This window comes from Mytilus edulis, chromosome 9 (assembly GCF_963676685.1).
Source record: "Mytilus edulis chromosome 9, xbMytEdul2.2, whole genome shotgun sequence".
NCBI classification, from domain to species: domain Eukaryota; kingdom Metazoa; phylum Mollusca; class Bivalvia; order Mytilida; family Mytilidae; genus Mytilus; species Mytilus edulis.
The window spans coordinates 71,673,124-71,745,212 of NC_092352.1; the positions used below are offsets into that span (position 1 = coordinate 71,673,124).

At 31.9% G+C, this 72,089-nt stretch overlaps 1 protein-coding gene and 1 long non-coding RNA gene across 4 annotated transcripts; both read right to left on the minus strand.

The window, feature by feature from the left end:
* Nucleotides 1-10,847: 10,847 nt before the first annotated feature.
* LOC139488944 (cytochrome P450 10-like) lies at nt 10,848-30,597 on the minus strand. Of its 3 annotated transcripts, none has more exons than XM_071274929.1 (10): nt 30,063-30,286; nt 26,448-26,658; nt 25,617-25,857; nt 25,032-25,210; nt 23,277-23,463; nt 22,274-22,457; nt 18,073-18,239; nt 14,788-14,869; nt 11,946-12,161; nt 10,848-11,217 (listed from the first exon to the last, which is right to left on the minus strand). In XM_071274929.1, the coding sequence occupies exons 1-10, from the start codon at nt 30,063-30,065 to the stop codon at nt 11,104-11,106; spliced, it is 1,584 nt and encodes a 527-aa protein (XP_071131030.1). In that variant the 5' UTR covers nt 30,066-30,286; the 3' UTR covers nt 10,848-11,103. The 3 variants fall into 3 exon arrangements, with proteins under 3 accessions (XP_071131030.1, XP_071131032.1, XP_071131031.1); XM_071274931.1 differs by lacking the exon at nt 30,063-30,286 and adding an exon at nt 30,355-30,597 and having other exon boundaries at nt 10,932-11,217; XM_071274930.1 differs by having other exon boundaries at nt 10,932-11,217; nt 30,167-30,281.
* Nucleotides 30,598-41,251: 10,654 nt separating this feature from the next.
* LOC139488945 (uncharacterized) lies at nt 41,252-47,045 on the minus strand. The gene is made up of 6 exons (XR_011656117.1): nt 46,948-47,045; nt 46,383-46,470; nt 45,520-45,639; nt 44,959-45,156; nt 41,981-42,100; nt 41,252-41,471 (listed from the first exon to the last, which is right to left on the minus strand). It is a non-coding gene; the product is annotated as an uncharacterized lncRNA (long non-coding RNA).
* Nucleotides 47,046-72,089: the final 25,044 nt, after the last annotated feature.

A 72,089-nucleotide genomic window follows, 5' to 3' on the forward strand; every position in this document is an offset into this window, starting at 1 on the left:
CTTTATTTTTCATATTTTGTCATCCCAATATATTTTACTTACTGATGTTTAGTTACATTACGACGTTTGTCTCTGATTTATATACTGGTTACCAATGTAGATGACAAATTTGTGTCATTCATGACAATTAAACAGAATCAACATGATATATGCGATCATGATGAAAATTGGATGAAATTAATATTATTTTAATATTACACTTTTTGAAACCATTTTTATCAATTTTCAATTTCATGTGTTGTTTCCGTATATGTTATGTTTCATTGTTCATGTGTTGTTTTCGTATATTTTAGCCGCTCGTCTTGCGCCTACTCATTTGATCCGATAACACCCCATATAGCAATAAAATTATACTTTTATTGCCATTCATAACTCTTAACAGACCAATTAACAGACCGGGTTTTATACATCCGACCCATTAACAGACCAGGTTTTAAATAAAGATTGATTTATGTCACCAAAATACAGATTTTCGTGTAGATTTTTCACACAATGATATCAATATGGTTAACAAACATAATGCCTTTCTTTTTTCAATGTTCAAAATATTGAATGCAAGAAAATTTAACCAATGTGTCATTTCGTGTACATTTTATGTGTGTAAAATGTGTATAAATTTATTGATGAGTAACCCGCCTTTTCATTTTATAGATCGTACATCGAAGCTAGAAAAATAATAATTACACCACTGAATTCAGTACATTTAATTGTTTTGTTAGACATGAATACTTTTTATGATGAAAATATATTTAGAAAGTTATACAATGAAACATGCTGAACTTTCAATGATTTTCTCGATAACACCTGATTAACAGACTTTAGCCAACCCGATTAACAGACCAACCGCCGATATAGCCGCATACTCAATATAGATTAACCGACCAATCTCTCGGTTAGCCGAGTGTCGGCCGTGTAATAGAGGGTTGTGATTAAGAGAATGTGTTATCCTTCAAATAAAACATTTAAGCAAACAAATCATTTTTATTAATAAAATAACAAATTCTGCCATGTATCAAGCGTTGTTTGAATGAGTTAAAAGTAATCAAGTGACATACACAGAGTTAGTACTTGATTTTAGCATCGACGTTTCTTTATCTTCATCATAGTTTATTAACTGTACTCCTGATCATTCAATAACGCCAAATCTGCAATTAATTTGTAATGTTCCTCCTGAAGAGAAATTCCACAGGAATTTCTAAAAATCCTCTTATGAGCAAAATGCCCTCAATAAGTTGTGTGCGTCCTATACGAATGTCACCGATAGGACGTGTATTGCCTATTCTCCATATCTTCACTGGTCTCGCCTATAACAGAACAAAAATGAGACAGATGGATTTAAAATTTGTGTTTCAAATACCGAATTATTATACATTAGCGGATGATTTACTTGCATTTCATACTAAACATACTTGTTTCAATGTTTTATTCAAACCTTGAAAAAGGGAACAAGATAACAAAAATTGCTATTTTTCAAAATGAATCCTACGACTTTGTATTAAATTGTTTTTATAATGGAACTATACATTCGAGGAGAGTTGTTCATTGTCTTCGATTTTTTCTGTATGAAAATAAATCTGTTACTTCTTTTTAATTTTAAGGGAGTAAAATATTTCAACAATTTCTCACAATTATAAGTACATGTATAATGTTATCGGTTTTCTTTTTTTTATGGGAATAAAAGGAAACCAAAAACCTTTGTTACGGAAGAATTATATAAGATACGCAACTATGAACAGGGGAAATCCTCACAGTTTTTAACCGGAACAAACTAAAATCTCAATTTAGAAATACGTCAAATATCATAAGATAACATTTATTTTAAGTGTGAAGCATGTTGAAACATGTATATTTCCTCATACCTGGTAGGGTGGTATAGATATATGGGCACAACATATATATTTTTATCCAAACCTGACAACTAGAATCGGGCGCACTTACATATAGTTTTGTTGAATAACAAATATAAATGTTAATGGACAAAACTTATTTACCAGTACAAAAAAAATAAAATCTTATTATTTACTAGTTAGGAAATTCTAACCACTTTGGTAATTTACAGTTAAAGTCCTCAATAGTATGGTTGGTGATTATCGATGAATAAATTGGAGATATAGTGTGAAAAAGTGTCTTTAAAAAGTGTTCAAAAAATATTATATGGAATCGGTGATTGTAATTGATTCATTGGAAATATTGATTTTGAAGGACATGAAGTATTCAGGTTTCGGTAAGCACTTTTGAAATACATTTATAAACGTACATGCACTGTTTAATATTTAATAAACTTAGTGCTCGATCATTTTCTTTTCTATTTGGAAAATGTTTACACTCTTTACATGATTTTTACAGGTTTTCTTTTTTTTTATTTATCATGTTTTTCATCGTAAAATCAAACGGACTTATTATTCCTTTAAATTTCCATGACATTATGTGCCATAAATGAACTACACATGCGCAGCAACTTGGTAAAAACGTGCGTTTTATATTTGGTCTGTTTCATGTTGAACATGTGCATATGCATTGCTATTTGTAAAGAAATTACTAATTTTGACAAATAAAAACAAAAGAAATACAACAATTCTATCAAGATACCTTAACATAATAAACTCATCATAGATACCAGGACTAAATTTTGTATATACGCCAGACATGCCAATCATAAAACATGCAGAAATGACTTTTGTTTTCCATTATTCATCGAATTCAACAGTTCAATTCTAATACTATTTTAACACAAGAGGTATTACATATATTTTCTACGAACAAATCTTGCCTAGTGGGCATTAATTTGCAATATTTTATGACTCAAATTGTATGTCTTTTTTACGGGAAATGATATCTGACCTTAAAAACCAATATACCTTATAATTTGATTTAAGAAATTCACTATGTTAACATATTTTTCTGTGCTCATGCATTCAATCTATTGAGAAATAAAGAATATATTTACGTACCATATTTTAGACTCTTATATCAGTCGTCGTATTAACAATATGTCTACCACCAAAATATCCCGCCAGAATATTGTCATGCTTCTTTACAACCAATCAAAAAGCTTGTTTCATTTTGGTTCGAGTACACAAATATCGTCCTTTGATTTTTGTTTTCGACGAATATAGTTCCTAATGTTGATAATCTTTAACTTGACAATTTGGTTTATATCCCTTTTAAATGTATTTCGCTATGTATTATGCCTCAAATTATAAATTAGGGGAGTGAAATTACACTGTAAAACAATTTGGGTGATGGATTTTAAAGTAATATAGTGATTTGGTCCAGCTGAAAAACATTAAAACTTAGCACTTGGGAAGCTGTCAAAACATTTCAAGACCCCTTTAACATTGGTGAAGACAGAACAAAATAATCTGTAAACCACAGAATCCTACGCATTAACCAAAACGCTACCAATATACTCCTCGTTCAATAAAAATACATGCTATTAAAATCATAACTGTTGGTTAATTATATAAAATCTTCTGACTGAAAGTTAAAAACAACTTGTACAATTACGCTTTACTTATGGTTTCATTTGAACAAATAACCATTACAATTGAAAGATAATCTTGAAGATGAACACATGGAAGGCTATACGCGTCTTTTGTTTTCTTTTTTTCATCTGGTTCTAGTTTAGTTCTTGTGTAATAGTCTCTGTAAAATATGTGATCATTTGTTAATCGTCGATATTCTTATAATCCTCCTTATATATCTATGATGATAACCTTTATTATTGTCATAATAATGTGAAAAGATTGGTTTTCAAATACTATTGTTAAGTTTTGTATTTCATAATTCATAGTATTCATTTTCAGGGACCACATACTTTGAGTTAGAGCCGATGAAGTATTCTATGATTTTGATATAATTTTTCCTGAACGTAGTATAACACACTGTAAAAAATTATTATTGAGAAAGCGCAGGTGGGATTTCTTAATTTTCATTTATTGTCTAAAAAAAGTCACTTCGAAATAACTGTGTACTAGGACCTAAGAGGTGAAATCAGGGAATATAGAATCTGTACTTTGGCTATTTCCCTGAATGATTTGATGGTATAAATTTGTCAAAAAGCATGAATTAAACTGTTATTTGATAGAAATTCTGCAAAACATTTCCAATTTATGGCATTTTAGGGTCAAAATGAGCATTTCATAGCTTTTTCACTTTTGATGCAGAAGTGTCATTTTGAGTTTCTTTTTGACAGTGCCAATATTTGTGTTTCTTTGCTTTAATCCAGTTGTATTACTCGTTGTGTTGTATAAATGACCCTCGTCTAAAGCCCTGTTTGGATCAAGTTAAATGTGAAAAGCTTGGTACATAAAAGTTGCAGTCTATAATAAAGACCTAACTAAATTGTATAAAAATAACTTCATTTCACAAAATATCTTTCTTTTCTTCTGTAGGATAGCAAGCTTTTTGAGACTAAAATTGCATGCACGTTTTTCACTGAAAATAGACAAATCGTTGTATCAGACCATATACATACAATATAAAAGTTGAATGCAACAGTCTTTTTTGTGCTCAGATTTATTGCATCATGTCACCTGAGTAAATAAATAATAGAAAAGACACATATATTTTTATTTCTTATAGCTTCAATATGCATTTCGAAATGTAAATATGTGCTACAGCCTAAATTGATCTGCTTACCCTTCCGGAACACCTGAGATCACCCCTAGTTTTTGGTGGAGTTCCTGTTGTTTATTCTTTAGTTTTCTATGTTGTGTCATGTGTACTATTGTTTGTCTGTTTGGTTTTTTTTTTCATTTTTAGCCATGGCGTTTTCAGTTTATTTTTGATTTATGAGTCTGACTGTCCCTTTGGTATCTTTCGTCCCTCTTTTTTTTACCCTAAATTATTATCAGGTTTATTTGGCCTAAGACCCTTTTAAACTAATATGATTTGTTATTTGTAAGTTTTCTTTTCATTTAAAATACATAAGATACATAACTTAGGATTAGTTATAACCAAAAGCTTCACAAAATTAATATTGCTGGAAAATATTACATCTTCATATAAGAACCTCCTTCATTTGAAAACCTACATTTTTAGGCACAGGCGGATATAGATTTGACTTTTGAATAATTATGCTAAGTCTAAAAAAATCAGATGAGTACTCCATTGCTTTTAGTACATGATATATCATATATTTAGGTATTTAAAAAGTATTTTGTCGCATTTTTTAAATTTTTAAAGCCCCAAATGTTGATAGTTGAAATTTTAAAATTTTAACGTCAACATTTAACACGCTGAGTTAAATATACATTCAGTATATTTTCTATAATATATATATCCTATTGCAATGAATCTTTGTAAGCAATTTCATAATTTATAAATCTTTGGTAATACCATTTTTTTTTTAAAAGATTGGTCAACATTTTATATCCCTTTATGTCAGAATACACAGGTATCGTCCTTCGATTTTCGTTCTCCGCGAATATAGACCCTAATGTGAACAGTGTATTAATTGACATTTTTTTATGCCCTTTCAAAATTTATTTCTCATTTTTATGCCTCAAATAGCAAGAAGTTGGATGAAATTTCATTGTAAACAAAATTGGGGTCATGAACTTTAAAGTAAAGTAGTAATTATTTTGGTCCAGCTGAAAAAAGGTTAAAAATTAGCTTTTCGAAAGCTATCAAAAGATTTCAAGAATAAAAGAATAAAATTGTCCATATTTTAAGTAAGAGCCGATGAAATTTTCTATAATTTTGATATAATTTGTCCCAAAATTAGTACAACACAGTGTTAAAATATTATTAAGAAAGCGCAAGTGGGACCTTTTTAATTTCCATTTATTTTCTAAAGAAATGCACTACGAAATAACTGTGTACTCGAACAATTTGGTTTATTTAGTGCCTGAAAATTATGGAGTCAATCCTTGATGACTTTGATAAACACTGATTTTGAAATCCTGTTTTGTTCACATTCTCCATTTTTTAAATATATTTGGATAATTGAATTCCTCAAATGTAAGTCTAGAAGTTTTTCTACATATTATTGAATTTGTATCATGAACTATCATGGGTTAAAAAACACTCCTCGATACATGATTCGGAAGTGAAAGGAAATTGCTTATTTCGCATTTTAAGGTAATAAAAACTTGATATCTCTATAAACAGAACAACTTTTGACATTTACCTGATAAAGTGGCAGTTCATCGTTTTGTATGGTCACCTTTCTAATGGTAGGCATTTATTTGGGGTCATAAATGACAAGTTGTGGACCGTTTATTTGGATTACAATGCATTGGCTATTGAACAAATTAATAATGACTTCAAGGTGAGATGCAAGGAAAATTTTCTGTTAAGCAGTCAGGTGTGTAAATGGCATCTTACACATGTTCAACAAAAAATTACCTGTATAGGTAAATCGTTCTTATCCTTTTCAAAAAATTGCCATATCAATGAGTTTGCCTCGTTTTAGATAGGAAATTTTTCATAATTCATTTGGTTAAAAACTGATTGTATGTATCCTTAACAATGTAGATTTGTTTATTTTGTGCAAATGTTGTTTTCTTACCTTTTTGCATTTGTCAATGAGACACAAATTAGTAAGTATTCGCAGCTCTTTTGTCTTAAGTTGAAATTAGTGACAGTCATTGTATCTCGACCTAACATTTTATGGTGTCTTGCACTAAAACAAACATTCCTTCAGTGGCATATAAGAAATTGTTGGTGGATACAACTTCTAAAGTACCAGTCTAACAAATATGCAAAATCCACTTTATTTTTTAAAATGATATATACACTTTTGTTAATTCTGTAAATATGCTCAAAAGTTGTTCGACAATGATAACCAGTCAATCAATTGTTTTTATTGTGTGGTTTTGTTTTTTTAACTTTGTACCAAATTACCAAACCATTTTGCAATAATAATCATACAAAAAAGCCGGTATATTTTTATTTATGCTTGAATAATTTTTAATTTCTCTTCTCAGATTGCCTTAAAAAGAAGGCTGATTGACAGACAACATAGACAGGCAAAACGAAGTAAAACAATGCATTCTCACTGAGATTAGTTTTTTGTTAGAGTTGACAATTTTAATGTCCTCTACAACAGACTCGTTTCATTGTTTTGCAACATATCATTTGCACAGAAAGGGAACTGACACATAGTATTACGCATTTTAAAGGTAAGATAATGTTATGAATTAACAAAAGGGATACTCTAAACCAAAATAAGGGAAATAAAAAAAACTCTTAAAATAAAGAGAGTCAGATGTACATGATTCAAGAATATCAACGGATAAATGTGAAACACTGAACATAGCAACAAAATATTGAAAGTATTTTTCTGTTAATACACGGAAATCTAAAGGTCATGTGTTGAACTATTTTGGGCAATATGCAGCTTTTGGTCTGTTGTTATGTTTAGACTGTGTAAATAGCGTATTTTACATTTCACCAGTAATGCTAATACATGTACGTGTGCATGTCATGAGTGTTTTTCTTCTTACTAGTTTCATGGATAGTCCAAGCTATTCTATCATCCTCTTAACAGTAAAAAAAAATCACAAATAACGAACTCCGAGGAAGATTCTGAACTGAAAGTCCATACGCAAATGGCAAAATCATAAGCGTAAACATATCAAACGAATTAATTACAACTGTCATATTCCTGACTTGTTACAAAAATTTTCTTTTGTAAAAATTGGTGGATGAAGTCTGGTTTTATAGCTAGATGTGTCACTTGTATGACAGGCGCATAAAATTATTTTATATTGATAACAATGTGAAAAAAACAAACAGAAATAATAGGTAGAAAAGGGGTACAGCAGTCATTACTGTGTTATAATCTCATCAGTAGGACAGAGGAAGCAGTTGTGTCGTTAATTTCTATTTTTGGAGGATATATTAGTGGAATCCAATTAGAAAAATTTGAACTATTAATTAAAAGAACATCATCATATATCTGAATGTGAAATTAAATTACCTGGCTTCTTTGGTCTTCTGACAAGTGTATAAAGGAACTCCGACTTATATGAAAATAAGGAGAGGTATATAAAAACAGGCGTACAGTTCATTTCCATAGGAATTCCGACAATTTGTTGAAATAGTCTACCTCTAAATATGTTGTCTGAAAAACCTCTAGCATACTGAGTTCTTGCTTTTCTGCGTAGCACATGTAGCATGGTTTACCTTTTTTAAATTTAAATACACAATTTATTGAATGCTGAGTTGGAAATAAATCCTGATGACATGAAGTTATTTGATGAGAGAGACATTGGCATTGTACGATTGTTAACTCGTGCATTCTCTGATGTTTGTAATGGAGAAAGGACGGATGTGACACTGGCACTTTTAGCTGTTGACACGGTAAGTACTAGTGCCGAAGTAGATTTTGCTGCAGACATGTCATAGCCTAATGAAATAGGCGATAGAGTTTCACTTAAGCTATCAGTTTAAACTTTAGAACATCCACGGTTATAACATTCTGACAGAGCTGCCGTTTTGTGCACGCTCATGTACATTATATCCCTCAGCTCAAACACGGCATCATTCATACCTTGAATGGTAGTAGCGCGGAGACAATGGGCTGTATATAGCCTAGAGCATCCAGCATTCCTAGATATATCACCCATACATCTTGAAAACTGGTACTGCTTTACCAACTTCATTGAAAACTATCTGCTTTGTTCATCTGGTGGGAGATTTGCATCTTTATAACAGTGATTAAACAGGGATTCTGCTTTAGGGTCTTTTTGTCAATAAGAAGCTTCAGATCATTCACAGGACATTTGTCAGATTTTATTTCATACATCCTTTTGTCGGCAGAAGCCTCAGAATTGCCAAGTCCACCTTGCCAATTTTCTTGACGTGTTTCATGTGATAGTGTGACATATTGCCTATCATTTTCATCTTTTTGGAATGTGAACTCTAGACCCCGTGTGACAAAATGCATAGCTAAATTGTACCAGACCCTATAGCGAACAAGGACTGGGTTGCCAGCAGAATACTTGTATGTACTCATTTCATGGAGATCTGACTGCGAAATGTCTTCCATGTGCTTTATGGGTCTAGATAAACAACTTTTCATGTTGTACTTTAATTTTCCATCCAAAATGTCATTTGGCATCCTGAATTCGTTGTCCCGGACAATGTTAATATCCCTATTTAGATCTCTAAGAAACTTATTGATGCCTGCCCTTAAACTTTTAAAAGAATTCTTGTGGTATTTATATGCCTGAGCAGACGCCATATCTTGTTCTCTTTGTTTGGCGAATTTAGGGGTAACCTCTGCATAAAATTTGCCCAATATGTTGTTTTAATCTTCGGAAGATACAGTAGCTAAGTCTACTTGATTCACCATGACTTCACCGTTCCATTCTGTAAAAGCAGAATAACATGTGATATTATTCAAAATAATAATTTTATCTTTGAGCTAAAGTTCATACAATTTTTTTGTACATTAGTTTGGCCATTAGTTTTCTCGTTTTAATTGTAAAATATTTGGCTTTTCGAGGATTTTTATACGTCATTGCGGTTTGGAATTTGCTCATTGTAGAAGGACGTACGATGACTCCCCAAATTGTTTATGTCTGTGTCATTCTGTCTCTTATGGAGTTGTCTCATTGACAATCATACCACATCTACTTATATTTATATTATAATATATTATTACTGTACATGTACATGTATGTGAACTTACAGATTCAGATAGCTCAAAGTAGAGCATTCAATTTAGAATTGAAAGGTTCCAGGTTCAAATCCTGGTCTGAATATTAAATTTGTCACACAAAAACACAATCACAATGTACATGTATGCATCTTTTACATTTCATTCATGATTATTTTGTTGAATTTGTGTTTGATAATTATACCATTTTCACACCTTGCAAGATGTTAACTGCCCAATTTGTATTTCTTTTTTTTTTATTCTGCTTATACCTGCTGTCTTTTAAAGCTATAATTTCTTCGACAGAGACTTTTAAACCTTTTTTGTGGTTTTGGATCTGGCTTTTGTACATGTGTTGAAACTGTTTCTGTACTAGATAATTTATCTGCAGGTATTTCTACGGAAGGCATTGGTACAGGCACTTCTTCCAGTTCAATTTCGTTTTCAAACAAGGCTTCCAAAAACAGAAATGGATCGCCGAAGTCTGACATTTCTGTATCTCCAATGTTTAAATTATTGCAGACGAAAAATGATTCACGTGAAAATTGCCAAACTATGATTCACGCAAAAAATGCCAAATTATAATTCACGCGAAAATTGCCTAAATTTGTTGCAATTTATTCTAAAACATGTCAGTAAAATTATGTACATTACAAGAAAAAATGTCTAACATATTTTTATTTACATTCATAGAACAAGTAAAACTTGTTTGTTTACTTTTGTTTTAAATACCGATGCCACATTATGAAGTTTAACTTTTTAAACTGTTCATTGTTATTTTAATGAAAAAAGCACAGAGGACTAAGTTTGTGATATATACATGCATTGGTTCAAGAATTGGAGAAACATTATTTTTTCCCACTCACTCGTTTCATATGACTTTAATTTATAAAGGGAAAACAAAACTTTCAGCCAATTCGGAGACGTGTTACATCCAAAAATAATTACATCAGATGTATCTTTCATTATTATACTTTATTTTGATTGGCGAACTGCAATTTCGCGGCATTCTTCATTTCAAAATTAATTTAAAGATACATGATGACACATTTTAAAAATAAAAGGCACAGGTAAATAAAAGAAAAACTTGATAGTAATAGTGTTTCATGATCATATCGAAAAAAGTAATTATAAGTATTGAATGCTTGTTTTAGTAATGTCATAGGCTTGTAAAAGCGTTAACCGTGAGTTCATTTTTAGAATAAATCGCTACCATGTTTCATACAAAATATACTTCGGTCAGCGCTTTTACACCCCAATGAATTTAGAAAAGAAACATTCAATTCTTAAATAAATTATTCATAAATAGGGGGAAGTGTGTGATATTTGTCAATTGAAAGCAATACTCAAACAAAACGTTATCTAAAGGACGATAAACAATTTTCAACTAAAATCAACAATACATTAAAGTAATTGTCTCGTATACATGTACTGTTAATTTTTTTGTACATGTATTTTCAAAGTAATATTGTTTCGACTGTTGTAGTATTGATTCATCTTTTCTTGAAATAAAGTGTAACTTTCTCTGATGGCGTCCGAAATAGTGTGTAGTCAGATTTGACTTCTGTAACTCCTGCAGGCAATGATATTTCAAAATTCTGTAGAATCTGCAAAAATAATATTTAAGTATTTACATGTACATGGTCTTTTCATATAAATCAGAGATTATTTTCATTGGTGATTTTATTTGAAGACTTAAGTTTTGAAATAATATTCAGTAAATGATAAGATTATCATTTAAAATAAATTAAATCTTATATTTAAGAATATTGTTCCCGCTGGTTACATGTATATTCGTTCACGGAATAAGAACATATGCTTCCCTTTCGGTTACATTAGTTTACGGAGTAGATACATATACTGCTTCCCTTTCATTGACATTGGTTCAAGGAATAAGAATATATAATGTTTCGTCAAAGTCGGAGTCAAAACTCAAAAGATCTTAACTGTATTCAGGAGAAATGTCTAAACAAGTAGCCCTAGTACTGAAAAAAGTAAAATCGCATAAAACTACTGAACTCCAAGGAAAATTCAAAAAGGAAAGTCACGAATCAAATGGCGAAATCAAAAGCTCAAACACATCAATTGAATTGATAACAACTGTCATTTACCATTCAGATTTTTTTTTTAAATGTTCACAGTGTACTTTACATCATAAAATTGAAAACCGTGAACAACAATGACCCAAACCTTCAATTTAAACTTGTTTTAGCTGGTTATTCTGCTTCAATAGACTATTAGCAGTGTCCCTTTCTCTATAATATTAATATCTAAAAACGACAACTTCTGAACCAATTTCATGGCCTATCAGCTGAGAAACAAAAGTCGTAAATACCTTAATAACTGCTATAAATATTTCGTTTTCTGCAAATCGTTGTCCTAAACAGCTTCTTGGTCCATAACCGAAAGGAGTATATGCAAATGGAAAATTTCGACTGATGGCCAACTCTCCTTCTGTGTCTCGAAGCCATCTTTCTGGAAGATACTCTGTTGGTCGTGGAAAAAATCTTTCGTCATTAGACATCAGTGCACTGTTAACGACAACTAAGGTCTAAGAATGGAAAGAAAGCATTCCTAATTCACAAGAAACTAAAAGGAAGATAACTCCGATTTTTAAAGATAGCTTTAACGTTAACAATGCCTTCATTTATATTTTTAGAACAGATATTAGATTTCTGCACCTTGCAAAAGATATGTAATTTTCTTGACAAGTGTATCATCATTTTGTGCCTTGAATATCTGAGCATATATAACATCGATAAATTACTTGAAATGTTCATGAATGTTCATGATGTATAGAATGTTATGATCAATGCACTATATTTTTCTTGCTTTCATCTGAATTTCCTATTGTGACGGTATGAAAAAAGCCGACCTTGCCTGATGACGTCACATAGAAAGAACACATCTGTTTGTAGATCATTCGAAAAGAAGGAATACGTTTGCCTGCGTATTGTTTGAAAATTATTACAGAAACAGATTCTACCACCAAATCTCTTGTAATACGATATATATCCACTCTCGACAATTAAATTTTATAAATGTTTAAAACGCTCGGCCAGCCTCGTGTTTTAAATTTGAAATTTTAACTGTCTCGAGTGGATAAATATCGTATTACACTCGATGCAGTGGTAGAATCTATATATATTTGTTAATGATAGGTTATGGATTCGTTATAAATATAATATCAAAGTGTGCAAAAAACACTTTACTGGAATCTACGTATGCAGTGGTGAAATAATTTCTTCAGTATTATAATTACAAGAAATTCGTTTCATAATATTTAAAGTGATATGAAACCTAAAATTAAAAAAAAAGATGCATATGTATTTTTACAACATAATGAAGAGTTGTTTTTATTGAACTTATGTACACATACTTTTTTTCTGACAAAAATTCTTTAATTTGTCCGCATTTAGAAGTTTACTTTTTTAGTTGCTCGCTTCGCCGACATATTTTCCATATTCAAAGTTACCTTAGCGTGACGTTGATTGTTACTATAAAGTGACAATCGGTTAACTACAGCTTCAGAACACGACAATTAATGAACTGTCATATTTTCACTTCATAACACATGTATCAGAGAGAGAGAGAGAGAGAGAGAGAGAGAGAGAGAGAGAGAGAGAGAGAGAGAGAAATTACGATTATACGATATCTTTGCGTAAAAAATGATAAAATCGTGTACAGAAGATTCTACCACCAAATCTCGTGTAATACGATATTTATCCACTCTCGACAGTTAAGGTAGATTCATGGTATACCGCCATCTTGGATTGTACAATCACAGTACAAAATCGGTTTAGTTCTTTGCCCAAATCAGCAAATTTGGTAACAGATTTGCAATTTAATGGTTAGACAGTTTATTTATATAAAGAAAACTTGTTAATTTATTGTATTATTCAAAATATTTTAACAAATATCAATCTTTTTGGTTTTTGAAATCATTTTTTTCAAATGAGCCATTTAAGGGGCGATAACTCTTTAAATTGGGCTAATAGGGAATTTTTTTATTTTTACTTGTGGCAAGAAAACAAGTTCGGTGACACCCTGTTTTCTTTTTATTTTTTTAAATCATATTATGAAACCTATCTTCACATAATCTATTTCAAAATTCTATCTCATAGATTTTTTTGTATGCACTCTTATGTGTTTTTTCATGAACAAACTAACCAAATTTAGGCAATTTTCAACGACTCATAGCTTGAAAAATAGCACGGTGACCCATACTTTTTATTATATTTTTGAAAAAGGCATAGTAAAATCTTCATTTTGGCAAGTTATAAGAAAATTCTGTCTCAAAAAATATTTACTTATGATCTTCCTTAAATTTTAAATATTTAAAACGCTCGGCCAGTCTTGCGTTTTAAATTTGAAATTTTAACTGTCTCGAGTGGATAAATATCGTATTACACTCGATGCAGTGGTAGAATCTATATATATATATATATATATTTGTTAATGATAGGTTATGGATTCGTTATAAATATAGATCAAAGTGTGCAAAAAAACAGTTTATGATATATACATGCATTGGAATAAGAATTGGATAAACATAATTTTTCAACAGTCACTAGTTTTATATGACTTTAAAAAATATTGAATATTTTATATATTTCTTATAATAGCTCTGTTCCTAGAATCTGGTATTATATATGCAAAGACTTGTAACACAAATTCGGCACTATGTTGCCCCAATATTGTGAAAATGGAAACGTCATCATGTGAGCGATGTAAACGTAATAGACACAAGAGTGTATACAATGTTTAGTATATAAACATTACGCTGGCACGATAATATTCATATTGACTTGTTCGAAAGTATTTTTATCCTTGCATGTCTCTTAGAGGTCCGTTACTTTAACATAATATACCACGAATTGTAACCTAGCCCTGGCTATTAATTAACTCGTATATACATACCAAGTCAGGAAAATTGCCATTGTTATATAATAGTTCGTTTCTGTGTGTGCTACATTTTAGTGTTGTGTTTCTGTTGTGTCGTAGTTCGCCTCTTATACTTGATGTGTTTCCCTCAGTATTAGTTTGTAACCCAGATTTGTTTTTTTTTTCTCAATTGATTTATGAATTTCGAACAGCGGTATACTACTGATGCCTTTATATAGAATTATTCTTTAGTACTTGGACTCTCAAAGTAAAAGAAGCCCATTTTCACTCACATCTTTTGGAATCTCATATCCTCCAACTTCAAGATCTGTCTCTAAATATCTTCCAGTACCACTAGATAAGGGAAATGTTTTCCTGTAAATAATGTGCCAATTTATCAACATTAATGCCAAATATAGTGTAACAAGTCAATGACAGTAGTGGTAGAGAATGTTTGAACTTATTAGTAGACTTATTATTTAGTAAACATATATGACAACCAATGAAAGTGCATGTAATTTAGGGGAGGGGATAATAAAAAGTGATGGAAGATAATAAAAACACAAACAACGGGACAACTAATAACAATAACGTTCGTCTTCGGTTTTATAGTCAGAAGGGATATCGCGAACTTTCGTCTACCTAACGTACGGTTACAGATCTGTTAACCGTTTTACTTTCACGTTGTATCGAGGAGTATGGTATGGAGTATCCGACCGTTTTAAGATTAACATAGCTGTCGCTACTGCCTCTGGAGATTTCATTATTAACGGCGATGTGTGTGGTGGTGTACGGATTAACTAGGGATCATCTAGATCAAATCCCTCGTCTAGTCCATCCGACATCGCTTGCCCTTGTCGTTGGATGGGTGTAGATAGTATTTGCAATGGCATGCCTTCCTGGGATTACCTTAGCCGATGTTGCCTGCACCCACTGGTCATAACGCTTAGCGTTCAATTTATCTGTAAATTCCATAATGATTTGACCAAGAAGTGAGTTGTGTTGTAATGTGGTAATTAATGAAAATACATGACAGGCAACGAGGTAACTGATTAAATACTCTTTATAAAATCAACTTAAGACTTACTTATAAATATGTACTAATTACCTAAATATCAAAAGTATACAGTCGCAAATGAACATTAATGGCAAGCAATCTAAACATTATATGACAAATAATGTTGGCAACTAATAAACATGGTTGGCAAATAATGTGAGTAAATGATGAACATAGCTGGCACATAATGTGAGTAAATGATGAACATAGTTGGCAAATAATGTGAGTAAATGATGAACATAGCTGACAAATAATGTGAGTAAATGATGAACATAGGCAAATAATGTGAGTAAATGATGAACATAGTTGGCAAATCATGTGAGTAAATGATGAACATAGCTGGCAAATAATGTGAGTAAATGATGAACATAGCTGTCAAATAATGTGAGTAAATTATGAACATAGCTGGCAAATAATGTGAGTAAATGATGAACATAGGCAAATAATGTGAGTAAATGATGAACATTGCTGACAAATAATGTGAGTAAATGATGAACATAGGCAAATAATGTGAGTAAATAATGAACATAGCTGACAAATAATGTGAGTAAATGATGAACATAGGCAAATAATGTGAGTAAATGATGAACATAGTTGGCAAATAATGTGAGTAAATTATGAACATAGCTGGCAAATAATGTGAGTAAATGATGAACATAGGCAAATAATGTGAGTAAATGATGAACATAGCTGACAAATAATGTGAGTAAATGATGAACATAGGCAAATAATGTGAGTAAATGATGAACATAGTTGGCAAATCATGTGAGTAAATGATGAACATAGCTGGCAAATAATGTGAGTAAATGATGAACATAGCTGGCAAATAATGTGAGTAAATTATGAACATAGCTGGCAAATAATGTGAGTAAATGATGAACATAGGCAAATAACGTGAGTAAATGATGAACATAGCTGGCAAATGATATGAGTAAATGATGAACATAGTTGGCAAATAATGTGAGTAAATGATGAACATAGCTGGCAAATAATGTGAGTAAAGGATAAACATAGTTGGCAAATAATGCGAGCAATTTATGAACACATAGTTGGCAAGCAATTGAAGACCAAAGATTTATTATTTACTAAAACTAAAGGTTAAATAAAATTTTGTCAGAACCTTGAAAGCAAACCTTAGACACTGGATGTGTATTGTTATAAAATTGCTGATAAAAGTGTTTTCTTAGAGAAACGGGTTTTACCAAAGAAAGCAAATTTCGTTATATAATTAAGATTCTGGAATCTTAAAAAAAATAGCCAAAAGTCAAAACAGCAGATAAAACATTTGTTTAAAAGTATTAATTCATGTGATTAAGTTTATCAACTTTAATTTGCTGTTAAAATTTTCATCTGGCTTGTACATGTGCATTTCTCTATTTAAAAAAAATCTATTAGAATATGCAGATCTCATACATCAATTTCTCATTAGTGTTAAACCTAGAGATTTTAAAGTATGAACGTGACCAGAACCTTAATATTTCAAGTGAACATTTAGGGGCCGTTTCTAGCTGACTATGAGGTATGTTAATTTCTATGTCATTTAGTCTCTTGTGGAGAGTTGTCGCATTGACAGTCATACCACATCTTCTTTTTTATATATTCATAAAGGCTCTTTTTTGGACTCTTTATAGCTTGCTTATCGGTGTGAGCAAAGGCTCCGTGTTGAAGACCGTACTTAATCATGTTAACCTATAAATTGTAATATTTTTCTTTGACAAATTGCAACTTGTATGGAGATTTGTCACATTGGCACTCATACAACATCTTCTTATATCTATGTATAGTATGTTTGCATTGTGATCGCTTTGTACTATTCCCTTTCTGGTCTTTTATTTTGCATCAATACAGAGGTTATCCATTAATTTTCAACAACAGAGATTTCCTCTGTAGCACATACCTTAGACTTTCCTTGACACATGCTTTCACGTAAGACATCCGTGCAAGATGTTCTTTCATTATATTTGTATTATCATACCTTAGACTTTCCTTGACACATGCCTTCAAGTAAGACATCCGTGCAAGATGTTCTTTCGTTATATTTGTACTATCATACCTTAGACTTTCCTTGACACATGCCTTCAAGTAAGACATCCGTGCAAGATGTTCTTTCGTTATATTTGTACTATCATACCTTAGACTTTCCTTGACACATGCCTTCAAGTAAGACATCCATGCAAGATGTTCTTTCATTATATTTGTACTATCATACCTTAGACTTTCCTTGACACATGCCTTCAAGTCAGACATCCGTGCAAGATGTTCTTTCGTTATATTTGTACTATCATACCTTAGACTTTCCTTGACACATGCCTTCAAGTAAGACATCCATGCAAGATGTTCTTTCATTATATTTGTACTATCATACCTTAGACTTTCCTTGACACATGCCTTCAAGTAAGACATCCGTGCAAGATGTTCTTTCGTTAGATTTGTACTATCATACCTTAGACTTTCCTTGACGCATGCCTTCAAGTAAGACATCCGTGCAAGATGTTCTTTCGTTAGATTTGTACTATCATACCTTATACTTTCCTTGACACATGCCTTCAAGTAAGACATCCGTGCAAGATGTTCTTTCGTTAGATTTGTACTATCACCAACAATTCTTTGTATTTCTTCATACAGCTTTTTCTGTTTGTCAGGATACAGGCTTAGATCAGTTAGTACAAACGTCAGGGTATTGGCGGACTATTATCAAAAATATAAACAAATAAATTAATCAAATTTATTTTTTAAAAATCGCCTTTTCAGACCGAATCAGATGAATTATGGGTAAAATTTTCAAACGCGTACATCAGAACGTTATGATTGACTAACAAATTCCTAACAATGGAAAATAAACCAATGATTCGAAGTGATTTTTTTTTAATTTAGTTTGTATAGATTCCGAAACTACCAATTACATAGAATATCAATTAAGGTCAAATAATTGATTTTTAATATGCTTTCTGAAATCCACTTTTCAACGGTAAATGTCATCTTCAATAGTGTACACATAACACGTAGTCTTGAGAGCTTGCATCCATGAACTAAATATCAAAGGTGAATGTAAAGGATAATACAGCTTAATGTTCTGGACCAAACCATGTCACAAAATCATTGTACATGTGGTCAAAGTTCAATGTCAAATGAAGGTCATGGTATGTCACATATTGTCTTATAGTTAAACACCATCATCGAAAATATTTTAAGTCATTAGGAAAACAAAAAAAATAAATGATTGGGATACAAATCAACCCTGCTAGGTGGCGTCTGTTTCCTGTCAATCTTAAATCACAAAAAAACTTGAGACAAGACACATATGAGACAATATATCTGAAAATTTCTAATTACCATGTTCCATCTTTCACCAGCAATTCTTTTTTTATTCAGGCATCAGTTTGGAAAATTTTAAGTTTCAGTATTAACTAGAGTATACAATGCACCAACTGCACCCAACTAAACATTCTTTTTAATATTTCTTCTAATAAAATATTAATTTGAATGGTCAACCTCACCCCTCACCCCCACCCCACCCCCCCCCCCAAAAAAAAAATCATGTTGTCCCAAGGTGACTTCTGTTTCCTTTCAATATTAAATCACAAAAAACTTCATACAAGACACATAATATTTTTTTTTAATTCTGAGTCCATTTTATTTCTTTGGTAATTTATTATACAGTATCATATAATATTTTTTACAACCATTATAATATTAAACTTTCAGTTTAAACATATTTTCTTTGCAAAAGTAGCAAAAGGGATTGGACACAAGTTATAACAACATTAGAGACGTCCTCTCCCAATATAAATATAAACACAAAGTACATTAGATATTGACGAAAAAACATAGTAAGAATGCATGTAATACATACTACAGACGAAAATTAAAAATGAAAATAAAAATAAATAAATATAATAAGGAATTATAATGAAACAACTGGACTGGAGTGAAAGTTTGTAAAGTAGAAATTTAGAATGTTAATTGATTGTTTTGAATCTTTGTGTTATTCTGATATAAGATTGAACGGACTTAAAAATGTCTTTGTTTTGCTGAAAAGAAAGGTCACGGTCACCAGCTAATAGAAGCTCAATGGATATAGTATATCTTTCTAATTTTGATAACAGTATTTCTCTTGCTTCGTTGTGTAAAGCGCACTCTAAAAAATAGTGTATACTATCCTCAACAGGGTGGCCACAGCTGCATGCGGGACTGGGTTTAATATTAACACGATGTAAATCTGAATTTAAAGAACTGCACATATTTCTCAAACGTGACTGTATGAATGATATTAAGTTTTATATCCCCACAACTGAAATAGGAAGGTGGCTGTATCAATTTGGACTTCATCTTTCGTTTAAAAATATTTATATTTTTGGACGTACGTATGTCGGGGGGAAGGCTATTCCATTCAATAGTAGTGGATGGGGAAAAGAATTTTCTAGTTATGTCTAGTCTATAACTGGGTACTACATAATTATTACTATTTCGTAAATCGTAGATAGATACTTGACCAACAAGCGGGGGCAATAAATTACAGAGATAATCAGGGGCAGTCCCATTATGTAAAGAATAGAACATATTGAGCTTTCTGGACTTTCTTCTGTTCACAAGCAATTGCCAGCCAGTTTCAAAATATATAACTTCCCGACTAGCAAACACGGGCAACCCAGTTACTAACCTCCCTTCTTCTAACTGAACATGTTCTAAATTTTCGGCTTCTTGTTGAGTACAACCATCCCATAACCCACATGCAAATTCCATAACGCGTCTTATAAAAGTTAAATATATACGAGCAAGATAATTTCTATTCAATACATATAATATGTCAACTTTTTAAGAACATTTTATCTTGTGCTTGCACACTTTAAAATGTTTTATATGTGTGTATGGAATTTGCCATTGGAATCAAATCCATAAGTGTTTATGACAGGAGGCAAATTCTACTGATTGGTTTTGAAATTCTATTTCAATATCATCTGGGGAAGTATGGCAGGAGAATATCATAGTCTTTGTCTTATTAGGGTTAAAATTAATAAGCCAATCTTTAGACCATATTGAAATTTGTTCTAAATCGCTATTTAAGACATCCTCTATAGTGTAAGGGTTATTGCTGGAATAAGAAAGAGATTTATCATCAGCAAACAATCGAGTTAGACTTGTCAAATTATCAGCTATGTCATTTACATAAATAAGAAACAGTAGGGGACCTAATACAGAGCCTTGCGGAACTCCTGCATTAGTATTATCAAAAGGCGAATAGGCATTTGAAACAAAAACGCTTTGTTTTCTATTTGAAATATAACTTTCAAACCATTTATACAGATTTCCATCAACACCGTGCGTTTTTAGTTTTATTAAGAGGCCACTATGCCATACCCTATCAAAAGCTTTCGAGATATCACATAATATAAAAGATGTTATACAGCGATCATCAAGTGACATGCATATCCTATAGTAAATTTCTATATTAGCTGGTAAACAGCAGAATGACCTGGAATAAAATTTGTATAATAACTTGTTTGCTATTAAGTGATTAAATACATTTTTAAACATAATTCTTTCAAAAACTTTACCCACTGCTGATAATAATGAGATTGGTCTATAATTGGAAATCAGTGATTTGTTTCCGGTTTTGAATAAGGGCATGACAATAGCCGTTTTCCATTGACTAGGAAACTCTGCCTGTTCAAATGACAAATTAAACAACAATGATAAGGGTACACTGACAGTTTAACTTGGTTTTTTTAACATTTGATGACTAATTACGTCATTACCTGATGCCTTTTCCCAATTTTAAAGTCTGCAAAATATCAATGACTTGATTTAAGTTTATATAGAAAATATCAATTTTAGAATTTGACCTAGTCAGACATTCTGGAGATCTATCATTATTTGCATTTATAGTAGATATGGAACAGAAATACTTGTTCAATTAAAAGACATGCTTTATCGTAATTTTCAGTGACTAATTCGTCATTTTCATTTTTAAGTTGAGTGATATGAGTAGAATTACCCGATGTCTTAACTAATTTTTTCATTAATGACCAATACGATTTAGAATTACCAGATGCAAACTCGTCCAACAAACTATTTGCGTTTAAGTAAAATTTATCTTTTGTGTATCTTAAGTTTAACTTCATAGAAACCAGGTATATCCTGAAATGTACATGTATCAGCTTTCTGCATGCTGATTTTCAACATACCTTTTAAATCCCTCTAAGGAAAAAATGACCTTTAAAAAGAGGTTCCCCAAAAATAACCCCTGGTTTTCTGGAAATCTTAAATTAGTATATTACTATGGAGCGCATTAATCCTCTATTTTTACAAACTCATAGACAAGTTTTTGACTCAAAATGGTCCAAATATATTCCTCTTTCACCAAAAGTTTTAGGTCTGCAAATTGGTTAGTTTAAGTAAACAAGGACACCAAAAACCCTATTTTTGTCAGAGTATGGCTACTTAATGTTCTAAATTGGAGGGAGTAATTGGTGGTCTGACACCTAAACGAAAAACAACAACCGATATACAGCACCTTCCGACAACCACAAAATTCCGGATTCATGACTTGGTACAGTCTCATACAGAATGTGGCTGGGTAATACATGTTTGCGGGTGCCGAAACCACCCCTTTCTTGGGACAGTGCTGTAACAGCCTATTGAGTTCCCGTGTCTGATCATAACGGGTGTTACTGGTTAACGCATTTATTTCATGACAAAAGTACATGAGTATAAATACTCACCGTTTCAATTCCAGCACCGAATAGAGTGGTAACCATGCTAGTTGCTGACTCCTCTGTTACTCTTGGGTCGGATAAAAGTGAGTGCAAGAAGTTTGGCTCTTCTTCAAGATACTTTTCGAGTCGTCCTTCATCTTTCATTTTAGTAAGCAATACTTTCTGTGAATCAATTAAGTCCCCTGCAATTCTGAAAAAAAAATAATGTAAGCAATTGTTGATCTTGTACAAGTTAAAGTAACTTTTTTTCTATCATATAATATTCAACAAGCATTGTTATTTGTTCGCACAAAAAAAAACAGAGTCAAAGAGAGATAAATAAAATACAAAAGTCAAGGTCATGTATCAGTAGAGGGTTATGTCAAATCAGCTTCAGAATGTTACACTGGAACTAAAAATCGAAAAATAAATCCGTTTAATATAAAAATAATAAATCTGAAATATGTTATACTACAAATGTACATGTAGTTCCTTCAAAATAGACGTTAATTAGTAAAGAAAGCACATACATTTTTAAAATCGTTCTTAAAATATCTCATTATAAACAAAATGATCAAATCTATTTAGAATAATCCTCCAATAATATTTCAGGAAATAGAAGATATAAAAGCATCATAATTTCAACGAGGATTCAAATTCGAATACAAACTTTCACAGGACACTGTAACAAGGCCAATGTATTTTATGTTCCTCGACATATTTGAAACATGTCAAGGAGATGGAGCAGACTGTAAAAAGAAAGCAGTGCGGAAAAGGTTGTTTTCATACAACAAAAAATAAATAGATATATGAAGATGTGGTATGAGTGCCAATGAGACAACTCTCCATTCAAGTTACAAATTTAAAAAAAAAAGTAAACCATTATAGGTCAAGGTCACAATATTACACAACACCAATTGATATATGCATACATACATGTGACATCATCAAACAAAAATTTTATGCAAAATCCAAATCGTGACAGTCTTGCTCAGTTACCACTTGTCAGATAAGAAAAAAAAATACGTACTTTGTGAATTCAAATGTCCTTTTTTCATATTCCTGATAGAATTTTGAATCAGGAGTCATATGACTCTTTCTTGGTCTCATAACTGAGGTTCCGAGCATCTCAAATAATTTTCTGACATGGACAGCCACTGGGTTGTTATCATTTTCCATACAGCCAAGTCTTTTATTGAAACATAACATTCCAACACCTTAAAACAGAAAAAAAACAGTATAAATTACATGTATTTTTGACCACCGGACTTTGTTTGAAATTTTAGATTTTTTTGGTACAGTCAGTAGAATGTTAAAATATATCAATATATATAGAGATTGCTTTTGATTTGTAAAAGTTAAAATCAACTGAACGGTTTCAATGACTCAAAAGTAAACCTGGAACATGTATGTCAATATACTGACCGACTTTAGAAACGCAACACTAGATTATTCTTTTTACGTTTTTGAATGACTGTGTTACGGTGAAAAGCAATAACAAAAACCACAATGATTGTCAGAAAGGTCAACTAATTCTGCTCGATATGTTTTGGGTTCTGTTTTACACCTTCTGATTTTGCCTTTGTCCCACCCATAACAAGGGTTTTGGCAATTATGCGGTTAAAACTGTAGGGCTTTAAATGGGTTTTTTTTCTTTTTCAGACGATTCTTTTGCAGTTTAGTTGATGGTTAACATTTATGGCATGAATTTGTGTGCAATGGCATTCGGCAATTTGACGTTGCGGTCGTAAACATGACGTTGCGTTATCAAATTGTATTGACGTTGCATTGTCACTACATGTTGATGTGGTCATTGATGGTCATCAACAAATCCAGTCTACCTGTATCGTTGTCGGAAGAACAGTAAGACGAGTTTCTGAAGTCAATCTGTATGTTTGTCGCATGTTCACGATTTCCTGTTTGCAGTATTCTTAAGGGCTGACTTAGTTTTTTATTCCTCAGTATTTGCAATATAGAAATGCAACATTTTAAACTGATTTAAGTGTAGCTAAGGATTGAAAGAACTGTTTCACGAAGCAAAAAAAAACTGAAAATAATCTTTTATGGGTCCCAAATTTTGCTTTAAGAAATTCGTGCGGCTTTAAAAATCCGGTATGTTCAATAAACACAGGTAAGTCAGATGTTGATTTTTTCTAAAGAGAAAGATGTATGGTAAGTATGAATAGTACAAAAATGTAGTTGTATGAGAATCAAACATGATTTGGTAGAAAAAATCAACAAAATGAGTGTTGGGTTTTTAAAGTCAGTCAGTATATTATGTGTTGTACTCATTTAACATGACCAGAGTAAAATAACAAAAGTACTGAATTCCAAGGAAAATTTAAATCGGCATGTTATCAAATGAAAAAATCAAAAGCTCAAACAGATCAAACGAATGGAAAACAACTGTCATATTCCTTGGTGCAGCCATTTCCTCATGTAAATAATGGTGAAACTATGGTTGATGTGAGTTGCTACTTAAAAGATGGTAGCCGGATGCGTCGATTTTTGCGATTAAACGTTTGAAATAAAGAGGATTACTCGAAGAATGCAATTACGAGACCGAAAACGCGAACTCGGGAAATGAAATTATTCGTGTTTTTTTTTTGCGTTTTTTCGTGATTTTGTCTTCGCGTTGTTGCGTTTTTGGGGATTTCGAATTTTAAGTATTCGTCTTTTTCCTTAAAACATACAAGACGAAATCTCGAATTTGGCCGCATCCGATTTTCATACGGGTGTCAAAGAATAAAAATAAAAAAATAGTTATTCTTAAAATTATACAAACTTTCCGTCGCATAGTTGAGCAAATCTGTAAACAAATCTTCAGTTTTGTCTTTCCTTCCTAGTTTCTCAATAAAATCGTCGGTAACTTTTTCAATTAAAGGTACGTAATTCGCCACAACAGCAGGTCGCAACATCTTTTCTTGTGTCGGCTTTCTTTGTACTTCCCATTCTTTTCCGTCCCTGTCAATGACAATAAAAATAAATAGGGAAAAAAGCTTTTTTTCAGAAGGGAACAATCCATTAAAAAACAACTGTTTGTTTCAATTTTGATTAAACATTCTAGAAGAGAACTTCATCAATTTCATGCCGTACGCACGTTTTAGGTTAACAGTTTTATTTGTTTTTCATATAAAGGGTGATGAATGCATATCAGTCTATTATAGTACGCAGTTGGAAAAAAAAATGTGGTATGATTGCCAATGAGACCCATCTCCACAAGAGACCAAAATGACAAACAAATTAACAACTATGGGTCACCGTACGGCCTATGTTTCTTTTTCATTGGTCTGAAATTATTTACGTATAATAAGTAAAAATATATAAAACAAGAGGTTAACTGTGATAAATAAATGTTTAAAATACGTACAGTAACGCCAATGGTTTTTGGAAGTTGTTTTTCTTTGTGAAAAAGTCCATCAATTGTAGTTTAAATCTCCTGTGTTCTTTCTCTGGAGCTTGGAATAAAGTTTTAGCGTAGTCTGGATGACCGACCATAACAATAAAGTTCTCTCCCTTCCCCATGCTGATGTTTTGTTTATATATGTCACCGTGCTTCTGCTTCATCGTCGTGTAGAATGACGTCAGTGCCGGGCTCTTTTTTGTAATATCTTGATTATGGAAAAAAAAACAGTGGCAAAATTAAATTTGAAGAAAAAGCTCACACTTTTTTATGGAAGTATAATTGGTTTTTTTTTGGTTGTTTTTTTGTATTTTGATTTATATGTTTAAGTTTATAATTCTCTGTGTTTTCTTATTTACTATATTAATATACATGTAGTTCCAAACTAGAGACTTGTGTTAATGAGTAAAGATTTTAGTTAATAATTCATTTTGTGAAAGTGGTGGCGCCAAAATTGAGGTGCTGTGCTCAATCGTTGATAATGTTGCAATCTGCATACAATTAGACTATGGTACTGTTAGAGGACTATCATAATGGCTTATTTCAATTACATTTTAAAAAGTTATATGTAATACAAATTGTACTCCAAATAATTTCATAGAAGTGGTACGTTTCTTTAGTTGTTGAGTATAATTTATATACTATGTATGTTCTTTTGATTTTTGGGTGTTATAACGTATTTTTAAGCACCACATTTAGGCTATATCATGGCGACCAATTTTATAGGTGGAGGAAGCCGGAATGCCCGAAGAAAACCACAGACATTCAATTATTGTGTATGTACATTTGTATACTCACATAAGTATATGAAATAAAACATTGATATAAAACGTGGTCCTGATAGTGCCTCTGGCATCTCACTGAATGGTTTGACAGAATGTGTTGGTTTTGTTCCCTCATTTGTTGTTGTTGTTGCAGAAGTTCGACGTGTATAACGTGAGAACACCTTCGCGCATGATTGGCGGTTTATTAAATGTGGTGGTCTAAACTTGTGTAAAATAGACATTTTCTGTAAAAAAAAACGAAAGATATTGTATGAAATATATAACATAATGGTGAAAAGACTCAACATAGATACCATGATTGTAATTTGAAATTTTATATTTGCGCCAGACGCGCGTTTCGTCTACCATAGACTCATCAGTGACGCTCGAATAAAAAAATGTAAAAAAAAAGCCAATTGAATAACGAAGTTGAACAGCAGTGAGGACCAAAAATTCCTAAAAGTTTTGCCAAATACAGCTAAGGTAATATAATCCTGAGGTAGAAAATCCTTCGTATTTCAAAAATTCAAAGTTTTGTATGTTAATTTATATACATGTATATATAATTATGAACATATCAATAATAACCTAAGTTAACACTGAATCACGTGTTTCCTGGATGTTTACTTCTCCTGTGTTTTTTTCTTTGATTTTACCCTGTCCAATGCGACTTATCTTCGCATTTCAATGTACACCGATACTGTAACCAACTAATTATCACGACTTTCATGAATAATACGTGTCGCGAATATAAATCGTCGCGATAATCTAAAACTTGGATTTTACCTTATACTAAACTACATCAAGTAAATTTGATAATCGCAAAATTAAAACTCGACGACATGAGCTAGAAAGGGCTACATGAGAAATAAGGTATCCGTAAAAATAAGTTGGTATTACTATACAGCAACTAACTTGACGGTTATTACTAACGGAAAGCAGACACTGAGTTCATTTGATCAAAACAAAAGACAACCAAAGACCAGGTTCTTGAATTGAAACATGAACACGAACAATTAGCGAGGATTCATTATTTCTAAAGATCTCCACCTACTCACATTTTCACTATTTCACCTCGATGAAAAATGTGAAAAATTGATATTAACGTTCAGTGGCAAATATAACATGCATTTCAGGACAAGATCTCCACCTTCTCATATTTACACCCGATTGGTATGGTAATAAATTGATATTACCGTTCAGTGGTAAACATACCCATAACAGGACAAGATCTACCACTTTTCACCTTTTAAAATTTCTTCTCGATGAATATGGTAATAAACTGATATTAACGTTTAGTGGCAAACATATGCATATTTAACATGACAAGATATCAACCGTTTCATCTTTACATCTCGATGAAAATGGTACTAAACTGATATTAACGTTCAGTGGCAAATATAACAAATGCATATCCTGACACGACCTCAACCCTCATATTTTCAACTTGATGAATATGGTGATAATTAGTTTTTTAACGTTCAGTGACAATTTTAACATGATATATCAGGACAAAATCTTCACCTTGGCACTTTTCCCCTCGAATATGGTAATAAATTAATAATAACGTTCAGTGGCAAATATAACATCCATTTTAGGAGAAGATATCCATCTTCTGACCTTTTAACCCTCAGTGGAACATATAAATAGCATATGACGAGATCGGCCCTTTTTTTCACTTTTCACCCCGATGAATATAGTAATACAATGATCTATAATAGGACGCAACGTCAGATATTGCTACCATTTAGTGTAACAGAAAAATGACGTTAAATTGGAAACGCGCTTTATCTAATTCTTCCTGCTTTCCTTTTTGGGTAAATGCAAAGTATAACACACAAGTATAAATGCCGTGTGAATTCAATCAAATATGATTTTATAATTAACATAGGATATTCAATTTTACTGCTAGTAGTTATGTGTTTTTAGAGGAATATTCCTGCATTATATATTCAACCCGAGTATGATTTTATTCAAGCAGTGACATACAATAGCTTATACTTAGGATACTGAAGTTTTCTTACTTTTTGATCGTCTTATAGATGTGTATTTTTGTAATATGTGTGCATGATTTCGTTTTGTTGAAATCGAAACATTTATATTTAGTGGAGGAAGGAACACGCGAATGCAGTTCATGCCGTCCCTAGCATATTACGCTTGTGGCGACGTCAAATTATGATAACGGACAATTTAAACTTGCAAGACATTTTCATTAATCCGTGTTTTTTATAGATAACCATGTAATCTTAATGCTATTTGGTGTACCAACTTCAACTTTGAAAGTACTTTTTATTCATATAGATATCAAAACCGAAAAATAATCTTCACGAAATCAAATCTCTGTTTTTTTTGGCCGTAAAAGTTTTGTGAAGGCATGAAAGTTTAACTCGGACATTTCCGCAAGACATTGCAAATCTATTGTTTTGAATTGAATATGTAGCTCAATTTATTTTTCCATTCGAATTTTGGGAGCTAACACTTAGTACAAAACGATCGTGCTTACAATTTAATGAATTGTCTGTCAAAATTTTATTTTTGAACTGAAATGTTTCAAGTTTCCAAATTAAATTTCTCCGATGGGACATTTCCGTACATCATATTCTTTTGAAAATATGTATGCAAATTGTAAATGGAGACAGCCATGTTAACCAATACTGAAATATATCACGTCATAGAATGTTCATGCAAAATTTCGAAGAGTTGCGTGAACATTTCGCGAATTGTTCGAGTTTTATGTTTCGAGTTTGTTACATGGGAAAACGCTAAGTAAAGTTTTTTCAGTTAATCTGTGTCTTCCTTAAGCCTATGAATATTATATTTTTATTCTTTCTCTGTCATAATGTGAAAATTTAAGAATCAATCTTTATTTTCATGTATAATTTGAAATATTCATTTCAGCATTTCTATAAAAAAAAATTGTGGCAGTAGCAATATCTAACGTTGCGTCATTAACGTTCAGTGACAAATATAACATGCATATATCAGAGCGAGTATTTGTATTGCGTGATCACGCAAATACGCAGCTTATCTAGAGCTCTGAATTCACCTTCTCCCTTTTTCACCTCGATGACTATTCTTGCCGTAATAAATCGATAATTATATAAATTCAGTGGCAAAAATAATAACTTGGTTAATAAGTATTTAAATATACAAGCTGTGACTATTTTTAATAATGTTCTTGCGTTTGATATCTATGACCAATTATAATTGAGTGATATACACATTTAATTGTTTAACATGTTTAAGGTCAGTAGTGTGTAGGTACACATGTTACAATGTATGTAGGTGTGCAAAATTAATGCAATATGCACGTATATTTATTGAGGTTCTACAGAATGTAAATTAGACATGTTAGATAGTAATTTCCTAAAACTTCAAAAAACCGTTGCATGTTTCACAATCCAACGTAAACAAATCACTTCCTTATTAAATACCTCCCCCTTTTCTCCTTGCAAAGATGGATGATTGCACTCAGGCGCCGGATCCAGAGGGGCGGGGGTTGCAACCCCCCTTTTTTGGACGAACAATGCATTTGAATAGGAACATGTAGTTGGAACTCCCCCCTCCCCAGCCCTTTTGTTCTAGGAACCCCCCTTTTTAAAATGGCTGGATCCGCCCCTGGAGCTATGCCTTAATTACTTGTACTCACCATAGCAATGGATATGATGATTATTAATAAGCACAGGGATCATATATTTACTCCATAAAAGACATTATCAATGCACATATTTCGTAATCAAAAGATTTGTTTACCTTTCGTCTTGATAAAGGTATTTTCGATCTATTTATTCACCTTTTTATTTCTCTCTGAGTTATTCTTAAGTAGCAAGATAACACAGTACGTCACTTACTACATACATTGATTTTTTATTTACTGCTTTTAGAAAAACGTTTTTTTTTAAATTATACTCAACTATTATATGTAAAATTCTTTGACAAACCTGTACAAGTAAAGTATCATGTTATCCTGGTTCTATCTTGAGAGAACATGCAGTACGCAGCGTTACTGGTACTTTGGTATGCTTGCCAATGGGACAACTCTTTCCAAGGGACCAAATAACGTGCACAGAAATTAACAGCGCTTTAATAGGTCACCATGCGGCCTTCAAAAATGTGCAAAGTCCATACAGCATAGTCAGCTATAAAAGACCCCGAAAAGACAATGGTTAAACAGCTAGAGGTATAGGGGAGGGTTGCGATCTCATAAACATGTTTAACCCCGCCGCAATTTTGCGCCTGTCCCAAGTCAGGAGCCTCTGGCCTTTGTTAGTCTTGTATGATTTTTAATTTTAGTTTCTTGTGTATAATTCAGAGTTTAGTATGACGTCCATTATCACTGTACTAGTATACATATTTTTAAGGGGCCAGCTTAAGGACGCCTACAGGTGCGGGAGTTTCTCACTACATTAAAGACCCATTGGTAGCCTTCGGCTGTTGTCTGCTCTATGGTCGGGTTGTTGTCGCTTTGACACATTCCCCATTTCCTTTCTCAATTTAATTTTGTTGATAAGGTTGCGTGGAAGTGTGTTGTAAAGAGTTGAAAAGTCAAAACTGTAAATATAATCAAAGGGACCACCAAAAGCACGTAATTTATCCAAAACATCTAAAGATTTGTTTATACTCCAAAATAAAGTTAATTCCACTATTTTCATATAATTATATATATTATTACAAAAGTTTATGTTAAAGGGAAATTCCGCGATTTTTTACTTATCATCTAATTATGTTCATCTTAACATAAAAAACACATTTGCAAAGTTTTAAATTTATATTCCTTCTAATAACGGAGAAAATCAAGTATTTGTAACTTTTTTGGTTGAATTCTCGAGTGGGTCGTGACGTATTAGCCCGATTTATTGAATTCTGGGAAAAAATAAAATCTGTTTAACTCTTATAGCTTATCGACAATATACGTAATTAAAAGCGCACAGCTGACGAATGGTCGTAGTTATTAACCACAATATAATAATGAACGAAAATGAATATGCATATACCGTTTTGTATTCATTGAATTAAACTCCTATAAAATTATGTCTCTGTCTCTAGTAAATGTTTTTGAATAAATTTAATTAATTATTGTTGAGATTTTATTCATAAAATATTTATTGAACATTTTTACTATTTACTTGTCTATTTACCGTTATTGTTTTGATAATCATTTCAATGCAACTAATGTGTGAGCAGAGTGTGTATATTATTTTGTAAAGGTCACTGTATATTTCTCGGCTTGAGGTCAATTCGTTTACCTTGTAGCTATTTAGCCGCAGGTGTGAGTTCAAGCGTACACAGGTATAAATGTTGTTATTTGGAAAGGATATACAGAAAGGATTAGAAAGAGTATGATGTCACGATGTTAATACACTAAGATTTAATACACGATGAGAATAAAGATTCAATAATTAAATTGTGTAAATTAATTGAAAATAAAATTCAGATTCGTAAATCCGAAAATGTATAAAAATAAAAGGAAACAATTTTTGATTACTTTCTTAGCGGCAATTGGCGTAAAGATTCAAATATGAAGTAAAAAATAGTAGTTTTAATCTTTAATAAAAACTAAATGCAATATTACCCAATTTGATATACCATTGTACATCTGTTTGATATCATTGACTTTACCGGAATTTCTTAACTTGTATTCAAATCTGGCTGTGTTTAAATGCTAATGAAACTATTGCAATTTTAAAGTTTTTAATTGACAAAAATATACAACATACATGGGTTTTTTTTTATTTTCTTTTTAACATTTTATTCTTACATAATTAAATTCATTTGACAATCATTTACACGAACTTTTTGTGAAAAAATACCAATTATCTAAGCTAAGGCATTATTTTTTTTTAAGGATTTTTGAGGATTTTTTTTTTAATTCTATGATAATAGTTGTGCAATGTTGAACATGATAGCCGTCATTAATCCAAATAAGTAATACAGTAGTTGTAATAAAAGTTATATTTTAGTCATGCATAACTGATATTGACGAATTTAGAATAGTTCATCCATACATCGTTGTTCTTAAAACAATCATTATTAGTATACATGTAAGTTTCCTGACGTATAAGAGCCATTGAGGATGAGCTCCAGAGAAAGCAGACTAGTAGCGTTTCGTTCGTTTGTTTGTTGGGAAAGGAGAGGAAATGCAACCGCTTGTACAGATAAACAACAGAATTACCATACAAGCATTTATAGTCAACACAATCAGAAACAGTTCCCATCGTTAGACGGGGAATATGAAGGCTTTCAAGAATGAACAAGTGACATGTCTAACTCGAACAGTTAGAAAACGGACTATCGACATCGACCGCTTGTTCTTGATAGTTGAAATTGTATGCATATATACGTATACGTTTATGATAGTGATGAGTTCTTGTGTCTGACAAAAACTAAATTCCTTCATGGTTATATCTTGCCATACGTTTATATTGGTTTGTAAGGTGATTACTCAAAATCGTTATTTGAAAATCCTGTTTGTGAGATGTATATTCATTTCAATACAGAAATTTCGTCTATATATTTCACAAGTGTATAACACGGAGAAGCTCTGAAGGTCCATTACTCCCATTTTGTTTGGGTGTGAACCATCGATGTTGACAGCAATATCAAAGAATAAGATGATGATGGTAGAAAGAACTATATGGGCGTCATGTGGCAAATATTACATGCATATCGGACAATGAGTTGTCAATCTGTATGAAAAGATTTCCAATACAACCATATTATTGAGAAGGAATGTTTACATGCTATACTCTCGTACTAGTATTACAGGGTTCTTGTGGCGTTCACCTTAGACACACATCTTTTTAACGATGTTTAAAAAAAAGACAGAACCAATTTAATGTCATAGTTCCCTATTTTTTTTAAATATAACTAAAAGTCTTTCATCTGACAAGAATACCCCTATTTAGCGGACAATTTTTTCTTTTTTCTGTTCTGTTATTGAATACCAAGAAAAAAAAAATCCCGAAATTAATTTGAAACTTTGATACTCAAAAGTTTCCCAGCAAAATATTCACATCCCTTCGGGATAATTAGTGTTCGTCCAGTGGCATATATAACAATTGTGATGACGAATTCCTTCCTTTGTTCGAGAACAATCTTATTGAAATATAAATCTGTGATTTTACTATGTCCACAACTTCAATGTACCAAAGCAAAAGTTATACATCGACCTGTATTTAAATCAAATTGGTTCTCTTCTTGTTCTTCTGGTATACAATAGTCTATCGACATTCGATGATTACATACTGTTGGCATACGTGGACTAGTCTATTTACAACACTTTTACCCCTATTTATTCAAAATATATGTTTTTTTCTTATGTTCAATGTATACATGTATATATTTTAAATTGCGCTATAGTTCCGTAACTTTCTATCCAGTCGTATAAACGAATCGTCGGCAAGTGCGTACATATTTTTAAATCAATATTTCTGGTATGTTCCAATCTGTCCTTCACTTTTGACAATGAGTATATATTACATTTTCCCAAATTCACCCTGGGAAAAAATATTTAAATAGATTTTAATTTCATCAAATCTTATTTTTTGGGTATTATTTACATTTTTATGAATAATATTCTTTACACCAGAAATGTTATTTATAAACAAGCGTATGAGTTTGGTAATGACAAGTAAGACAGAGTTGTATATTATACATCTGATAGTTCAAAATGGAAAGTTAAATGTTATCAGCCGTGTACACTGATCAATACCTGCAGAAGTGAAACGATGCGTGAACTTGCAAGCCCGACAGGAAATCGCTTGAATACCTGGACGTGTCACCTCACACCCCTCACAATACCTTTGGAAGTAATACCTTTAGCCATGCTGGTAATCAGAAGAGGGAAGATAAAAATTTATTTGAAAACGGTTTATTACTTTAAAGAATTATGAACAAATTAGATTTTCGAAAACAATTTTCACGGAACACTTATTTATGATTTCAACTTTGACTTTTCACCTAATTCCAATATCAAGTTTATAACAACAGACCATGGTTAGTTAGTCGGATAAAACAACCGTACGATTGACAAGATATCGACACGCAATTACGACTACATCGGTTACTGTAGTTTTGTTTCTTTGTGGTTTATAGACATATCGTTTCATTAATCGGGAAAGAAGGACAAAATGGCGGAACTCAGAGAATTAATACTCTAAATTTAAAATCGATGGTGATCGCTTATCTAGCGGAATAAAACTTTAATATCTATGAATTTGAGCATTTTTATACAGAATGAACATAATATCAATTTTTGATTTTTTTGCGAAGTTTCCCTTTAAAGGGAAATTCCGCGATTTTTTACTTATCATCTAATTATGTTCATCTTAACATAAAAAACACATTTGCAAAGTTTTAAATTTATATTCCTTCTAATAACGGAGAAAATCAAGTATTTGTAACTTTTTTGGTTGAATTCTCGAGTGGGTCGTGACGTATTAGCCCGATTTATTGAATTCTGGGAAAAAATAAAATCTGTTTAACTCTTATAGCTTATCGACAATATACGTAATTAAAAGCGCACAGCTGACGAATGGTCGTAGTTATTAACCACAATATAATAATGAACGAAAATGAATATGCATATACCGTTTTGTATTCATTGAATTAAACTCCTATAAAATTATGTCTCTGTCTCTAGTAAATGTTTTTGAATAAATTTAATTAATTATTGTTGAGATTTTATTCATAAAATATTTATTGAACATTTTTACTATTTACTTGTCTATTTACCGTTATTGTTTTGATAATCATTTCAATGCAACTAATGTGTGAGCAGAGTGTGTATATTATTTTGTAAAGGTCACTGTATATTTCTCGGCTTGAGGTCAATTCGTTTACCTTGTAGCTATTTAGCCGCAGGTGTGAGTTCAAGCGTACACAGGTATAAATGTTGTTATTTGGAAAGGATATACAGAAAGGATTAGAAAGAGTATGATGTCACGATGTTAATACACTAAGATTTAATACACGATGAGAATAAAGATTCAATAATTAAATTGTGTAAATTAATTGAAAATAAAATTCAGATTCGTAAATCCGAAAATGTATAAAAATAAAAGGAAACAATTTTTGATTACTTTCTTAGCGGCAATTGGCGTAAAGATTCAAATATGAAGTAAAAAATAGTAGTTTTAATCTTTAATAAAAACTAAATGCAATATTACCCAATTTGATATACCATTGTACATCTGTTTGATATCATTGACTTTACCGGAATTTCTTAACTTGTATTCAAATCTGGCTGTGTTTAAATGCTAATGAAACTATTGCAATTTTAAAGTTTTTAATTGACAAAAATATACAACATACATGGGTTTTTTTTTATTTTCTTTTTAACATTTTATTCTTACATAATTAAATTCATTTGACAATCATTTACACGAACTTTTTGTGAAAAAATACCAATTATCTAAGCTAAGGCATTATTTTTTTTTAAGGATTTTTGAGGATTTTTTTTTTAATTCTATGATAATAGTTGTGCAATGTTGAACATGATAGCCGTCATTAATCCAAATAAGTAATACAGTAGTTGTAATAAAAGTTATATTTTAGTCATGCATAACTGATATTGACGAATTTAGAATAGTTCATCCATACATCGTTGTTCTTAAAACAATCATTATTAGTATACATGTAAGTTTCCTGACGTATAAGAGCCATTGAGGATGAGCTCCAGAGAAAGCAGACTAGTAGCGTTTCGTTCGTTTGTTTGTTGGGAAAGGAGAGGAAATGCAACCGCTTGTACAGATAAACAACAGAATTACCATACAAGCATTTATAGTCAACACAATCAGAAACAGTTCCCATCGTTAGACGGGGAATATGAAGGCTTTCAAGAATGAACAAGTGACATGTCTAACTCGAACAGTTAGAAAACGGACTATCGACATCGACCGCTTGTTCTTGATAGTTGAAATTGTATGCATATATACGTATACGTTTATGATAGTGATGAGTTCCTGTGTCTGACAAAAACTAAATTCCTTCATGGTTATATCTTGCCATACGTTTATATTGGTTTGTAAGGTGATTACTCAAAATCGTTATTTGAAAATCCTGTTTGTGAGATGTATATTCATTTCAATACAGAAATTTCGTCTATATATTTCACAAGTGTATAACACGGAGAAGCTCTGAAGGTCCATTACTCCCATTTTGTTTGGGTGTGAACCATCGATGTTGACAGCAATATCAAAGAATAAGATGATGATGGTAGAAAGAACTATATGGGCGTCATGTGGCAAATATTACATGCATATCGGACAATGAGTTGTCAATCTGTATGAAAAGATTTCCAATACAACCATATTATTGAGAAGGAATGTTTACATGCTATACTCTCGTACTAGTATTACAGGGTTCTTGTGGCGTTCACCTTAGACACACATCTTTTTAACGATGTTTAAAAAAAAGACAGAACCAATTTAATGTCATAGTTCCCTATTTTTTTTAAATATAACTAAAAGTCTTTCATCTGACAAGAATACCCCTATTTAGCGGACAATTTTTTCTTTTTTCTGTTCTGTTATTGAATACCAAGAAAAAAAAAATCCCGAAATTAATTTGAAACTTTGATACTCAAAAGTTTCCCAGCAAAATATTCACATCCCTTCGGGATAATTAGTGTTCGTCCAGTGGCATATATAACAATTGTGATGACGAATTCCTTCCTTTGTTCGAGAACAATCTTATTGAAATATAAATCTGTGATTTTACTATGTCCACAACTTCAATGTACCAAAGCAAAAGTTATACATCGACCTGTATTTAAATCAAATTGGTTCTCTTCTTGTTCTTCTGGTATACAATAGTCTATCGACATTCGATGATTACATACTGTTGGCATACGTGGACTAGTCTATTTACAACACTTTTACCCCTATTTATTCAAAATATATGTTTTTTTCTTATGTTCAATGTATACATGTATATATTTTAAATTGCGCTATAGTTCCGTAACTTTCTATCCAGTCGTATAAACGAATCGTCGGCAAGTGCGTACATATTTTTAAATCAATATTTCTGGTATGTTCCAATCTGTCCTTCACTTTTGACAATGAGTATATATTACATTTTCCCAAATTCACCCTGGGAAAAAATATTTAAATAGATTTTAATTTCATCAAATCTTATTTTTTGGGTATTATTTACATTTTTATGAATAATATTCTTTACACCAGAAATGTTATTTATAAACAAGCGTATGAGTTTGGTAATGACAAGTAAGACAGAGTTGTATATTATACATCTGATAGTTCAAAATGGAAAGTTAAATGTTATCAGCCGTGTACACTGATCAATACCTGCAGAAGTGAAACGATGCGTGAACTTGCAAGCCCGACAGGAAATCGCTTGAATACCTGGACGTGTCACCTCACACCCCTCACAATACCTTTGGAAGTAATACCTTTAGCCATGCTGGTAATCAGAAGAGGGAAGATAAAAATTTATTTGAAAACGGTTTATTACTTTAAAGAATTATGAACAAATTAGATTTTCGAAAACAATTTTCACGGAACACTTATTTATGATTTCAACTTTGACTTTTCACCTAATTCCAATATCAAGTTTATAACAACAGACCATGGTTAGTTAGTCGGATAAAACAACCGTACGATTGACAAGATATCGACACGCAATTACGACTACATCGGTTACTGTAGTTTTGTTTCTTTGTGGTTTATAGACATATCGTTTCATTAATCGGGAAAGAAGGACAAAATGGCGGAACTCAGAGAATTAATACTCTAAATTTAAAATCGATGGTGATCGCTTATCTAGCGGAATAAAACTTTAATATCTATGAATTTGAGCATTTTTATACAGAATGAACATAATATCAATTTTTGATTTTTTTGCGAAGTTTCCCTTTAAGTTCTTTGATAATAGTTAAGGAACTAGTTTAAAGCACTGAAAGATAAGTTGTAGAATACTTACTTAAAGCTGAGATAAAACGATATTTGGGTTCTTGTGTAGTTTAGGTATAACTAATACATAGCAGGGACCTACAAATGTTTAGAAGAGGCCTTATTCAGTCTAAGATGCATGAAGGTTGTTTTATTAATAAGTTATTAGTGGCTCTGCACTAGATGTCAGTAACTTCGAGTACTCTCAGATTTGTACTTGTGTCTTTCAGTTGTTGATGAGTTTGGCCTTTTTCATCTGATTTCTATATTCTATAATTCGTTCTTATGTTGTACTGTTAAACCACTGTCTCAGGTTAGGGGAGGGTTTGGATCCCGCTAACATGTTTAACACCACAACATTCGGTACAAATGTGCCTGTCCTTAATCATTATCAGGAGTCTGCAATTCAGTGGAAGTCGTTAGTCGATGTGTTACATATTTTGTTTTTCGTTCGTTTTAATACATGTATGTACATAAATTAGGCCGTCAGTTTTCTCGTTTAAATTGTTTTACATTTGTCATTTCGGGGACGTTTATAACCAGTGGCGGATCAAGGGGGGGGGGGGGGGTTCCGGGGGTGCGCACACCCCCTTTATTTTTGCCGATCAATGCATTTGTATCGGGAAATATGTTTTGCACCCCCCCCCCCCTTTGCCCTGGGTGCCCTGGGTTAGCACCCCCCTTTCGAAAATTCCTGCATCCGCCCCTGATAACTGACTATGCGCATACGATATGGGCTTTGCTCATTGTTGAAGGCCGTACGGTGAGCTATATAGTTGTTAATTTCTGTGTCATTTGGTTTCTTGTGGAGAGTTGTCTCATTGACAATCATACAACATCTTCTTTTCAATAATTAAGCTGTGAGGAAGTTATGATATGATTGTTAACTATGTGACTCTCTCGCGGTGGAGCGCACGGACTTGAATGTAGATGAATCTAAAATGGTATTCTTAAGAACGTCCGTGTATTAGTTATGGTATACATTTGTGTACCACCATCACATTGATGGCTGCTTTGTCGGCCGGTTCTTACACAAAGTTCTTGGGAGTTCATTTCCTATTCATATCATTTTTGGACCCTAGCTCTACGTGGTCCATTTTGAAAGATGTCGATTTCTGTAAACGACAAATATAATTAGAATTTGAAATTAAAAAAAGCAACGTTAAAGTGAAAGGGTTTAATTACTGGAAACTCAACAATATGTGTACATTGTTTAGAAATACTCGGTGATCCTCGCTTTTCGTCCTGTTTCAGAAGCTGGTACAAATAGATTTTATTCTTTCGATAATGTGAATTTATGTTATAAATTATTAATAATTTTGTTCAATGGGATTTTTTTTGAGACAAATTCTGAAAATGTCTATTTTTTAGCATTAGGAAAAAAACCATAAATGTCTTTAAAACCGATATTTTAAAAGTTCAAATAAAGAACACACATTGAGGATCTAGGAACTGTTTTCTGTAATTCAAACAATTGTTAAATATAATAATATTTAACAATAGCAATTTTAAAAATGGTACCCAAAAAATACAGTTCTTTCCTGTTAACAAGTTGAACGTAAATCAATTTAAAAAAGTTTTTATGGGAATAAGGAATAAGTTAAAGATACTATTTGTGGTTTACTACTGCAATAGTTTATCAAATGCCAATTATTTATTTTAGCATTTTTATTACAAAAGGTGAAGAAATATACTAAAATATAGTCCGATATGTCGGTAACATGAAGGAATCTTGAGTAACAAGACAGAGATGGTAACAGAAAGGAATTATTTTTTTTCAAAACAAAAGCTTTATTTCATAGCTTCAGGAAAAAACATCATTTTAAATTGGGCACACTTGGAAGATAACAGCAGACAATGTCATTTACCTTTTGAATTGTATGTGCAAGATGAAAATCTGCCTATGTCTGACAATTCTAAAATAAATTCAATTCTGTCACCATCTACTATAATAATACTATAATTGGCATTTGATCAATGTTTGTTTTCTGCTGTTATCAAAAGTGAAACACCTGTCTGTTCATTCAATATACTGTATATTATGTTGAAATTTATTTAATATGATGATCATAACTTATATTAAATGAAATGGTTGGCATATAGTAATTTAACTTTGTCATTCATCATTGAAATTGTATTGAACATCCTTCCTGTTACTGATTATGGTTATGCTTTTATTTACCAGGTAACATGACAGAACATAACAGAAAGGAATTACATATTACTTTTTGTCCATTTACTCGAATTGTGTAGAAGTTTACTTCCGTCTACATATCATTTTAATGAGATACTATAGCAACGCATTTACTGTTATAGTGTTGACAATGAAATATTCTCAAAAGGTACACAAAATGAACAGTGGTAACAGGAGGGAATTACCCTTTTGAATAAAATTTTGAAAGACCCTAAAAAATACAAAAAATGATCACATGCTTTAGTTTATGTTCTATCATACTTGTGAAAATTGGAAGCCTATTTACTTAATTTGGATATTTTTTGAATGCTTTAGTTGTCAGAAAACACCACCGGACATGATTGTGGAGAGGGGGGAATTCAAATATAATATTTTATTGGAAGAAATGTAAGAAAAAGTGTTTATTTGACAATAGTTGGTGCATTATATAGATATACTGAAACTTTTCTTTTGTGGATCTTTCATATAATGTCCGTTAATATTTGTTTTCTGTATCAAGTTGGTATGTTTTTATTTATATTTATTTAATCTTTGTATTTTTTATTGTCAGTTTTGCCATTGCATGAAACTTTTCCTGTGCCTGAATATCGCCTGTAGTATTGCATGGTCAGAAAATTCCTTCAAAGACAAAACAATATGTATTGCTAAAGGAAGTGTAGTGTCATTACAGTCTTTACTGTTGTTGCTGTGTCGTTAGTTTGCTGTCTCGGGGAAAAAAGTAACAGAAACTGAACAAAAACCAAAAATAGTATATTTATAAATAAAAAAATGTCCAATTCTTTACATATGATTTCGACAAAAATCTAACATTATGCTTTAAAAATTTTGCATGATATTTTCAAACGGTCGAATTTTTCAAAATGTACAAAACTGGATTTATTTTACTGTATAGCAGAGGAAACTCTTTCCAGAATAGAACTACAAACATGATCACCATTTTCTTGACCGGTACTCTCTGGAATTAAAAAGAAATTGAGAATTAAAAAGTTATTTTACCATGAAATGTATACATTACAGTTAGAGCTAGACTATCGGTGAAGGTCGTGAGTTGACCTCTGAACTTCTCAGATTTTATTTGTATTTAGTTTTTCGTCTCATCATTGTATAATTATTTTCATTACTCAACACACATTTTTATTCATTTTGCATGTAACAATCTACTTCGCGTTCAGAAGTAGTATTTGCGTAATTGATAGTCCGAAGTATATCAAGTGTTAAAATAGCATTGAATGTTCATTATCAGATCGACATACAGAGACGTGCGCTTGAAAATACTTGAATAAATCAATAATTACAGTATGAGAATTTCATTTGTTTTGTGTGACTATTTTTTTAAGTATCCGCACGTTTCTTACTTGAATTGTTGAGATATTTTGCATTTTTTTTTTAATTGATTTTAACTTTTTGGTTTCAAGTTATCAATCTATTATTTTTTGTAATATATTTTTTTTTATTTATGTATACCTCCTGATAGAGCTTTTATATTGCCTTTCCATATAATTCTCCCTTTAACCACGATTTGGAGCGCCTCCTTCGCCTGAACTTGAAACAGTTGTGTCTCCATTCCTAAATCTTTAAGTTGTTCTGAAATAAATTTAGCTTTTTATGATTTCATTTTTTTTATATTTATATCTTGAGTACGTACGTAATATATAAATTTGGTATACTTGGTGTTTAATACTTAAGGTCATGTCTAATGTTGTATTTTGTTTTGTATGTTTTGATATAGTGGGTGTTGTTCTAGTGTATAAAACGCTTTGCAAATTTATAGCAAAAAAAGAACAACGTTTCACATATGATAGCAGATAAGTTATTAATGTCGTTACTACAATCCCGCCCCCTTTTCCCGACTGTGATCTACTGAATAATACGTAATGTCCTGATTTAGAGTAATTTCTCGCAATTTGATTGGCTGATATTGTCCTAATAAATTTCAGTACAATATTTTATCACGTCAATTGGAATTATCTCCCTTATTTATTACGTCGATTGAAATTATCCCCCTTACACCATTGACCTAATAAAAAAAATAAAAAGATGAGTTGCTTAATATTCCTAATATTTTTTTTATTTTTCACAGTTTTAGATTGAATATCTAAAATACAATACCAGCCAATCAAATTTGGAGAAATTACTCTTAATTCAGGATAATACGTATTATCGGGTTTGTACTCACATAAGCAACACGGCGGGTGCCAGGGGCGTAGCTGCCGCTAGGCACTTTAGGCACGTGCCTACACATAATTTTTCACAAATAATTTTTTTTTATTAAAAAAAATAATAAACAACGTTATCTGTAGATGAAGTTGTCAAAACTCTTAAATTATCAAATGTCATGTGTACACTAGTCTCTCGTCCTTAGTGAATGGAATATTGGATAGAATTGAATGTTTTTACGATTTTACCTTATATAGAAACTATAAACTAGAACTTAATTTGGTTTAGAACAATTCACTTCCAGACTATCAACAAAAACTTGAATGAACCTCAACCTAGACACATGAGTTTTATAATTAGTTGTTGTTGGTTTTCAGCTATCTTTCCACTTTGTCTTCACCCGACTTGCCAATGTTGGTCGTCCGTTTGGCTGTGCAGGATGTATAAATACGCAGTCACGTCTGGTCAGAATGGGGACATTAAATTCGATGCCTAGTTGTAGAGAGAATGCAACTCTTTGAGGAGTTCGTAGTTGGTCTACTGAAAGGCAAAATTCCTGCTCCTATCCAATAATCCCTCATTTTTCAATGCATGGCATTTTTAAATTTCCAGACCTTCGTCCTGGACAACACCTATCACAGGACCTAGCTCCAAGTTGTATTTATTGTAATTTTTTAAATATTTGACACTGGATGTAAAAATATCAATCAATCAAATGGCTTCCAGTAATTTTGAGTGCTTGCAAATCTGCGTGCAATGGCCACAATTATTCAAAATTCCTAAGCAGGTAGGGATTTTACAGTCTGAGGATATAAAGAAATACGAATTTCTTGAATTTTGTTAGGCATCGACTATGTCTGTATACATGTTTGTGTGGCTAGGGTGAAGGTTTAAGATTCAAAAGAGTGATGGTTGATGTCTAGCCAAAAGGATAGTTCTATTATATAGTAGTGTTTACGTACCTATTTTTTTTATGAAGGATCGTCAATATGTACGTACTATTAATTAAGTTAAACGTATATATCAATCAGAACGGAATAGGATATGATAATACCAAACAGCGTGTACTGCTTAATTAAAGGGATACGCTGATCTACGCTGGGCAATGCATATTGTAAATATTTTTTTATATCACGAATTATACTGCGTTATTTAATTCATCAGTCAGGTGTTATGGTACATTATTCATAATTCTTCGAACTTTTCATCATGTATATTATAATTATCATGATTAAATAACCAGTAAATTAAATATTTTTGTACATAAAATTTTGCAGCTCAAACGCTGAAAACCGTTTTCAGTCGGGGGGTTTCGCCCTCCTGAACCCCCTACCAGAGCCATGCCCTGGACCTGCTGGGGGCCTAGACCCCCCTACCGATTGGTGCCTACACTTAACTGAATACCTAGCTACGCCCCTGGGTGCATCGTGTGGAGCAGCATCTACTTACCCTCCCAGGGCACCTGAGATCACATCAAGTTTTAGTGGGGTTCGAATTGCTCAGTCTTTAGTTTTCTTAGTTGTGTTTTCTGTACCATAATAATTGATTTTCTGTTGGTCTTTTTCTTTTTTAACCGTTGAGTTGTCAGTTAATTTTCTACCTAAGACATTAGAAGATGTGGTATGAGTGCCAATGAGACAATTTTCCATCTCCAAGTCACAATTTGTAAAAGTAAACCATTATCGGTCAAAGTACGGTCTTCAACACAGAGCCTTCAAGTTGGCTCACACCGAACGCGTTTGAATATCTAGTATCTTTCGCCTCTCTTTCAGTTCCTTATATAAATAACTATTATGTATGTATTTCTTATGACATACTTACTGATCAGACCAGTCAGTAGTTTCGTTCTGTGTTTGACTCTTCCTCAAGACATACTTACTGATCAGACCTGTCAGTAGTTTCGTTCTGTGTTTGACTCTCCCTCAAGACATACTTACTGACCAGACCAGTCAGTAGTTTCGTTCTGTGTTTGACTCTTCCTCAAGACATACTTACTGATCAGACCAGTCAGTAGTTTCGTTCTGTGTTTGACTCTCCCTCAAGACATACTTACTGATCAGACCTGTCAGTAGTTTCGTTCTGTGTTTGACTCTCCCTCATGACATACTTACTGATCAGACCTGTCAGTAGTTCCGTTCTGTGTTTGACTCTTCCTCAAGACATACTTACTGATCAGACCAGTCAGTAGTTTCGTTCTGTGTTTGACTCTCCCTCATGACATACTTACTGATCAGACCAGTCAGTAGTTCCGTTCTGTGTTTGACTCTCCCTCATGACATACTTACTGATCAGACCTGTCAGTAGTTCTGTTCTGTGCTTGACTCTTCCTCATGGCCCATATGGACCATACCGGATGATAACTTTTCCAGGGTTCTTTGACATTGCTTAATGTTGTTTCTGTGACTTCGTGTGTTTATTTGTTGTGAAGTTTTTGACAGCACTTAGAGCCTCGAGACACAAGGGATCCTCTTTTCCGCCACCTCCTAAAATATACCAAATAATCAGTAATTACCGCATATCTATTAGAGAGTGATGGTACATCTAGTTTATGATATGACTCTGATCCTTTAAAATGGACCAGTTGTGCCTAACGTGCGTTGAGTATAATATAGAAAGACAAAAATAGCATGCAACAAATAAAAGTTTAAAGAAGCTAAACACTTTTTGTAAGTTATATAAACGTAGTTTAATTCTTATATACACCGGTCGTTGATTTAAAAAGGATTCAACATTCTGTAATGATATTGTTTTATAACGTATACACAATGTGTTTAGTTTTTTTTCTACCATAAATCGTTCTGAATATACATGAACGAATTGTCAATAAATACATCTAGAAAAATTACCTGTTTGAAGTGTTGTGATATTGCAACTCCAGACAACTTTAGAATCAATTATAAGTTGACAAGCGTCTCTGTTCTGTATTTTATGAGTTACTACAGTAAAACCAGAGGACCCAAGTATACCTGTAAGTTTTGAAATAAGACAAAAAAAAACATATATAATAATAAACGTATACACCATAGCCGTTGTCACTTCACTCAAAAAGGAATTGTGGATGACAAGCACCTCCTAAAACTGCCAATGCATGGCTTACAAATTAAGTACAAGAAAGAGAGAAAGAAAAATGAAAAGATAAATGATAGAACATGCAAATCCTGTGATTTCAGGAGCTTCCGAGTCTTCGCTCTCTTGGTCGAGTTTTCTCTCACTTGGTCCCCTACATAGATTGTAGACCAATTGCATATTGTTCACCTCTCAGTTCTTTTCAGACCTCAAATTCCGAGGTCCGGCCCTTTTTGATAATACATGATCATGTTATATTTCTCGGTTCAACAAAGTTACTACAGAGCACAGACAATTTTTCAAAGTAGGTGGAACATTTTGTACATATGTATCAATGACCAGTTACATCCATTATAAGGAGAAATTATAAAGTTCATGTGAAACTACCAGATCCCCGCAAAAACTTTATCTGGAAATACACGTACATGTAAGGCGTAAATCATAACTCGTCGGCCATTTAAGTTTATTACCGATACGTATATATATGTTCTGTGCTTTATTTTGTAATTCATTTGATTGTATAGCTCAAATTTTGGGCACCATGATTGGTTAATAAAATTATCTTATCTTATCTTATCTTATATGTAATTTATTCCTAGTATTTCCATTTAAGTATCACAGTTCTATGTTTATTAATATTCACCTTTAAGTCCCTCTATTTTCTTTTCGCTGTGATAGACCCCGTTTCATCTTTGGTAAGGACCGTACTTTAAAACAACTTTAACCATTTTCTGTAATAGTAAATGGGAGATAACTGAGCATTGTATTTGATCATTTAAATAAAACAAGAGTTATAGAACTTACATTATGATCTGTTATATCGTCGTCAAAACATAACATACTGTTTAGTTTGCACATGATTACACATGTTTATTTTTTGTATGAATAAATAAAACAGAATCAAGGGGTCAATAAAACACATGTAAAATAAAAAAACGTGTAGTAGTGTTGTTTTTTTGTTCTAAACTCATATTCGTCAGATTGTTAGAGTGAATAATGGTTGTAAATATAAAAAAAATATCAGTGGTGCAAGAAAATCAAACATAAATAAGTTTATTCGCATTCATTATTATAGTTGATAACTTTGAATATGGGAATGAGGGAATTAACTGAAAAATACGTCGTCTGTCGTCTTCATGTACATTCATTAACAAACAAAAAATAATTTCTTTGTGTGTATATTAAAATGTAAGATCAATATTTCTCACCTTATTTTAGTTTGAAGTTGTTAGGTTTAAAAATTCCTTTTTTAGAATTAAAATACACTTATTGCGAAAACTATAAATGTGAAAACAATATCGATCAGTCCACTATTTATTACAAAAGGTTAGGGTTAAATTTCAGTACAATTATAATTATAAAGCCAATAAAAAATATGTTTAATTTCCAAGAATATTGTGTAATAATTATACACAATAATTGTACAAAAAGCAAGTCAAAAACTATATCTATTGTAATGGTTTTCTTTTAAAAATTGACACTAATTATAATCAGCTGAGAACCAAATCTATATTAAGTTAGCCATCGGTTCAAATAGGACAACGAAAATACAAACTATCTCCCTATATGAAACAATTGTTGACATAAAATTGAGAAAGAACACAGGGAATTTGTCAAATGTCAACAATTAACCCGACCAAAGAGCAGAAAAATGACCGAAGGCAACCAAAGAATCTTCAACACAGCGAGGAAATACCGCACCCGAAGGCGGTGCAGAAATTATTAGTAACAAAATTGTAAACGCTACAGGCCACACATATTGTAACACCAAACGACTCCGACAAAACGAATAAAAACAAACATCGAACAACAAATGCATGATCCCGAGGGGTATGCATGGATGAAATTTAACCATGGAGGAACTTTCAATAGGACTACTACACTACCCTATATTAGTACACTGTAACTGGTTCGCAATTCCATCTTAATCTACGCTCTGTGTTAGTGTAGTGATGAGTGAGCATGGCGTACAGGGGTCCAGTTTACGGACTAACCGTGGTTTCGATTATTTCCATTAAGTCAACTCTGCGGATCGTGGACCTAATATCACCTGTCCAGATATAATTAATGTCACAGAATTGTCTTACTAAATGTTTGACCAAGAAAAGAAAAAAGTGAATGATAGAGAAAGAAAGATGAAATGCAGAATTAGTATTTTATTGTATGAAATTGCTCTACACTTTGAACATCCTTAATTTAAAAGTAAGACCTAATACAACGCTGCATTTGATGCTGATTGATGGCTGCTTAACGTCCAGCGGCAAATTAATTGTAATTAACATGTTAATGATATGTGAATATGTACCCTGCTTTGTTCTAGAATGACACGCTGATCCGGATTTTTAACGTGGTAGTTCATAAGGTTCATAAGGTAACAGTCCGCAGAAAGACATGTCACCTCAACCGGACATATTATTCAAGTCCCGTATGCATGAAGCTACTCGTAATACCAACTTATCGTAGGAAATGGAGAAAAATCCGTCCTTTCGGAACAGATCTTCACTAAAGTAGCGTAATTCATACGGGCCCTGCAGCTGACTCAGAGCAGACCAGTCTTTGCTCTTACACCTTAAAGTCACTTGTTTAGCGGAGAAGCAGCCAAGCAGCCAATCATAATCTTATAGTTTTTGGTTTAATCAGACCGTGGTTTATATCAACGATCTAACGCACTCGAGGCGAACACGCCACCCAAAGACCATCGAGGCGGTGGCTGTATTCGATATAAGTCACAGGTCAAAATAATAGTTTAATATGCACAAAAATGTTCAAGAAAAAGTTAAAACTAATTTTTCTTTCAAAAATATCTTTTAAGATAAAATCAAATTATGTTAATAACATGCAATATTAAAGTTAAAAAACAATTGTTACAAAATCATCGTGGATGGTGTCTATACTGATTTCATTGCCAGTTTTGACTTAACAAATTCCATTAAGCCATTGTAAGTACGTGTGTACGTGTATATATCTGTCACTCCGAATAACGCTAGCTTATACTAGATTACTGTTAATTATAATCCTTTATAATATTAGAAGTACACAAAGACAACTTATGTTTATCACAGTACATGTATTGACATATTTTAGGGCGTAGTTAAAAAAAATATTCTGTTTAATAACTAGACCCGCTAGTGACCGTTGTATATGTTTATATTTCAATACAGTATCTGAATTCTGTTTCAATATGTAAAGTTCATAAAATCATCTCTTTAGTGTAGCTCAAAAGCACATTTATACTCTAAAGGGTTTCTGCAATGTAAAATTTTACAACCAATTTTAACCTAAACAAACAACGTAAATTTAAAAATCGAAATATACATTTTCAGATTTTATTAAAATTAATTTACAATGGCTTTATTGAACTATATAATATAGAAAACCGATATTTTATACCAATTAATGGTACGAAAGTGACATATACAGCTAATAGTTTAAGGAGTCGACTTGTGCATAGATATGAACACCTACGGAAAAGTCGTCCAGAAACATTCAACTTAAAAAAAAATAGCAATTAAGATATATCACTTTCTTTGGCGGATCCAGGGGGGGGGGGGTGTCTGGGTGTTGGAACCCCCTTTTTTTTGGCCGATCAATGCATTTGAATGGGAACATATAGTTGGACCCCCCCCCCCTCTTTTGTCCTGGGTTGGGACCCCCCCCCCCCTTTTTTTTAAATGGCTGGATCCGCCACTGCACTGTCATCTATTTCCAGCAAAACACATAGTACATGTAGGCATTGACTTTTGCCTATAGTTCTAAAAATGTGAAAGATAAATGAAAATTTTAGTCATTCAATTTTTATAAGCATGTCGGTATCATGTATTATGTACATGTACTACTCATTACAGAATCAGGGTCGTTTGCATGGAGGTCGGTTCAAATGAAGTTTTTTTCTATGATTCATTATCGATTAAAATTATATTTGTGGAACTCTATGATAAAGTAACTAAGTGCACATCTACAAAAGTAGGTGAAAAATCTGTCAAATAGGTGCAATTTATGAAAGTGATCCAAACCCTTAGATAAGGGAAACTAACTAAAGACCACTTCAACCCACGCGTGCATGTACAAATGTATCATGGTTGTTAAAAGAATGCATATTATTTATCATTCGTTTTTTTTTATTTTTTTTTAAATCTTAAATTAAACAATTTTGGAAATAAACTAATTTGAAAACGATTAAACAAAAAATTATTGGAACGGCCTTAAAGTTTGTTTATTCGTCGCTATAGTAACAACAATGTCAATAGTGAGTATTGATTTGTTTTTATGACTGTCAGCTATTTTTATGATAAGTATAGAGATTTTCCGAAAGAAAAAGCATGCGACAGCAAAAATAAATCAACTGACAAGAGAGAATGCAGAAAAGATTCGAATAGAAGGTCGTAATATATACGAGGCAAAAGACGAAAAGATCCGAAAACTGTCTGCGTTGATAATAAATCTTTGTTTATTTTTAGTATCATGACGACAGTACAGGTATATAAACCTCGGATCGCTCTGTGTTCGTCGGAACTTTGACAACTCCCCTTCTGGTCGGTCGTGAAAATGACTGACTGGAAGCGAATTCTTTCGTTGGGCTAAAACCACCAAGACTCAACGCTTACTTCGTAACTCTCTTGAGTTTTTGCACTCAGGAAACTTCCCGGTTTTTGGGCCCTCACCATTAGCGACCCCGCTAACCCTTTTATGGGCTATGGGGTAGGTGTGGAAACCCAAAGACCACAGTAGTACTACTTTTGACCTAAAGTGTTTTACTATTCATTATCGGCAATAGTTTACTGGATGTGGTCTTTGTGGAATAACAACAAACAGGACAAAAGGTAGGTGTTTACGAAAGATTCATATAACAGTTAATTTTATGATATCTACCGATCCAGTTGACATAGGTAAGGAAATGGGGAGGGGGGGGGGGCGGTTATTTTTTCTGAATTGTGTTAAGAATTTTTCTTTTTCGAAAGATTTTGAATTTAATTTGAATTTTGTTTTTATTGTTAAAATACAACGAAATTCTTTAACTTGCAAAATTTTCAAACACGAACTAAAGGACAAACTAAAACAGAGCGATGATTTCAATTGGTAAGTACTTTATTTGTTTTTGTACACTTTATGTTTAAAAGAATCATTCTACACTAGTACTGATAGAGGTATTTCACGTAAGTATAAATCCAAAAACACCGGGAACGATTTCCTTTTATAGAGTTACGAAGTAAGCATGGTGATTCTTGTCTTCGGAAGAATTTGTTTCCAGTTTGTCTGTGTTGACTGTTGACCAGAAGAGGAGTTCACTTGACCACTTGAGGTCATCGAAGTTACACAACTGGAATTATATTCGTCATAAGATATGTGCATATTTGAACTTTCTGGATAACAAACAACAACGCCTAGTATAAACATGTGTCAATCTGAAAAGATAACGAATTCACGAATCTCTGTTTATTTTGACATTTGATTGACAGAGAGGCGAAAGATATCAAGCTTAAGGGTACAGTCAAAGTTTAAAGTCGAAAATAAACTGACAACGCTACGAAATTTAGACTGAATTTTTAATAAAATTTTAGAAAAGAAAATGAAGTCAATAACAAAAAATATTATTAACACAGATACCAGGGAAAATGAGTAGGGTTTATGAAGTGCTAAAATTTACATTTATACCGTCCTTTTTTTTCATTTGGCCGAAACATTTTTACATAGAAATACAGGGTTGTTTTTTTTGCACGTGATATTATGAATTATTTTATTTTATCGTGAAATTATTTATTATTTGTTTCGTTACGTCAGAAATCATGGTACAATATTTTCGTTTCTAGCATGATTAAATTTAGCCTGGGCTAAACTTAAAACACCAAAAATGTTGTGTATAGGTTTTAATTTGAATCTTTCTTCCTTTTGATTAAAATTCTTAGGTCTAAAAACTTCAGTTAATGGCTTAATAATGTACTCCCATACCTTTTTATAACAGACTATAACATGTATATAGTCAGGCCAAACTGTGACCTTTACTTTGCTAAATCCCCTTATTTGAACCCTGGTGATATCTGTCTCATTTGTAATCATACCACATTTCTTTTTATATCCTTTGGTCAAATTTGTTTTAACTTGCAAATAAACTTTCAAACCAAATCGTGGGTTTTTCTTTAATTTGACTATTTCAGTGTGAAAAATACCAATTTTTACAATCTTTAAACAGAACATCTGTGGAACAGATAACCAGTAAAAAGAGAGATAACTCAATTTAATTGTGTTTCCTTGTCCGGTCAAATTTGTTTTGTTAAGTTTAAGTTCTTAGACCACATTCATTCTGTGTCAGAAACCTATGTTGTGTCAACTATTTAATCACAATCAAAATTCAGAGCTGTATCAAGCTTGAGTGATGTGTCCATACTTGCCCCAACTGTCCAGGGTTCGAACTCTGCGGTCGTATAAAGCTGCGCCTTGCGGTGTCATCTGGTTATATCCTTTGGTCAAATTTGTTTTAACTTGCAAATAAACTTTAGAACCAAATCGTGGGTTTTCTTTAATTTGACTATTTATTGTGAAAAATATCAATTTTTACAATATTTGAACAGAACACCTGTTGAAAAAAATCAGAGGAACAGATAACCGGTACAAAGAGAGATAACTCAATTTAATTGTGTTTCCTTGTCCAGTCTCGGCTGATATTTTTAACACCAAATTCTGTTTAAAAATATTTGTCTCTGCAGAATGGTGTTGTTCTTTTGTTTCAAGGATGAGGCCAACTGTGCCATCTTATGAACAGTGGTATTAAAAAAAATTACTGGCTGATTCTATAGACTGATGCCCATTAGGGACGATTCTTGGCCTATATATGGCTTAAAGTTTTATTTATGAATGATTGCTGTCACATTGGCATAAACCCAACAGCTTCTATCTATTTAAAGAAAAAATATATACACTATACTTTCTGTCAGACCAATTGCACGCAGTTACATGTACATGTACATGTTGTTGATGTTGTTGATGTTATCAATTATAAATCCTTCATTTTCAAGTATTTTCCTTGAGGCTTCAGGATTTCTCCAGATACTAAACTCCAAGAAGCCAGTCTTTCTTGAATTCCCCTTTTTGAGCACCCCAATTTCCAAATATTATACCACTTGATCACAGGCACTTGTCACAGAAGAAAAATATATTAAGGTACATGTATATAGGTAAAATATTTTGAGATAAGTGCCTGTGCACCTGATCCGGTCCGCCGCTCTCATATTTTACAACCTACCCATTTTAATCTGACCAGTTTAAAATCCAGTTGAAGCAAACATTTTTCTAATGATCTGAAAATAACTTCTAAAATATAAAAATATATATATATAGGTGATAAAAATTAAATGCATGTTAATAAAATTCACAAAAATACTTTCTTCAAGTGTATTTGAAGTTCATAGAAATAAGAAGGTGTGGTATATATGAGACAGAGTGTCAATGATACAACTCTCCATGAAGTCACAATGTGTAAAAAATAAACAATTGTACATATTAGGTCTAAGTACGGACCTCAACCTCGGAGCCTTTGCTCACATCGAACAAGTCTATAAAGAGCCCAAAATGACTAGTATAAAACACGATCTGTATGGCGTTTCAGTAGAAAAAAATAATGGACCAAACATATGGAATAGAGAAAAATGAACCAATAGGATTTAAAATAATAGAAAATGTGGTGTAATATCTAACAAAGCAAAGAGACAATGGGCAGAATGATTAAAAAAACAAAGAAAAATGGCCTAAAAAAAGAATAAAGATATAAAAAACCAACCCCTCTAGACCCTCGTGTATTAAGAAGGTACACCTTTTGAGGGTCTATTCATTAAAATTTGAATGCACATTCATTTACTGATTTCGATTGTTCACTTCTACACACACATCTATTCATTCACTTACAATTTTAAGTCCTAACTTGTATTTAATAATCCTTTATGTAAAGACAAGTTGTAAAAAAAAACCCTTGCGTACATATCATAGGCCTTTGGCTGAATATTTATGGGCCCAGTTTTCAAGATGGTCCAAATCGTGGTCCAAAATTAAACTTTGTTTGATTTCAACAAAAATTGAATCCTTGGGGTTCTTTGATATGCTGAAACTAAACATGTACTTATAATTTTTATTAAGGGCCCAGTTTTCAAGTTGGTTCAAAATTAAACTTTGTTTGATATCAACAAAAATTGAATCCTTGGGGTTCTTTGATATGATGAATCTAAACCTGTATTTAGATTTTTGATTATAGGACCAGTTTTCAAGTTGGTCCAAATTGCGGTCCAAAATTAAACTTTGTTTGATTTCAACAAAAATTGTATATATGGGGTTCTTTGATATATGCTAAATCTAACCATGTATTTAGATTTTTGATATTTTGGCCCGGTTATCAATCTGGTCCACATTGAGGTCTAAAGGGTCCAAAATTAAACTTTATTATTGGTCCCATTTTCAAATTGGTCTATATTAAGGTCCAAAGGGTCCAAAATTAAACTAAGTTTGATTATAACAAAAATTAACTTCTTGGGTTTTTTTGATATGCTGAATCTAAACATGTACTTAGATTTTTTATTATGGGCCCAGTTTTCAAGTTGGTCCAAATCGTGGTCCAAAATTAAACTTTGTTTGATTTCAACAAAAATTGAATCCTTGGGGTTCTTTGATATGCTGAAACTAAACATGTACTTATAATTTTTATTAAGGGCCCAGTTTTCAAGTTGGTCCAAAATTAAACTTTGTTTGAAATCAACAAAAATTGAATCCTTCGGGTTCTTTGATAGGATGAATCTAAACCTGTATTTAGATTTTTGATTATAGGCCCAGTTTTCAAGTTGGTCCAAATTGCGGTCCAAAATTAAACTTTGTTTGATTTCAACAAAAATTGAATATATGGGGTTCTTAAATATGCTGAATCTAACCATGTACTTAGATTTTTAATATTTGGGCCCGGTTATCAAATTGGTCCACATTGAGGTCTAAAGGGTCTAAAATTGAACAGTATTTGATTTCAACAAAAATTGTATATATGGGGTTCTTTGATATATGCTAAATCTAACCATGTATTTAGATTTTTGATATTTTGGCCCGGTTATCAATTTGGTCCACATTGAGGTCTAAAGGGTCCAAAATTAAACTTTATTATTGGTTCCATTTTCAAATTGGTCTACATTAAGGTCCAAAGGGTCCAAAATTAAACTAAGTTTGATTATAACAAAAATTGAATTCTTGGGGTTCGTTGATATGCTGAATCTAACCATGTATTTAGATTTTGGATATTGGACCATACTAGGTAATGTCCAATTTAAAATTTAAAGTTTTTAAGTTTAAGTTCTTAGACCACATTCATTATGTGTCAGAAACCTGTGTTGTGTCAACTATTTAATCACAATCCAAATTCAGAGCTGTATCAAGCTTGAATGTTGTGTCCATACTTGCCCCAATGTTCAGGGTTCGAACTCTGCGGTCGTATAAAGCTGCGCCCTGCAGAGCATCTGGTTATATATATATAATCCATTTAAATTGTCGAAACGAAACGTTTTTACTTTCCTCTCTCAACTTTATAAAGGAATACACAAATTGACAATATATGAGAATGGGGTCACAGTCCTAGTATGCTCACTTCTCTCTTTTATAATAAGTTTGGAAAGAGTCGAATAGACATCAAACGACAAAAATAACCTTGTAACAAAACACTCTAGAAATCAACATACATACAAGTACTAAATCGGTCGAAGCTAGTCTAAGACTGTATGAAAAAATGTAAATCCTATTTGTATACAATCTTAAACATGTCGGGATACATTTGTTACAACTCGGACAATTCCGTAGAGAGTATCGAATTCACACGAGGATGCATAGTGATCTGGTATTCTGCTCCTAAATCCGCAATTTTATCCGAACCCCAAGTAACAAATCTAAGAAAAATACAAACTTTGGATAGGTTAAAAAATTCTGACCCCTTCGATGAATTCAGATGAAGTGTCTAAAAACCCTCCAAATTAGTGCAGATGATGCTGCTGTTGAATACAAATAACATATTAAGCATAATGCGTGATAAAAGAAAAAAATGCAAAACAACAAAAACATACAAACCGTTAATATTATTGGACTGGTAACATAACTATATAATTATATAATTGCAAAGTGGAAAGGAATTAATATAAGTTGCAATAACTTGTTTCCCAATGCTGTTGTTTTTTTTGGTTGCTAAGCGTCCAGTGGCAAATATTTAATGCTAATTCAGGATGAGTAAGTAAGTAATTGATATCATCGTCTACAGTATCAAAATTCTTAATAGTATTAATTCTTTTGAATTTGACAGCAGACGTTCAGGCGTGTGTCTGTTGTTGTCCATTCGTTTGATGTGTTTTGTCGTTTGATTTTGCCATTTGATTAGGGACTTGAATTTTCCTCGGAGTTCAGTATTTTTGTGATTTTACTTTTGCGTACCAATAGAGCTCGGATTCAAAGACCCTTAGGGGACGACCATTTGATATTCTGGGGGGGGGGGGGGGCAGGAGGATTTGTTTTTAATTGGTTATTTATGTTTGTAAACTAAGAGGACAGATTATTCATTTTCTGCACTATTAAAACAAGATTTCTTATTCATTAAAACAAGGGACTGATTATTCATTTTAACTATATTTATGATATTCGAAAACATATAATTTTTAAATGATTTCTTTATCATAAATAGTACATGTATAGTCAAGTCATTATGTACCATTTAATCATAATTAATCATCATCATCCTCTGCAGAAATGAATCTTTTATATTCCCTACTACATATACATGTAGTGCATACATACATACATACATAGTATTAAAGTTTGGTTGTAACTAGCCAAAAAGTTCTTTCAAAAGTGTTGGCAAACATATTTGGCCTAGCGGACCGAGGCAAATTTTTTTTGAAGGGTTTTGGAGCCACTGAAGGCCCAAGAAGCTATAGAACAAATGATGCAAAATCATGCTTTCTGGGTGTTCCAAAGACCGTTTCATAATCTGAAATGCAAGTTTTGTTTTAATTACTTTTTGACAATAGTTTTGTCTTAAAGCAAAATGTATATATTCAGTGTAAGACGAAATATCTATAAGTGTAATGATCTAAATTGATCATTTCGGTATCTATAACTACAAAGTGAAGCGTCCTGTTGTAAGTAAATATTACATCAAATCGATTAACTGGTAAAAAAATGGGTCAGCTGTTTTGCAAATCCATATCTATTTCTGTTATTCACAGAAGATTACATAATATGAAAGAAAAAACTGTTAATTGCCATCTGTGAAAATATTTTTAATTAAAAATTAAATTATACAAAATCTCAGTAGTAATTGTACTACTGCTAATTTTAATCTTCTGTTATACAGTTATCCTAATTACATATTGATTTTCGATATGTGGTTTGTTTAGGAGCCCTTAGTGGCAATGCCTTTTCTTACGAGTATGCTTGTACCGGCCGATGAATTAAATACTTTATCGTATTAATTTTCCGCCATTTTGTGTTTTAATGTGTTTTTTTAACTTGAATTTTTAATATTCTTCGTATTTTCTATGATCCTTTTTTTTCTTTTCTTTACAGACAGCTATATATATGAGACATTAATTTATAAGAACGAATTACACATCTTCATTCTGAACTGAATGGTGGAATAATCCTCCAACGGAATAGATTAACCTTTCAAGGTACCATGCAGAGACTGCTTTAGGTCAGGACAAAAAGGGGTACCCATATGAAGTTTCATATATATATAATAAATGCCTCTATATAAATATTCAAGTATACCACTCCAAAATTTGGCATGCCAGAGCTCCTCTTTTTTCAATATTCTGGATTCGCATCTATATATATATATAGATTTCCAAACAATACAATACGCTAGAATTTTACGTTTTAAAAAAGAATTTCTAGATGCAGGCAATAAAAAACATCACCATTTGATTTTAATGCATATACGTAAATCAACTAGGATATGAGTTTACTTGACTGATACACCAGGAAATCTCCATCTTCTTCTTCCAATAATAGTTTTCCTGCCATGATTATGAAACATTTAAACTCTGCGGGACCGGGCCGACTATACACATGGTGACATTAGAAATCTATAGTCCCCAAAGGTTCTCTACAGTATTTACAATGAATACTTTAGTGAAGTTGCGAGTTTAACAAAACCGTTTTTGCTAAACGAAAAAATAATTGGTTTGGCCTATGTACCATGTTATTGACTTTTGTTGTGCAATTCATTATACGTCATGTATCAGCTTTTTTTTAGATAAAAGAAGAAAGTTCCGAAATAAATAATGTAACGTCAGCAAAAATATTCCAACTAGGAACATAGTAAAGTTAGATAGTATCCGAATAGAATCTACGTTTAAACTCGAAATGACCCGAGAAATGTTTACGCCTACAATTGTTTGTTTATTTTTAGTATCATGACGACAGTACAGGTATATAAACCTCGGATCGCTCTGTGTTCGTCGGAACTCTGACAACTCCCCTTCTGGTCGGTCGTGAAAATGACTGACTGGAAGCGAATTCTTTCGAAGGTGAAAGAACACTCAACTTGAATAACGCTTACTTCGTAAATCTCTTGAGTTTTTGCACTCAGGAAACTTCCCGGTTTTTGGGCCCTCACCATTAGCGACCCCGCTAACCCTTTTATGGGCTATGGGGTAGGTGTGGAAACCCAAAGACCACAGTGGTACTACTTTTGACCTAAAGTGTTGTACTATTCATTATCGGCAATAGTTTACTGGCTGTGGTCTTTGTGGAATAACAACAAACAGGACAAAAGGTAGGTGTTTACAAAAAAATCATATCAGGAAGTTGTATGGTGCGTTCCGACCAAGAAAACAAAGGTAAGAAAAGGGGGTATTTGATTTTAGCTCAGAATAGTATTGAGAATTTGTTGTTAGGAAGATTTAAAAGTCTATATATTTGAATTCAACTGAGACCAGTTTTATATTGTTTTAAACATTATTATTAATACATCGAAATTCTTTAACTGGAAAAATTCCAAAAAGTTTGTTTAACGAACAAAAATACAGACCGAAGCAGGACTATAATTTCGTAAGTACTTTAATTATATCTGTTTATTTATATACTTATTTTTAAAAGAAAGATTCTACACTAGTACTGATAGACGTACGTATTTCACGTAAGTATAAATCCCCCAAAACCGGGAACGACTTCCTACTATAGAGTTACGAAGTAAGCATTGTGATTATTCACTTCGGAAGTATTTGTTTCCAGTTTGTCTGTGTTGACTGTTGACCAGCAGAGGAGTTCATCAAAGTGATACGTGTGTGATTCATAATTTACAGTATAATAAACTGATTGGATTGTTATAAACGTTAACATAATTTTAAAAAAAAATGCAATTAATGTTAATTGCCTCTTGCACAGGTGTCAACGAATTTCTGATAAATATCACAGGGTGTATGATATAGATGGTTTTTTTTATGCTTTTTTTTTGCCGATTAAAATATTCAATTATCTAAATTTATACTACCTCTCTATCCTATCATTACTGCGCATGTCTCTTTTAGTTTGAAGTGATTTACAAACTCGGAGGAAAATAACAAATTTTACTATCCGCACTATTAAGGAACATTGGTCTTTTTTCTCTCCGAGTTGGTAAAATCACTCGAAACTAGACGAGAGATGCGCAGTAGTGATACATATGTAGTATTTATATTAGAAAATTGAATATTTCAATCTACAACAAACAAATCCCCCAAAAATATCTGTAATCATATACCCAAGCTCTCTTAATAAATATATATAATAGAAATCTATCATGGCCACAGTCAAGTTGAGTTTAAACCGAACTTTATTTGCTAGGCCTTGCAGATCTTTCAAATTGGTAAAGAAATTAAATGTCCCATTATCAAGCTTAAAGAATTAATTACCTTAATCACCAAGGTGAATAACGCACAAACAGTCGTTATAATTAAATATCAGTCGATTTAAAACTGTCTACATGGGACATTTAAAAGAATTAAAAAGCAGGAAACAAAGAAAGCACATTAGAGGTTCTGAATGGAATGTATATTATAGACTAGAGATTAACAGGCCAAAAATAAATTAAATAAAAAAGTATGTTAAATAGGAGCCAAATTCTAGAGTTGGAGTCAGTGCAATAGAAAACCGTGACGAAAGCAAATAATCAAATTTGATACCTGATACTAGTAGTGTGAATTGATTTTAAATAATACCCCAAAACATCAAACTCTTTTATGACAAAGCAAACTTTTAAAAAACAAAAATTAACACCTTACCGTGTTACATGTACCATATATAAATGAAAATAGACTATTGCTTAAAGTAGATCCAACTACCATAAATAAACATAAATGAAATTGCGACTTGGATGGACAGTTGTCTAATTGGCACTCATACCACATCTTCCTATATCTATTTACAAATGAACCATAAAAATGAGGTCCACAATCCTACCAGAAACAAAAATCATCCCATACATCAAATATAGTGGGCTTATTGCTTATAGTATTTCAGAAACGAGCATGAACATGAGAAACGTACGTTGACATAATTAATGAAACAGGAAAGTGAGATCAAGGTCAGATGAACCCTGCCAGACAGTCATTTATACCTGCATGATGGTACAATCATCCTGTACACCAAGTATATTTAGTGGTCTTATTGCTTATATCAAAGAAATAGTCACGAACGAATAACAATTGTTGCCGTCTGATTATTTGGTTCATAGTTGTTTCTCGTTTTTATATAGACTAGACTGTTGGTTTTACCGTTCGAATGGGTCTACACTAATAGTTTTTTGGGCCCTTTATAGCTTGCTGTTCGGTGTCAGCGTATGTTCCGTGTTGAAGGCCATACCATGACCTATAATGGTTAAATTTTATAAATTGTGACTTGGATGAAGAGTTGTCTCATTGGCACTCATACCACATCGTCCTATATCTATGTACACGTAAAAACAATTTATGCATTACATATAGATGACCTATTGCTTAAAGTATCTAAGAAACACACTTCACCATGAATATTATCATTGACAAATGAACAATGAAAATGACAATTAGGTCAAGGTCAGAAGATACCTGCCAGGCAGACATATACACCTCACAATCATTCTATACACCAAAAATAGTTGACGTAATTGAAAAGAAAATCCAAAACACAAAACACTTAACTATAACTTGAACCGAACCATGGACATAAGGTCAGATGACACCTTCCAGTTGGACATGTTCACCGTACAATCATTCCACACAGCAAATAAAGTTAGCTGATCTATTGCATATAGTATTTGATATGTTCACCATAATCCGATACCGAAACCGAAACCAAAAATAGTAGAAAGGTAAATGATAAATGTTTATAATGTTTAATTAAGTCAACCCTTTTTCTCCATTATATTGTTTCAAATTTGAATACACTAGATGGAATATTTCTTCAATTCAACAATTTACACGAAACTATCAAAAAAAAGCAAAGTAAATTCAACGAGTACTAAATACATATATATATGCAAGTATACTGCACTACTATTTTTGGTTACGGTATCGATTGGGTTCGGTTTCGGTTTAGCGTATGATGAACATGTCTATTGAAGAGAAAACGAAAACAAAAAACAATTTTACCACTGAATCATCAATATGAGGACAAGGTCAGATGACATCTGCCAGTTGGACTTTAATAATTGTCCACGAAAACTTAACCTTGTCCACTTATCCATGAAATAAGGTTGAGGTCATCTACAGCATGTCTAAAAAAGTAAAATCATGAGAAAAATTCAAAAAGGAAAGTCCTTATTGAAATTGCAAAATCAATTTCAAACACATCAAACGAATGGATATATAATAAATAATCAATTTTATTTTATTATTGTGTCACATACTGATTGAACATTATACAATGATATAATAAAAAATATACATAAAAACAATTAGTACCCAGCCATAAGATTGGCTTATGAGACACATATCTACAAAACATGTCACATTTAAATATATATAAATATAACATTTCCTAAAATTTGTTTTTTGTACAATTTCAAAAAGATGTATCATTTAAATAATAACAAATTCAATTTATTATAAATTATATGGATAAAAATTATTATTTAACAACTGTCATTTTCCTGACTTGGTACAGACATTTTCTTATGTATAAATGGTGGATTGAACGTGGTTTTATAGCTAGCAAAACCACTCACTTGTGTGACAGTCACATCAAATTCCAGACATGACAGACATGAAAACCTTACAAATTACGAACATACTAAATATAGTTATCCGATTAACACTAAGAGAGAAAGTAACCATACAAATATCTTCCCTTTTTTAAGTAGTCACTGAACCATTACAATGAGGTCGACAATGGACGTGTGATGAGACTTCTTAACATAACACATCTATGTACAAGGTATGAATTATCTAGGTCTTCTTCCATCTAAAATATACAGCTGAAGAGTCGATAGTTACCGACACCAGACGACTATGTCGAGCTTTTTTTGGCAGAGGACATGGTTCCGAAGTGCTTTTCTTAATTTGCAATCATCAGGAACGTTCAAAGCCGAATAAAAATGTTGCATTTTATTGTTATACGACCGCAAATTTTGAAAAAAATTTCGTCGTATATTGCTATCACGTTGGCGTCTGCGTCGTCGTCGTCGTCGTCCGGCGTCCGAATACTTTTAGTTTTCGCACTCTAACTTTAGTAAAAGTGAATAGAAATCTATGAAATTTTAACACAAGGTTTATGACCATAAAAGGAAGGTTGGTATTGATTTTGGGAGTTTTGGTCCCAACATTTTAGGAATAAGGGGCCAAAAAGGGCCCAAATAAGCATTTTCTTGGTTTTCGCACCATAACTTTAGTTTAAGTTAATAGAAATCTATGAAATTTTGACACAAGGTTTATGACCACAAAAGAAAGATTGGGATTGATTTTGGGAGTTTTGGTTTCAATAGTTTAGGAATAAGGGGCCAATAAAGGGCCCAAATAAGCATTTTTCTTGGTTTTTGCACAATAACCTTAGGTTAAGTAAATGGAAATCTATGAAATTTAAACACAATGTTTATGACCACAAAAGGAAGGTTGGTATTTATTTTGGGAGTTTAGGACCCAACAGATTAGGAATTAGGGGCCAAAAAGGGACCCAAATAAGCATTTTTCTTGGTTTTCGCACTATAATGTTAGTATAAGTAAATACAAATCTATGAAATTTAAACACAAGGCTTATGACCATAAAAGGAAGGTTGGTATTGATTTTGGGAGTTTTGGTCCCAACAGTTTAGGAAAAAGGGGCCCAAAGGGTCCAAAATTAAACTTTGTTTGATTTCATCAAAATTGAATAATTGGGGTTCTTTGATATGCCGAATCTAACTGTATATGTAGATTCTCAACTTTTGGTCCCGTTTTCAAATTGGTCTACATTAAGGTCCAAAGGGTCCAAAATTAAACTTAGTTTGATTTTGACAAAAAATGAATCGGTTGGGTTCTTTGATATGTTGAATCTAAAAATGTACTTAGATTCTTGATTATTGAAGTTTTTTTGGTCCAGTTTTCAAATTGGTCTACATTAAGGTCCAAAGGGTCCAAAATTAAACTTTGTTTGATTTCATAAAAAATTGAATCCTTGGGGTTCTTTGATATGCCAAATCTAACTGTGTATGTAGATTCTTCATTTTTGGTCCTGTTTTCAAATTTCAAATTCTACATTAAAGTCCAAAGGGTCCAAAATTAAACTAAGTTTGATTTTAACAAAAATTGAATTCTTGGGCCTCTTTGATATGCTGAATCTAAACATGTACTTAGATTTTTGATTATGGGCCCAGTTTTCAAGTTGGTCCAAATCAGGATCTAAAATTATTATATTAAGTATTGTGCAATAGCAAGTCTTTTCAATTGCACAGTATTGTGCAATGGCAAGAAATATCTAATTGCACAATATTGTGAAATAGCAAATTTTTTTTTAATTAGAGTTATCTTTCTTTGTCCAGAATAGTAAGCAAGAAATATCCTATTTGTGCAATAGCAAGAATTTTTTTTAATTGGAGTTATCTTTCTTTGTCCAGAATCAACTGAAATCTTTGTTATATACAATATACAATGTATATACACTTTTTACTACCAACTGATAAATTTAAATAATCTTTACCATTCAGTGATAACAAGCAGTTTTTTTACATCTTAATATTTTATGATGTATTTTATTTAAATGAGTAGTTATTGTTGCAAACTCCATTAGAAATTTGAATTGATATCAGTTTTGAAAAAGGGAAACGGGGATGTGAAAAAAAAGGGGGGGGGTTAAATTTTTCTCATTTCAGATTTCATAAATAAAAAGAAAATTTCTTCAAACATTTTTTGAGAGGATTAATATTCAACAGCATAGTGATTTGCTCAATGGCAAAAAAAACCTTTTAAGTTCATTAGACCACATTCATTCTGTGTCAGAAACCTATGCTGTGTCAACTATTTAATTTTAGATTTAAAAAGTTTGAAGAAGAAATCTTTAATTGATTTGTAAAATCTTGGCATTTGTTTTGTGTAAAAAAAAACCATGTAATGTCAAAAATTTGATCACAATCCAAATTCAGAGCTGTATCATGCTTGAATGTTTTGTCCATACTTGCCCCAACTGTTCAGGGTTCGACCTCTGCGGTCGTATAAAGCTGCGCCCTGCGGAGCACCTGGTTTTTGCTTTGTTACAATACAGTCTTTCTTAAGCTTTAAAAACGGAGATAGTTTTGTCAGCAGGCCTTTATTTAAAAAAAAAAATATTTTAGGAACAAAAATACCGAAATCCAAGGATAATTCAAAGGCTCAAACACATCTAAGACTGAAAAAAACCTGTCATGTTCCTGACTTAGTACACGTATTTGTTATGTCGGAAATGGTGTATTTAACCTGGTTGAATAGCTCGCTAAACCTCTCACTTGCATGTCTGAACAAAACAAACAACATGATAAGTAATCATGTCAAAAATGTATGTACAGCAGTAATTTAAAACATTGTGTTATAGTTATCACTATTAAAACAAATAACTATTTCAACAAAGAAAAACGATGGCATAAGCTAAAGACTGCCTATAGAAAAAGTGTTAAAGCAAAACTGTAAGACAGGAAAACAAAAAGTCCGTAGTATAACAACACAATGACGGAATGTATATGTTAGCGGCAATAAGTGAAATTAGGCATTAAGCTTAAATCCTAGGCAATAAGCTAACGCCTAGGCAGTAAGTCTATTGCCTAAATGATGTTAGGCATTAGTCTTAAATCCTAGGATTTAAGCTTAAATCCTGAAAAATGTGAGCAGGCATTAAGCTTAATGCCTAAAATGTAAATGCGAGTAAATAAAAGACATTTATTCATTTAAATTAAAATATTTTTGTTACATAATAATATTATATTAACTGTGGCCTGTTTATCGACACTGTCCTAAGATTAGTCCTATAAGATATTCTTAGGACAGAAAATATGATATAGTTAGGATCCACTTACGACATTTCTTAGCATTCTGCACATCGAAAGCTATCTGAGGATTTCATTAGCTGGGATGTCCTAAGTATTGGCGTAAAAGAAAATAGCAAATGAAAAAAATGAAATATTGTATCAAATTCGACCAAAAATATTAATTCACACACCGATTAATTATTAGAAAATAATTACTAGTTTTAAATGAAAGGTTATAAATATTTTTTATATTATAATTGTAGATCTAAACTCTTTGAAACAAAATATAAGTAAAAAATATAACTACGTTTTATATTAGAATTGAACAAAATAATTGTAAATAGTAAAAATTAAATATATAATCGGTAAAATCATGTTATGCTTTGAGGGACCTGAATTCGAAGCGTCACGGTTTCATACTTAAAAGATCATAGGAAAATTTCGTGCATCTTCATATAAATACTGAATACTTCAACTATTTTATTTTATTACTGCAAATAACATACGTTTGAGAATGAAAAGAAGAAAAAAAATCAAATTTCACCGATTTTAACAATGCAAAAGTACAGGACCCAGTGTCATCCTAAATATAAAAAAAAGATGTGGCATGATTACCAATATGCAAATCTCCACAAGAGACCAGAAATAAATTAACAAATAAAATATGTTATTTATATTAAAATGCATCAAATTATAATTTAGAAATATAAAAACTTGATAGAAATTTGTGTTAAAAAATCATTTTGTTATCACAAATTGTCGAACTATTAACAAAGACAATTTACTTATCCAATAAAAAAAAAATAGAAAATGGTGTGATAAAAAAAAATCCAATCTTAATTTGGTCTACTTTTGACAAGTTCAAACCAGCTCGACTAATGAAGTGTACAAATTTTCAAATAAATATAATTATAATTATTCTATAGAATCTCCCCCCTTTTTCAATTGGATAAAATTACTTTTTTTTAAGTCTTTTTGATACTTATTTATACCACACAAACACGAAAAAAGTATGAGTTTATTCTGTTTTTCAAAATTACTAAATAAACTTACTAATTTTGAAGATTTGTCAAATGAATGTATATTTATAAATGTAGAATTAGAAATATAATAAAAAAACGACTCTTTATCAAGAATAAATCACCCAATATGCATAAATTCCAGAGTTTACTTATTGCCTAAAATTATCTTCGGCAATAGGATGAATAATCATCATCAGATTTCAGGCAATAAGCTTAATGCCTGAAAATTTCAGGCAATAACTTAATGCCTAGGCGTTAGCTTATTGCCTAGGATTTAAGCTTAATGCCTAATTTTACTTATTGCCGCTAACATATAAATACCGAGACACACCAAAAGTACATTACAAAAAATTGACACATCTATATACATATATGTGTATATGTTACAGGGAATTTGTGAAATCAGTGATTTTGTAAAATCACTGAAATTTCAGGGAATTTGTAAAATCACTGAACTGATTAGTAATTTTATAAAATTTTATAAAATCCCTGATTTTGACAAGTGATTTTACAAAATCCCCTGAAATAATTTAGATCTTTTTTACAGATTCACTGATTAAATTCAGGGAATTTGTAAAATACATTCATTCATTTTTATTAAAAATTTCTGTGAAAAAAGACTACAACAGTAACACTCAATAAAAATATTATGTATGTCTTGAAGACATGTATAGCATAGTTAGGAAAATTCACATATCAATAGCTTATAGTGGTAGGGATGTCACCCAAACTTGTCTTGCAAAAATAAGCAAATTCAGAGTGGTCTAAATACCCGTTTAATAAATATGCCTTTTAGTCATTATCATTATACACAAGTTCTAGCTCATAGTATTGTTTATTAAACAAATATATTTCTAAATCATTAGTGATCATTCATTTGGTCTATCTTTATATTAAGAAAAACACATTTCTAATAGCATGTTATACTTTATTGTAATCAGGGATTTTGTAAAATCCCTAACAATTTCAGGGATTTTACAAAACCACTGAAACTGTTAGTGATTTTACACAATCACTGATTAGTCCAGTGATTTTGTAAAATCACTGAAATTTCAGGGAATTTGTAAAATCACTGAACTGATTAGTAATTTTATAAAATCCCTGATTTTGACTAGTGATTTTACAAAATCCCTGAAATAATTAAGATCTTTTTTACAGATTCACTGATTAAATTCAGGGAATTTGTAAAATACATTCATTTATTAAAAATTTCTGTGAAAAAAGACTACAACAGTAACACTCAATAAGTTTGAGGTTAACCTAGTCTTTATTTTAATATTAAGTGAGCGGTTTTCATACACAAAACACAAAACAACTGACATACTGTAAAACAATGGCTCAGGCAAAAATGTCTTGAAATCAAGAGCAAACATACAAAAGTTACTTCAAATAGTTGAGGTAAAATTAAAGTGCAAGATATGGAACCAGGGAAAATATGATAAACATTTTGGAATATTTTGCCAATGAGCCACAGAAAGAAGACAAAACAAGCTCTTATCACTACCGTGTTTGAAAGAGAGTTACTGTTTATTATAGTTTTTCTGTATAATTACTGTAGAAAATAAAACCAATTATATCAATTTTTTTAAATCAAATATAAAAACTGAACATTAGGTTGATTGCTGTCATTAAAGAAGAACAACACATATGTAAGGTATAAGAAATTGAGTGGGTTAGGGTATGTGATCCAGTGGCAAATATTACATGCATATCAGATCAAGAGCATCTTATTGCTGCATGAAAATTGATATATAAAAAGCAAATATGTGTTGTATTATTAATTTGCTGCCTACAAAATAACATTTATATTCACAAAATAATAATAAAAAAAGACAACAGAAAATATTGGTAATAATACTTTGTTTTGTACTTGTATGTTTCACTGGGGTAAAGCTGATGACCGTAACTGCATTCACGGTCATCCCAAGATGTCGGATGAACAATTAGGTCAGTTTCTGTATTGTCTGTTAAAGTGTTTCTATATCATTTTCTTTACAAATCATACATTGAAACGATGTAAATTTATAAAAGAATCACTCGAAAATCACTAATTACTTCCGAGAAATGTGCATGAAACGGGAAATTCGATTTGAAAATATCGTTAAGATGACCGTAAATCATAATCAAAATATTTTCAAGATGACCGTAACATAAAACAAGGATGACCGTGATTGGTAAAAAGATGACCGTAACTTGTAAAGGATGACCGTAATTTGTAAAGACTGACTGTAATTTATATAGGACGACCGTAACTTTTATAGGATGACCATCAATTCTAAGAAATATCCGTATTGTATTAAAAAAAAAGCTTTTTTGTTGAGTTTGTCGATCTCAATAGGGGCTCGGTTAGCGGATATAAATATGTTTCATAAATTTCTTTTTTTAAACTATAATATAATTGGCCATATTTAGGATTTATAACAATGATAGTAAATTGCATATTTCTCGTAAACAATGAAATATTTATTGATATCGACGTTAAAATTGTAACACAAATTGACAACGATACGACGAAAATTTGAAGAAACATAAATGTGTCCCTAGTACAAGGATGCCTCATTTACACTATCATTCTCTATGTTTAGTGGACTATGAAAATGGGATAAAACTGTAATTTGGCATTAGAATTAAAAAGATCATACCATAGGGAAAATGTGTACTAAGTTTCAATTTTATTTAACTTGAAGCTGGACAAACGGACAAACAAACAGACGAACGGACGAACGTACGCAGAGACCAGAAAAACATAATGCCAATAAATGGAGCATTAAAAACATTAATAATACAGACGAATATTTGGTAATCGAGCCCATGTGTATGGTTCCAGAGGAAGCAGATTAAAAACTTAATTTGTCTTGATATATGCAGGCGGAAACACTTTTGAAATAGAACAAAAGAATCGAAGCTCTGTGTTTATCGAGAAAGCGATAAATGTTAACTGTAATGTTTGATATAGTAACAAAATTTTAAAAAGTTAATAGAAACAAATAAAACGACAATTTTTTTATTTTAAAAACACCATTTGCATAAGTTTTCAATGTATCTATTAAATAGTAAATTAAATGCAAAACAATAAGATATCAAGTCGACGACATGGTTCTTAGCGGGTTCTTTTATAGCTGACTATGCGGTATGGGCTTTGCTCATTGTTGAAGGCCTTATGGTTACCTATAGTTGTTAATGTTTGTGTCATTTTGGTCTTTTCTGGATAGTTGTCTCATTGGCAATAATACCACATCTTCTTTTTTATATATAGTATCTATAAGTTGGATGTAGAAAATGCATAACCTCCTTTTTTTTATCACGGACGGAGAACATATCAATCTTTTAGTTCAGAAATTTTCGTGTCTGCCCTTCCATTATGTGAATCAAGAAAAACTTCCCAAAACAGGTAACGATTGTATCGAAAAGAGAAAAATCGAGTGCACCTTTTTATGTTAGGGCATGTTTGGGGTGTATATTTTGTCTTTAAAACGTACAAAGCAAGAGTATTTTATATAGCATCTCGCTTCAGATTCTATCATTATTATATATCAAAGCTACAGGTTGACTTTATGACGTGAAAAAAAATGACAGTAGGAAAAGATGAAATATATGGGTCAAGTGAGATACCTATCTAATGAATCACAAAAACAGAGTAGGTGTGTTCGAATAGCTATTTTTTCTAAAAGTACTTGACGTCAGTCTTTTAATTCGGATGATGAAAATATCTTCGAAAAAATATGATTTTCTTGTGTGTGATAACTAGGGCTTATAATCTTCAACCACTGAAAATGTTTAGTCTGTCCTTCCACGAAATATTTAATTAGAATTTTTTTAAATGCTTAAGAATTTTCAAAAATTCCATCTGACATCCGAACAGACAATATTTTTAAGTTGAATCAATGCAGACAAGATCATTAACTAATGCTCATTAGCTAGTAGATACGTTTGTCTTTTAAAATATAACTGACATATAACGATCGATCGTAATGGTACTATGTGGATAAATTTATCAGTTTTCAAGAGTAAAATTGGCTGTGCGTCATCCCTACAATGGCTTCCATTTCCACGATTGTGAGCATGAACTGGCGTAATGGGGAGATAATTTTGAAGAAGTAGAATCCTGACTGTATGAATAACATTTCTGTATTAAATTATATACAAATTGACAACGTTCCGCCTTATGATACGCTTTTCGTACAATACTATTTTAAGGATCTACTTTGCTGGAGCTCACCTTCACTAGTTTATTCGAATGATATTTTCAAAATATTTCTGTTATATTATTTGCACGACAAAATGAAAGACGATATAATATCAATGGGTGTACATGCAATTTTTTGGCATTTTTAAAAATGTGTATTTATTATATGTCATTAAAAGGAATCCCAGAAAAAAAAGAAAAAAAATCTTTTGTCGAGCAGTTGAAGGCTGTGCACCACATTTTTGTCATTATGCTTGTAAGGTGTCATTTTATCGCGCTTTTGTAGCATGTTTTCCCTTCCTGTTCATTTGCATGTCTTTTGGCAAATTCATTTTAAAAATTAAACCATCTACTGTAAAAAAAAGATACATATGGTAATCTTTGCATTTGAAGCACGTCTTATTTTCTTCTACCTATAGGATGAAACTCTCATATTAATATGTGTATACCAACACGATTAATCATTTGATACAAAAAGATAGTTATATAAATACGGATATTTCTTAGAATTGAGGGTCATCCTTTAAAAGTTACGGTCATCATTTACAAACTACGGTCATCTTAAAAGCAGTTACGGTCAGCCTTGTTATGAATCGCTGATTCTGTTACGGTCATCTCGATTGTGATTTACGGTCATCTTGGCGATTTTTTCAAATCGAATTTCCCGTTTCATGCACATTTCTCAGAAGTAATTAGTGATTTCCGAGTGATTCTTTTATAAATTTACATCGTTTCAATGTATGATTTGTAAAGAAAATGATATAGAAACACTTTAACAGACAATACAGAAAATTTTTCATCCGACATCTTGGGATGACCGTGAATGCAGTTACGGTCATCAGCTTTACCCCAGTGATGTTTATGAATAGGTTAATCTAACCAAGCAAAAATAAACAAAGTTTTATCTACTTTGGTCATTTATCAGACACATGTTTTCTATCACAAAGTGGTATAACTTTGAATAATTTTCTAAAATTTCTCAACTCTTTTAATCCAAATACAGTAAATATTTTGGTGATAAATGAAGGTATGAAGTTCTTCAATGTGGAGATTTGAAAAAAATGTTAAAAACGATATGCATCAGATGAAGATGTTTTAAAAATATTATGTATGTCTTGAAGACATGTATAGCATTGTTAGGAAAATTCACATATCAATAGCTTATAGTGGTAGGGATGTCACCCAAACTTGTCTTGCAAAAATAAGCAAATTCAGAGTGGTCTAAATACCCGTTTAATAAATATGCCTTTTAGTCATTATCATTATACACAAGTTCTAGCTCATAGTGTTGTTTATTAAACAAATATATTTCTAAATCATTAGTGATCATTCATTTGGTCTATCTTTATATTAAGAAAACACATTTCTAATAGCATGTTATACTTTATTGTAATCAGGGATTTTGCAAAATCCCTAGCTCTATTTTCAGTGATTTTGTAAAATCCCTAACAATTTCAGGGATTTTACAAAACCACTGAAACTGTTAGGGATTTTACACAATCACTGATTAGTCCAGTGATTTTACAAAATCCCTGATTTTACAAATTCCCTGTAACATATATACCTGTTAATTCAACAAAACAAGTGAGATGATGATGTGGCAAAAATAACATTTCTTCATTTTCTCTATAAGGTTGGGAACCAGGAAGTGGACAATTAGGCTCATGCTCAAGTTTTAAGTTAACCATTTATCACAATTTAAGCTATCGC

Excerpts from the sequence above, each read along its gene's own strand:
- LOC139488944 (XM_071274929.1), bottom strand. Across the intron at positions 18,240-22,273 it reads TCGGTGCTGGAATTGAAACG|TCCGCCAATACCCTGACGTT; the intron begins GTGAGTATTTAT and ends TTTTGATAATAG. Across the intron at positions 12,162-14,787 it reads GATATGAGATTCCAAAAGAT|ACCTTAGTTGTCGTTAACAG; the intron begins GTGAGTGAAAAT and ends TTCCATTCTTAG.